At 49.7% G+C, this 70400-nt stretch overlaps 3 protein-coding genes, 2 long non-coding RNA genes and 3 pseudogenes across 11 annotated transcripts; 5 read left to right on the top strand and 3 right to left on the bottom strand.

Annotated features, from left to right (window-relative positions):
• Positions 1-16482: 16482 nt before the first annotated feature.
• On the top strand, positions 16483-17092 carry LOC120646364 (annotated as a pseudogene).
• A 3159-nt stretch (positions 17093-20251) lies between these two features.
• On the top strand, positions 20252-22141 carry LOC120644902. 4 transcript variants are annotated; one of them, XR_005663980.1, is made up of 5 exons: positions 20252-20646; positions 20799-21460; positions 21562-21632; positions 21729-21879; positions 21977-22141. It is a non-coding gene; the product is annotated as an uncharacterized LOC120644902 (long non-coding RNA). The 4 variants fall into 4 exon arrangements; XR_005663982.1 differs by having other exon boundaries at positions 20261-20646; positions 21352-21460; XR_005663981.1 differs by lacking the exon at positions 20252-20646 and having other exon boundaries at positions 20661-21160; positions 21352-21460.
• A 71-nt stretch (positions 22142-22212) lies between these two features.
• On the bottom strand, positions 22213-26536 carry LOC120644900 (disease resistance protein Pik-2-like). The gene is made up of 3 exons (XM_039921642.1): positions 24831-26536; positions 22595-24711; positions 22213-22512 (listed from the first exon to the last, which is right to left on the bottom strand). The coding sequence occupies exons 1-2, from the start codon at positions 25667-25669 to the stop codon at positions 22656-22658; spliced, it is 2895 nt and encodes a 964-aa protein (XP_039777576.1). The 5' UTR covers positions 25670-26536; the 3' UTR covers positions 22213-22512; positions 22595-22655.
• An 86-nt stretch (positions 26537-26622) lies between these two features.
• On the top strand, positions 26623-31334 carry LOC120644901 (disease resistance protein Pik-2-like). Of its 4 annotated transcripts, none has more exons than XM_039921645.1 (4): positions 26623-26639; positions 27211-27381; positions 27569-28528; positions 29139-31334. In XM_039921645.1, the coding sequence occupies exons 3-4, from the start codon at positions 27639-27641 to the stop codon at positions 31105-31107; spliced, it is 2859 nt and encodes a 952-aa protein (XP_039777579.1). In that variant the 5' UTR covers positions 26623-26639; positions 27211-27381; positions 27569-27638; the 3' UTR covers positions 31108-31334. The 4 variants fall into 4 exon arrangements, with proteins under 4 accessions (XP_039777579.1, XP_039777578.1, XP_039777580.1 ...); XM_039921644.1 differs by lacking the exon at positions 26623-26639 and adding an exon at positions 26964-27113 and having other exon boundaries at positions 29139-31330; XM_039921646.1 differs by lacking the exon at positions 26623-26639 and having other exon boundaries at positions 27202-27381; positions 29139-29970; positions 30043-31330.
• LOC120644903 lies at positions 29176-32241 on the bottom strand. Its single transcript, XR_005663983.1, has 3 exons — positions 31684-32241; positions 30121-31036; positions 29176-29910 (listed from the first exon to the last, which is right to left on the bottom strand). It is a non-coding gene; the product is annotated as an uncharacterized LOC120644903 (long non-coding RNA).
• Positions 32242-46130: 13889 nt separating this feature from the next.
• Positions 46131-47158, bottom strand: LOC120645827 (disease resistance protein Pikm1-TS-like). Its single transcript, XM_039922560.1, has 2 exons — positions 47121-47158; positions 46131-46980 (listed from the first exon to the last, which is right to left on the bottom strand). The coding sequence occupies exons 1-2, from the start codon at positions 47156-47158 to the stop codon at positions 46155-46157; spliced, it is 864 nt and encodes a 287-aa protein (XP_039778494.1). The 3' UTR covers positions 46131-46154.
• A 7819-nt stretch (positions 47159-54977) lies between these two features.
• LOC120645828 lies at positions 54978-68448 on the top strand (annotated as a pseudogene).
• A 417-nt stretch (positions 68449-68865) lies between these two features.
• Positions 68866-70400, top strand: part of LOC120644904 — a 9665-nt pseudogene continuing 8130 nt past the window's right edge.

The following is a 70400-nucleotide window of genomic DNA, read 5'->3' on the forward strand; positions in this document are numbered from 1 at the left end:
CAAAAATTATAAAACCAGTTTCATAATTCTTCTAAAATCATGATCTATGCATTAGAGTAGGTTTTGTTTTGAGTTGAATATTATTTGAGTAGTTTTGTGCATTTTTGCACTTTGGACCCTATAGTAATCCATAATTACGAATAGGTCCTGTTGCTGAAGACAAGACCGACGACCAGGACTACCAGGAGGCCCAGGAGTTCTACGAGGAGCACTCTGGTTCATGCCCATCTATGGTTTAAATACCTATTAGGCATTGCTTGCTAGAATTGCTATTGCATTTCTTGTGTGTATGTGAGATGAGCCTGCATGGCCTACTTATACCGTATTCCATGCATCCCTATACCTTGATTGATTCTTGGATACTTTGGCTACTATGAGTGTGGTTGGGTATGGATATGCCATGATGTGATAGTCTTGTGTGCTTGGGACCTACTTTGTGAGGAGCCAGAGATAGGGCTTTTAGCGGGGGCAAGCTACTGGCCGGGAATGTGTATTGGGCACATTCTGGGGAGCACATGTGGCGGGTGCGGGAAGAGAAGAGAAAGAGGGGCAATACCTATTATGGGTGCCCAAGGAGAGGCAATACCTGTTATGGGTGCCTTTAGCGGACCACTGCGGAGGACTGCGTGAGGAGTGCTTGCCCCGGCTCTTATGGACATATGCGGTAACTATGATTTGTGGGACTTTGTGAGCGTGCACACCACTTATCCACTATGAGGGTGGACCCAGTCCGAGCTAGCTATGTGCGTCACCAGACCTGTTATGGGTAAGGTTGTGCGGAGGAGACCCGATGCGGGAGGACCATGGGCCTTACACAAACTCCAGAGCGCAAAGGGAGAGCCACACAACTCCAGGGCAACCTCTTGCGAGGGGATGCATCCCAACCTGGAGGGACAGGATGGTGCCATAGCGGTTAGTCTCGCTCTTCGGAGTGCTTCGGTAGGCCGGTGCCTCGGAGATAGTCAGGTCACTCCTGGCTGGATTCGTGGCGAGTGGTTACAGGTGTACAACCCCTGCAGGGTGAAAACTATACGTATAGCCGCGTACTCGGTCATGTACATTCCTACTCTTCTGTTACTTCATCTAGAGTAGTAAACCCAGCTTTCTACCTCCCTCTAGTCCACTTCCCCCTGTGGAGTCAGCTGAGGTGCAGGGAGAGGGAGTTCCTGCACCAACCTGGAGTCCACTTCACATATATACTTCAGATCAGTATAGAAAATATCCTTGCAATCATTGTACCACTCTCTCAAGGTAAGAACCAGTCACCGGTTGACATCCTGTGCTTTGCGGCAGCAAGAACCTTGTAATAGCTTGGTAAGACACTTCCTTTTACTGTGTTGAGAGGCACCACTATCCACTTTCATAGCAGTTCATAGGGATCATCCTTGGTTGTTCTTTCTCATATTACTAATTTTTTGCAGGACAACATGAGTAATGTAGCCCATCAAGTGCTCAGTTCTCAAATGGAGAAAGAAGAGCAAAACCAGTTCAACAACTTGTTCTAAACATACTTTACTGTGAAGAAGCGGCGTTGTCGTGTCATCATCTACAACGAGAGTTACAACAACCTGGCAAGCTTAGAATTGGTCGAGAAACTTGGCTTGACGACAAGACCACACCCTCGTCCATACTACATCCAATGGGTAAATTCTTATGATAGGATAAAGGTAACTGAAATTGCACATATTGAATTCTCCATTGGTTTTTATAAGGGTAGTTTAGATTTTGATATAGTACCTCTGCAAGTATGTCAATTGTTGCAAGGCAAGCCTTGGATATCTGAAAATAATGTTGTGCACAACACAATTACTAATAAATATTCTTTCAAATACCATGGTAGAAAAATTACTTTTATACCTATGAATGCTACTGAAATTTTAGAAGCTAATCTTGAAAGGGGTGAGAGAAGAAAGAGCGAACTGTTTAGGAGAGAATGGGCTGTTTCGAATATTTCAACACTTTCATCTAAATCTGGTTTTGTACAAAATGAAGATATTGCTTTGTCTTTTGTTGGAACTAATATTTTGCACCATGTATCAAAAGAAGAGGACAAGGTGATTGAGAAAGAACATGCAATTGTCTCAGGTAAGAGCTTTCTTGATGTGCCGAATTTGTCCACCAATGATACTAATAAAGTACTAGAACCATCTATTGATATTTCTTCGCTAGATGATGAATGTTTTATTGATTTTTGTGACAAAGAAAGTGCTATGATTATTCTCATGCCACAACTTGTGAAGAAAACTGATTCATTTTTTTGGTTCAAAATACTTGCGCTGAAAATAAGAAATTGCTTCCCATTGCCTCTGAAAAAGATGAACTGAAATTGTTGTCTTCTTTAAATACTTTGGGTTATTTTGAGTTTGATACTCTTTGTACTCTTAGTAGTTTAGAAGAGAAATTTAAATGTGCTGAATTGTCTTGGTTGTCTAGATGTACATATTACTTTATTGGCAAATATAATTGCAAAGGAGACTACATGGTACACCGAGTTTATATTTGTTCAAATCTGAATTCTCCTTTGGCTATGCATCAATATGATCAATTTGAGGGCTGCAATATCTATAATAATGTCATGTGGAGAAACCCAAGCTTTGTCATAAAGAAGCAGGTTAAATTTCAAGAAGGGGAGCAATGTTGGCTAGTACCTACAACCTCTCCTCCAACTATTCTCAAACCGAGGACGGTTTGTTGTCAAAAAGGGGAGGATGCTGAGGACATGACACCTTCGTATATGACCATTGATTACTTGGTGAGCTTGTTTCGACATTTGCATAGTAACTTTTGGTACAACTCACTTGGTTCCATATGTACATGTCTCTATTTGATTGAAGGTACAATTGTGTTTCAAAGTGCAAGCTCATCAAAGTCCAACATTTGGTTTGGCAGCCCAACAATACTTCTTCACCCTTGGGACCCCAGCCCAAGTAGGAGCATGCCTCAAGGACGTGGACAACACCTTCGGGATGGCCCAAGACGTCCTCCACCTTGGCCACCACCTTAGGAGACTAGCAAGGGCGCCCCTGGTTGCATATGGAGTCAGATTTGGACATTCTTTATATGGTTGGAAAGATAATTTCAAGACGCTTCCAATGGCACTAGTTTCAGGCCCAAATTCATCCGAAGTCGATGGGAATTGTCCAAACAAGTTGACATCTAGAATCTGATCCGGCACTGCGATGCCGTCTTTCGGTTTTGGGGGCCTTATATCGTGTTGAAGCACATTAGGGGTGCGTCCAGGGGGTCTTGCATGACCCTAGAGTCTTCATAAACAGCAGCTACTGCACCATTAGGGTTTGAGTTTTGCTTAAGTTATACTGTCAAGAACAGTTCGCCGCTAGATTGGTTTGTGAGACCCCCAACTTGTGAGATTAATCATTCATCTGCAGAGTCACTTCAATTGAGCTGCGTTCTTTCAAGTTCTTGCTTGTGTTCTTCATTGTGCTTGCAGGGATTAGCCTTCATGGCGAGGTCAACCGGTTTGTGACATGGTTGATAACCAGAGGAGTTGTGGTGCTAAGATTGCAGGGTCGGATCTTGTTGATCTAAAGCCGGATCGGTGTGTCGCTCTCCGAACACAACGATAGTTATCCAGAACCTGATGGAAGATTGGGAACCCACGTCCCCATCAGGGGCGGGTCACGGCGTGGCCTGTCCCTAAAAATCCATGTCCAAAAAATCAAAAAAAGTAAAAAAAATCGAAAACTGCAAAATAAAAAAGAAAAAAAATTATCCTAGCCAAACAGCCACCACCACTAGCCCTGTAGTGTCAAGCTATGATTTTTTTGATGAAATATACACACTTGCATCACCTGGGATTCGAACCGTTACCTTCAACCTCGCACGTTCCTTACTTACCACTACACCATACAATCACTTTTGACTCTATGGGGTATGCTATAATTTTATATTAACTCAAAATTTGATTTGTAGGGGCGGGTGACGCCATCACCCTCCCCTAAAATATTTTATTTGAAAATTCATTTAATTGTTTACATATAGCAAAACAAATTAAAAAATGTGAAACTTCTACACTATGGTTATTGTAAACTATAGAAAAAAAAATATGCCAAGTATAATTTAGTGTGTATAAATGTTACGATTCTTGAAACATTAAAGTATGACTTGAGTTATATGAGATACTTTATAGTTATAGCTATTAGAGAACTTATAATAATTTTTTAGACCATTAGATGATCTTAAATGAAAAAGTTATCAACTACAAAGTATTAGATCTCGTCATTCTCTATAATTTTGATATAAAGTTTGACTTCATCCGAGATCATATGAAAAAGTTATGATTTTTTTGCATGGAACCATTTTTAGGGGCGGGTGCATTTGTAGGGGCGGGCCATGCCATCACCCGCCCCTAAAAATGCATTTGTAGGAACGGGAGAGGCCATGACCCGCCCCTACAAATGCCACCATTTTTAGGGGCGGTTCATGGCATCAACCACCCCTAGAGATACTCTTTTCAGGGGCGGGCCATGAACCGCCAATAAAAATGACGCTTATTTTTAGGGGCGGGTCCCGCCCCTAAAAATGCTTTTCTAGGGACGGGTTGGATGCTACAGTAACCCCACTCTATTGGTGGCAATGGGTGAAATTTTGGTCCGCTTCTTGAAAAAAATCGAGGCGTTCCTACAAATCGTTTTTGTAGTAGTGGCAGGCATGTGCACGTTGACCGGACTGGTTGCAGTTGAAGCAGTGGTACTGGGTGCGGGCACGCGGCAGCCGGCCGCGCGGTGGCTGGGGGTGAGACAGATGAAGCAGAGCCCGTGTGTTCTCCCCCGAAAGGCACGCAGCGCTGGGGAGTTTTGTTCTCTCAAACGATTTGGTTGGTGTCGGTGTAAATGCGGGGCGCCGTTGCGGAGAGAGTCTGCATTTCCTCCACCAGGACGGCCCCTCGACCTTTGACCATCCTTCCTTGTTGGGATTAGTCCCACATTAGTTGTGGGGGGAGAGTTGAACTAACATAAAAGTGGGGAGAGGCACTCACCTCTTGGGCTAGCTTTTGGGGTGTAGCAAGACTTCCTCCGAGTGTGCGCCCCGTTGGGCCAACTCTCCTAGTTTTTGGGCCAACATTTGGTATCAAGAGCGAGTGCATGTTCTACGGCATCTCGGTCAGCCCACCTCGAGCACTGCCATTGAAGAAGCATGTGATCCCGCGCAAGGGATCGTTGCAGACGAAGATGGCGGGCGACGGCGACAAGACTCCTCCAAGCTCTCCCAAGAAGCCTTCCGATGGCAAGGGCGGTGGTGAGAAGGGTGACTGCAGCTCATCACATGCGGTCATGGTGGAGCGCATCACTGTCTTCACGGGGGAAGTTTCGAAGCTGTCGAAGGTAAACTACCACGAGTAGGGGCTCGAGATGCAGGTCCACTTAGAGGGGATGGAGCTGTGGGATGCTGTGGAGATGGACGACGCCGAGCGCGGCAAGGATCGACGGGCGTTGGCCGTCATCCTCCATGGGGTACCGTCCGAGATGAAGTATGGGCTTGCCGCGAAGAAGAACGTGAAGGACGCGTCGGATGCGGTGAAGAAGATGCATGCCGGCGACGACCGCATGAAAACTGCAAGCATCCAGCGCCTCACGAAGCAGTTCGAGAACTTGGTGTTCCGCGACGGTGAGAGCATCGACGACTTCACCATGCGCATCAACTCATCGCCAGCATGCACGAGCTTGGCGATGACTTGCCGGACAGTCGCATCGTGAAGAAGGTGCTGCGCGTCGTCCCCAGGAGGCTGAAGAAATGCGCGGTGGCGATCGAGATGCTTGGCGACCTCGACAACATGTCGATCGAGGAGCTCGTCGGGCGGCTCCAAATTGTGGAAGAAGCCGACGCCGAAAAACCAGGAGAGTCGGCCCAACGGGGCGCAGCCACATTGGTTGTGGGGGGAGAGTTGAACCAACTTAAAAGTGGGGAGAGTCACTCACCTCTTGGGCTAGCTTTTGGGGTGTAGCAAGACTTCCTCCGGGTGTGCCCCGATTGCACACTACTGCAAAAAAGATTTTTAGGGGTGGGTAAAAATGTATTTTTAGGGGCGGATGCGGTACCCACCCCTAGTTCTCGCAGCTAAAAATACCATTTCAGGGGCGAGTAATGGACCTGCCCCTCAAAATGATTTTCGGGGGGGTCACGGCATGACCTGTCCCTAAAAATCGATTTCTAGGGGCGAGTCATGACATGGCCCGCCCCTACAAATCCATATCCTGAAAATCAAAAAAGGTAAAAAAAAAATTAAAACCCGCAAAATAAAAAAGGAAAAAATTATCCTAGCCAAACTGCCACCACCACTAGCCCTGTAGTGTCAAGCTATGATTTTTTTGATGAAATATACATACTTGCATCACCTGGGATTCGAACCATTACCTTCAACCTCGCACGTTCCTTACTTACCACTACGCCATACAATCACTTGTGACTCTATGGGGTATGCTATAATTTTATATTAACTCAAAAATTGATTTGTAGGGGCGGGTGACGCCATCACCCGCCCCTAAAAATATTTTTCTATTTTATCTAAAAATTTATTTAATTGTTTACATATAGCAAAATAAATTAAAAATATGAAACTTCTACACTATGGTTATTGTAAACTATAGAAACAAAAAAATATGCCAAGTATAATTTAATGTATATAAATGTTACGATTCTTGAAACCTTAAAGTATGTCTTGAGTTATATGAGATACTTTATAGTTATAGCTATTAGAGAACTTATAATAAATTTTGAACCATTAGATGATCTTAAATAAAAAAGTTATCAACTACAAAGTTTTAGATCTCGTCATTCTCTACAATTTTGATATAAAGTTTGACTTCATCCGAGATCATATGAAAAAGTTACGAATATTTTTTGCATGAAATCATTTGTAGGGGCGGGCCATGCCATCACCCGCGCCTAATAATACATTTGCAGGAACGGGTGAGGCCATGACCCGCCCCTACAAATGCCACCATTTTTAGGGGCGGTTCACGGCATCAACCACCCCTAGAAATGCTCTTTTCAGGGGCGGGCCATGAGCCGCCCCTAAAAATGATGCTTATTTTTAGGGGCGGGTCTGATGCTACAGTAACCCCACTCTATTTGTAGCAATGGGTGAAATTTTGGTCCGGCTCTGAAAAAAAATCGAGGCGTTCCTACAAATTGTTTTTGTAGTAGTGGCAGGCATGTGCACGTCGACCGGACCGGTTGCAGTTGAAGCAGCGGTACTGGGCGCGGGCGCGCGCCAGCCGGCCGCGCGGTGGCTAGGGGTGAGATAGACGAAGCAGAGCCCATGTGTTCTCTCCCGGAAGGCACGCAGCGCTGGGGAGTTTTGTTCTCTCAAACGACTTGGTTGGTGTCGGTGTAAATGCGGGGCGCTGTTGCGGAGAGAGTCTGCATTTCCTCCACCAGTACGGCCCCTCGACCTTCGACCATCCTTCCTTGTTGGGATTAGTCCCGCATTGGTTGTGGGGGGAGAGTTGAACCAACTTAAAAGTGAGGAGAGTCACTCACCTCTTTGGCTAGCTTTTGGGGTGTAGCTAGACTTCCACCGGGTGTGCGCCCCGTTGGGCCGACTCTCCTGGTTTTTTAGCGGACATTTGATATCAAGATCGAGTGCATGTTCTATGGCGGCTCGATCAGCCCACCTCGAGCACCGCCATTGAAGAAGCGCATGATCCCGCGCAAGGGATCGTTGGAGACGAAGATGGCGGGCGACAGCAACAAGACTCCTCCAAGCTCTCCCAAGAAGCCTTCCGGCAGCAAAGGTGGTGAGAAGTGTGGCTGCAGCTCATCGCGTGCGGTTGTGGTGGAGCGCGTCACCGCCTTCACGGGGGAAGTTCCGAAGCTATCGAAGGTAAACTGCCACGAGTGGGCGCTCGAGATGCAGGTCCACTTGGAGAGGATGGAGCTGTGGGATGCTGTGGAGATGGGCGGCGCCGAGCATGGCAAGGATCGACGGGCGTTAGCAGTCATCCTCCGTGGGGTACCGTACGAGATGAAGTGCTTGCTCACCGCGAAGAAGAACATGAAGGACGTGTGGGACACGGTGAAGAAGATGCACGCCGGCGACGACCGCATGAAAACCGCATGCATCCAGCGCCTCACGAAGCAGTTCGAGAACTTGGTGTTCCGTGACAGTGAGAGCGTCGATGACTTCACCATGTGCATCAATGGGCTCATCGCCAGCCTGCGCGAGCTTGGCGAGGATATGCCGGACAGTCGCATCGTGAAGAAGGTGTTGTACGTCGTCCCCAGGAGGCTGAAGCAGTGCGCGGTGGCGATCGAGATGCTTGGCAACCTCGACAACATGTCGATCGAGGAGCTCGTCGGGCGGCTCCAAAATGCGGAATACGCCGACGCCGAAAAACCAGGAGAGTCCGCCAAACGGGGTGGACACCCGGAGGAAGTCTTGCTACACCCCAAAAGCTAGCCAAGAGGTGAATGACTCTCCCCACTTTTAAGTTGGTTCAACTCTCCCCCCACAACCAATGTGGGACCAATCCCAACAATCTCCCCCGTCACACATTGGTAAAACAAGAGAGCTTCTACTTCTAGCAAAACCTATCACTAGTTGGGTTTGCAACCTAGGATGACAAGAGACAATTCAAGCACTAAGAAAATAAAATTGCTCAAAGTAAATTACAAGGATTGAAATGAGCAAAGAAATAATCGAGCTTGACACAAGAATTTTTCCCGTGATGTCGATGACTTGCTAGTCACCCCTAATCCACATTGAGGTGGATTCAAAGAATAAACCGCTCCTCTATCAAGACTCCCCTTGATCTTGAGCTGGCTTGAATCAATGAACCTCTCCAAACCTCGATTCCACTAGAGTTGCTCTTCACCACTCCGGCGAGGTGAGCACAAAGACCTCTCACAACTAATTTTAGGGCTCCTCCACAATCTCCTTGAAGGGCTCCACGAAATCAACTCCTCCAAGCTGTCTAGGGAGCGGCAACTCCCAAGAGTAATAAGTCGATGACGCTTGTTTGAAGATTCCCAAGTGCCACAAAACTCAAACTGTTGATGTAATGCACTAGGATGCTCTCGCACTCACAAGAATGCAATCCCTAAGCAAAGAGTGTGTGAGAGAGGGGGAAACCAGCTCAAGTATGTCAAGAAAGCTTTTCAAGAGGCCAAGAGAGCTCCCCCACGGCCGGTTATGAGATATATATATATAGTGTACCCCTCGGGACCTTGCCGTTATGTTCAAAACGTGTGCAAACATGGGTTTCGTGAACTGTCCACCTTAGACAGACCGGACAGTCCGCCGGTCAAAGCCAACGGCTAGAAACACAATCATTATGTGTCAGAGTCGACCGTTACAGCATTTCGCGGACCGTCCGCCATTCAAAACTTCAGTCACTCAGAGATCCAAATGTTTCTGGACAAACCGAGAAAAGACGGGTGGACCGTCCGCACCCCTTGGGCGGACCGTCCGCCCTTTACATTTGCGCATCACCCAGAAACTCTAAAGTTCCTGTCCAGCATGAGAGTTAGGGGGCGGACCGTCCGCCCAACAGGGCCGGACCGTCCGCCCTTCATTTTTCCGCGCGACACAGAAGCTTCTAAGTTTCTGTCCAGACCAAAGTGAAGGTGGCGGACCGTCCGCCCGTCAAAAATACAGCGCAACACAGAAACTCATTGTTTCTGTCCAAGTTCTTTCAAGGAGGGGCAGACTGTCCGCCCCTTGGGGCCGGACCGTCCGCCCCTAGCAGTCAATTCATGCTTTTTCAAAAACAATCACCATTTTCTCAAGACGTTGTTAGCCCTCATGTATGCAACTTATGTTTGAGCAAAATGGCACTATAGAATAGTCAAGCAACGGCACAACGACCCCTCTTGATAGTATGGCTATGTATCCTATTAACCCGGTCATACGTCATCCTCTAATCGCCTCATGACCAGCAAAATTGAAAAAGCCCTACCATATACCTTTGCCTTGAGCGAAACCATCCATATCATCTCTAATTTCTTTCATGGCATCAACTCATGCACACATTCTCATGGACCAACCTTACATACAAATTCTCTCAAGAAATTGTTAGTCCATAAATGTTGTCATTAATTACCAAAATACGAATTAGGGGCCTAGATGTTTTCAACCTCGCGCCGCCGACCGCCATGCCGCATCCTACACCTGCACATCAGGAGCCAAGAGATACATCAAATACACATAACATTGTCAGTCACTCATCATGCAAGGGTGACCACCATTGGTTCTTAGTCGAGGGTCAGTAGTGGTTCAGGATGAAGACCTGTGGATCTGATGTGATTTTCTTTTGGTCCAGGGTCTTTGCAGTAAAATCGGAAGGCAAAGTAGTTTTAAAATATTTTTAGATTATGGAAAAAAATCTGGTTTTGAAGTAGTTTTAAAATAGGAAGGCACGGTAGTTTTAAAATATAATCCAACCCATTTCGTAAAAAAAAATCTGGTGCCCTGGCAGTCAGGGTTAATACTGTGTTTTCGTTATGACATTGTCATTCACTGGTTCAAGAGGATGGCCAGACAAACCAAATGCTGTGCATTACTTTTCTCTAAATCCTGCTTTGCATTACTTGATACAAGCCTCTCGCAAGCAAAATCCAGAAAAGATGTGTGAGAGGGAGAAGAAAATGTTTCGCCTAACTTTCACTTCACCGGCCCACTACGAGCAGCAGCCCCCGCGTGTCTCCTGGGCCGCTGAATGTTTGCTTGAGGAGACTTACGCCTAGTTTCGAAGCACCGAATCCTCCCGGGCTCTCGGTCTTTTCCTGGGGCTGGAAGCCCACGCGGAAATTGGCCCGGGGTCAAATTGTCTTTCCATTTGGAAGCCCGCGCTAGCGGGTTAGAAAGCCTGAGCCTCCTGTTTTCCCCGGGGCGAACCCATCCCACCTCGAGACGTCGGGCGCCGCGTCCCCGACCGCGTCGCGAGGGACGCGACGGGAGGGAAAGGGGAGCAGCGCCGCCTCTGCCCTCCACCCACCAGCCTCCGCCTCGGCCCTCCGGCCTCCACCTCCGGCTCCACGACCTGCTGCCCCTCCTCCTCCGCATCCAGTCGCCGACACCTCCGCATAATGCCTGTGTGCTTTTCTGTCTGGTTCAAAGCCCAATCAGATTTGTGTCCTGGTCATGTGGGGTTTAGCCTCGTGGTTTTAGACTGAACGCACCCTCTCTTGATTGCTTTATCCTATCCATTGAGATTGCTCTATTTGTTGTCCACTGAGCATTAGCGTACACTTCATTTGGGTAGTTATTAGATTCATTAGCTAACAGTTAAGTAATTCAACTTATCATTGTCCTCCTCCTACAACTTGGATGTGTAACTTTTACTCATTGGATGTGCTAATTACTCATTTTGATATCTGCTAATTACTTGAATACTTAGATAGCAGTTCTTGAGCAAGGGAATTGTCCTGCGAGCTAACTGATTGTGCCCCTTCATAGTACTGTAACGTTTATTCTTGTTTAATAAACTTGGTTTTAATTTAAGCATTCAAATTAAAAGAATGCTTATATACTACAAAGCTCCTGTCATGAGACTCCTAGCAGTATTGTTTAAATGCTTATATAGTATACAAATCTGAAGTCTTCTCATGTGCTCCTGTCATGAGACTCCTAGCAGTATTTAAGCATTCAAATTAATTTAAGCTTCATTTGGCACTGTCCTTCAAATAACTTTGCCAAAAAAAATAGGACTGGTATAAGATATGGTCTAGTATTTATGCAGCAATAACTATGAAATCAAATAGTATTTATCTAGCTAGCATGTTTGAACAGATGAAAGTTGTTTCTATTTTTATATGCTACAGTTTCCATACGACAGCTAGCTAGCACTATTTTACTAATAAAATAATATTATATCTATAGTAGAAAATGGATGGATGGTGATGATGACTTAAACAAGAACAATTTTCGAAGGCCAAGTCAAGATGGCGCAAACAATACAGAGATGGACTTCTCCAAAGAGCCAGGGCCTAATGGTAAGCAACAAGCTGCTGATATACCCCTAGATTTTGAAGCAATGGCCAATGAAATTGTGGATATGGCAACTGGGAGTCTGTTTGAAGAGATTGCTACCAAGATGTTGTTGGAACAGGATGTTTCCTCGCATGATGGGGTTGTAGAGCCGACCCTTTCTCTGCCTGTTGGGGCCGACGTGGTGTCCCCCCCCTCCATCACCGATTGACACTCAGGCTGGGTCAGTGGTGGCTGCGACTGGGGATGCTACTCAAGTACTGCTCCAGAGTCAGTCAGCACTGCCAATGGGCACTCAGGTCGGGTCGGTGGTGGCCGCGGCTGGGGCTACTACTCCTGAGCTGACTCATAAACTGTTAGTAGAAGATGGAAGTGTGGAGCCAGTCAAGAAAGCTGCAGAGTGTCCAGTGGCGGTGGTTCAGTCGCCATTAGAGTTGGAAGACATCACACCGTCACGGCGATCCAGCAAGAGAAGGGCGAATTCCATGGATGAACATTCAGTGGACAGGGCCCAAAGGCTCACTGCCATCCGCAACTTGGAGGCTCCAAAAGGTATCAACTCCTCTTCCTTTCTGTCTTTGCCTGATGCACAACTTGTTACAAATATTTCCAATCTTGGTGTATCTTTGGGTCGCTCTGATCGTTCTGTACATAAAGCTATTAAGCAATTCAAATCTTTGGAACATGGTAGGTTAGCCAGGTTATCTCCAATTAAAACAAATGTTAAAAGAGATCTTCCTGAAGGAGCTTGAGGAAATTGACATGCAAGCTGATGATGGTTTTGATCAGCTATTGCTAAAACAAATTAATAGTGAGGCGCCGGATGATTGCTTGACTGGAAACAATAGTCACTTAGATGATATTTGTTTTCCAGAATCAAGAAAAAAATCAGCAGTGCCCAATAAACCAAAAATAATAGTCCCAAAATTAAAGAAAGGGGCTCAAGTCACAAAAATAAAATCTAAAGGTGGATAATGAAAGGAATCTTTTGGAACAGCAGAGGTCTTCGGGACTTGGCTAAATTTAGATTCTTGTCAGATTTAACAAAGGAACAAAACCTGGATTTTATCACTCTACTTGAAACGCGCCGGGAAAATTTTACGGACGCGGAGCTAAACAATATTTGTGGGGGAAAACAATTCTTGTGGAGTTGGATTGAGCCCAAGGGGCAGTCTGGTGGTATCCTTTTGGGAATAAATTCAAGTATTTTCGACATTGGCTACATTTCCCAAGGATATTACCATATTAAATTTCGGATGAGAAACAAAGCCGACGGGTTCCAATGGAACTTAATTGCGGTATATGGCGCAGCACAACCAGAGCACAAGCAAAGTTTCTTGTCTGAGCTGGTACAATGCTGCCAAAGTGAATCTCTTCCGGTTGCCATAGGAGGGGACTTCAATATAGTAAGAGGACCCCAAGATAAAAATAATGACCGTTATGACGACAGGTGGCCGTTCCTGTTCAACGCTTAATAGCCTAGATCTTAAAGAGATTGAGCTTTCGGGCCGCAATTTCACGTGGGCTAACTCTCTCCCAGAACTTACTTTTGAAAGGCTGGATAGAGTACTTGTGTCCACAGAATGGGAATTAAATTTTCCACAGGCCACCGTCCAAGCTCTTACGAGAGATATTTCTTCTGACCACACACCGTTGCTACTTACGTTTGGCTCATCATCGGGTTCAACGCCGCCCATGTTCAAATTTGAATTGGGATGGTTGACGAGGGATGACTTTCGTAATGTTGTGATTCAAACATGGCAGCAGGAATGCAGGGGAAATACCTCGCTCGAGCGGTGGCAAAATAAAATAAGGCGTTTACACCAATTCCTTCGGGGTTGGGCAAAAAATAAAAGCGGTCATTATAAGAAAGAGAAAAAAGAGCTAATCTCCATGCTGGATCAGCTAGACAAAAAATCTGAAAATGAAAGGCTCGAAGGCTGGGAAATATATCACTGAATACTATCGTGGTTTGTTTGGCCCTTCTGATGCTAGCCTTCTAAGCTTGGACGAGAGTAGAAAGGATGACATTCCTCAAGTATCGGTCGCTGAAAAACAGGGCCTAATTGCATCCTTCTCTTTTGAGGAAGTTCGCGAGGCTGTCTTTTAGATGGAACACAACAAACCGCCTGGTCCGGATGGGTTCCCAGCTGAATTCTATCAAGCCTTTTGGGAAACCATCAAAGATGATTTGCTAGCAATGTTTCTGGATTTCCATATTGAAAAACTACCACAACACAGCTTGAATTTTGGCATCATCACATTACTTCCAAAAAAGACAGAGGCAACACAAATTCAGCAATATAGGCCAATTTGTCTCCTTAATGTCAGTTTCAAAATTTTCACTAAGGTGGCTTGTAACAGATTGTCTCGAATAGCAAATAATATAATCAGGCCTACACAATCTGCTTTCATGCCCAACCGATACATTTTGGAGGGGGTGGTGATTCTACATGAAACACTCCACAAACTCCAAAAAAATAAGGCCAATGGAGTCATTCTAAAAATTGACTTCGAGAAGGCCTATGATAAAGTGAACTGGAAATTCCTACAACAAACTCTACGAATGAAAGGTTTTCCCGACAAATGGTGTAAGTGGATTGAGACCTTTGTATCTAGAGGTAGTGTAGGAATCAAAGTCAATGATGACATTGGGAAATTCTTCCAAACAAAGAAGTGTTTAAGACAAGGAGATTCGTTTTTGCCTTTGCTATTCAATCTTGTTGCAGATATGTTGGCAATTATGATAGCACGGGCGAAACAAGCTGGACAAGTGTCTGGTCTTATTCCTCATCTCATTGACGATGGCATTTCAATTCTGCAATATGCAGATGACACAATTATCTTTTTGGAACACAGTTTTGAGGAGGCTAAAAATATGAAGCTCGTTCTAACCACTTTCGAGCAACTGTCGGGGCTCAAGATCAACTATCACAAAAGTGAACTCTTCTGTTTCGGGGAGGCTATGGCTGCCCAACAAGAATATGTTAATATCTTTGGTTGCCAGATGGGTGAAATTTCCTTCACTGACCTTGGTATACCATTACACCATAAGCGACTTAGGAACTCTGATTGAAAAGTCATTGAAGATAGATTTGAAAGGAGACTGAGTTCATGGAAAAGCAAACTTCTCTCATATGGAGGAAGGCTCACTCTCATTAACTCGGTGCTCAGCAACCTATCAATTTATATGCTTTCTTTCTTTGAAATCCCAAAAGAAGTGGTCAAGAAGCTAGACTTTTATCGATCATGATTCTTTTGGCAAGGGGACGAACATAAGAAAAAATATAGATTAACAAAATAGAATGTTGTCTATAGACCCAAAGATCAAGGCGGTCTGGGCATCATAAATCTAGAAACACAAAACAAATGCCTCCTTAGCAAATGGCTTTTCAAGCTGGCTAATTAGAATGGTGTTTGGCAGCAATTGCTCAAAAATAAATACCTGGGGTCCAAAACTCTCTCTCAAGTTGAGAAACAGCCAGGAGACTCACACTTCTGGTCAGGCCTAATGAAGATAAAACAACACTTTCTGCAATGGACACAATTCAAGGTCCTCAATGGGAAACAGGTACATTTCTAGGAGGATATATGGCTGGGCAACACGCCCCTTAAGGATCAATATCCCAATCTATACCACCTGGCACATCGGAAGCATGATACAGTGCACAAGGTATTAGGAGGGGATTTGGCAAACATTTCTTTTAGAAGGAATCTGATAAATAATAATAGAAGGGCTTGGCTGGATTAACTGACTAGAACAGTCAACATACAGTTACAAGATGACCCCGATGTTTGTATTTGGACCCTCCAAAGTAATGGACAGTTCTCGGTGAAGTCCATGTACGCCACCCTAATGGATGAAATGGTTCCGCCAATCATCCAACCTCTGTGGAAACTAAAGATCCCGCTCAAAATAAAAGTTTTCATTTGGCTTCTCCACCGTGGTGTGATCTTAACTAAAGATAACATAGCTAGGAGAAACTGGAAGGGTAGTATGCTATGTTGTTATTGTTCAGATAAGGAGAATATATCACACCTTTTCTTTAATTGTTCCTCAACTAGTTTACTTTGGAGGATAATTTAGACTACTTTTGGGTTGAGTCGGCCTAACAATATGAATCATTTGTTTGGGTCTTGGCTGCGCGGGCTAACAAAATAACATAAAAGCTTGGTTTACATAGGGATTGCAGCTTTGTGTTGGGCGATTGGCGTTCCAGAAATGATACTGTCTTTCAAAAAACTAAAAATCAAACATCCTTGCAGATCCTTTTCAGGGCCACTTATCTTACAAGAGCCTGGGCGATTCTTCACAAGGAGGAGGACAGGGAGGCCATTGCCGCTGCTTGTCGCATGTTAGAGACAGTGGCGATGGACCTTTATGCAACAAATGGGTGGATGTTTAGCAATAGGCTTGGCTTGTAATCATTTCCCTACCTTGTTGCGATAAACGTTTGTAATAATTAGCCAGATACATCTTCATGATGCAGAGGCCGGGATTTGACAATTCCTTTATCTAAAAATAGTAGAAAATGGATTCTTGGGAGGATCAAGTTAGAAGATTCATGTTAGATGAGTAAGAAGAGGATGACGAGCTATTTCTAGTTATGGTCCCTGCGCTTCAATTGTGCATGAATGACGAGAAGATGCCAGAGCACACCTCATCTCTATCTTGCGCACAAAGGGTCAAAGAAATTTTAGAAGGTCATGAGAGGTGGTGCAAAGTGGAATTTAGGATGGAGTCTCATATTTTTAGAGCAGTAGCACATTTTCTCAGAGTGGAGAATTTATTACATGATACTCGTGGTGTTAAGATTGAGGAGCAGTTAGGAATGTTTATGTTCATGCTCTCTCATAATGCTAGCACTGAGAGGCTAAAAAAGAAATTTCAACATAGTGGAGAGACAATACATCGGAAAATTGGAAAATTACGGAGGTCTTTGATATAATTCCAGCTCTCACTCATAGATTTGTGAAGCTGCCAAATGTAAACCAGACACATGTCAAGATTGCTTCTGATCCTCGATATATGCCTTTCTTCCAGGTTAGTAATAGGTATTAAATATTTGCTATAATCACAACTTCACAACAAATGGTTCCAACACTCATTCCTTGGTTTTCTTTTTTTAATGCAGAACTGCAATGGTGCTATAGATGGTACTCATGTCCCAATCACCATTTCAGAAGAAAGAGCATCTCCTTACAGAAATAGGAAGGGAACATTGTCACAGAATGTGATGTGCGCATGTGACTTTGATCTGAAATTTACTTTCATCTCATGTGGGTGGGAGGGATCAGCATTTGATGCGGGAGTCCTTCGATCTGCTCGTAGTAAGGGCTTTGACGTGCCAGTGGGGAAGTTCTACCTTATAGATGGTGGATACGCAAGCACGCCCTCATTCATTGCTCCTTATCGAGGTGTTAGATACCACCTTAGCGAGTTTAGGAGGCATAGATCATATGCAAACTATAAAGAACTGTTTAACCAACAAATTCAATGAAAGGTTTCCTAATTCACAATTCACAAAGCAACAAGTACAAGAAAAGGAGAAAGAACTAAAGGGGAACTATAAGATAATTCGAGAAGCTAGAAAAAGTGGTGTCGGCTGGAATGACACTTTGGGTATGATCAACGCCGAACCACAAATTTGGGCGAAATTGATAAAAGTAAGTACTAATCAATAAGTTTTGTTGATTTAGTTTGGAATCTTGAGTTGTATATTCTGATTCCTAACTACTAATCATATATGTTTTGTTGTGTTCAAATAGGATAATGCTAAAGTTGGCAAGTTTTGCAAGAAGGCTTTTCCTTTATTTAACAGCTTTGAATCATTGTATGAATGTAATACTTTTATCTAGCTAACAGTTAAGTAATTCGCTTGTGTCTATTCACTTGTACAATAGGAAGTATTGCCATAGGAGATTTAAATTTTACATCCACCCAGTCTGCTCCTCAATGAACAGAGCAGCGAGTTGAGCCTACACCTCAGATAACGGAGCAGCGAGTTGAACCTGCACCTCAGAGAAGTATGTCAGAGCAAAGCACCCATAACACAGTACCTAGTAGAAATCCATTCAATTCTGGTCATCCATTCAATTCTGGTCTTGATGGCATTGAGAGCACTGAAGTTCAATCTGCTGCAACAAATCAAACTTCAGAGGATGTGGAAGGTTTCAGTGGCAAGAAACGTAAGTAAAGTCAAATGGCTGCAAGACTTGGAGACTACATTGATTTCAAGAAAGACCAGATTGAAAAAACTATGAAGGAGCTCAATGAGAAGAAGAAACATGAAGAGGACTATTCTGTTCAGAATTGTATTGACATTGTGGATGCCATAGAAGAACTAACTGATGAGCAAAAGGCAGATTGTAATGAGTTATTCCAATCTGAAATGAACAGGCAAATCTTTGTGGGCACAAAAAACCCAAAGGTTAGGCTTATTTGGTTGAAGAAAAAAATTTCTCAGGTATATCTAACGTGCTGATCACTAGCTCTGCTTATTTGGAAAATGTACTCTTGTTTTTGACTGAAACTGTAGAATTATTATTTTTGTTTGTTCAGGGTAGTAGACCTAGCTTTGGCAATGGTGATGGCAGTGCTTTTGGTGCTGGGGCATCTTCCTTGGAGTGATAATTCAGTTAGCCAGCACATTGATTTGATGGTATGGTGCTATAGAATTAGCCCTTGCTCTATTTGATTTAGTCTCTCTGGCTGAGTTCTGATAATTATCCTTTACGAGTTATGATAATGATTGGTCACCCCTTGTTGAGCAATTATCCTATATCCAATTTTCATTATTTAAAGTCTTATGTGCTAGTGTAGATGCAAAGAGAAATCACTGTTGTTTCGGTCCATCTATTGCCTGGATAGTGTATCAACAACCTGCTGGAAGTTTGATTGTGTAACTGCATTCTGAATTAAATACATTTATGTCTCAGTATTAAGTAAACTCTGTACAGGTATTTTGCTACACCAGAGTTCAGTTTGGTTCAGTTTTAATGCTTAACTAATAAGTATACTACATTTGCTAATAGTTCTCTCTAGAATGGCTATAATCAGGTTTGCTAATAGCTCTCTCTAGAATGATATGAAATGTGTAACAAGCATGAGACTTCACACTGTTTTGCTGCATATTCTTGTAACTCACCATTTGTTTTGTGTTACTTCTAGAGGACATGGCGGAAGCAACACATGATCAGAGAAAACTGAAGTGACCAGTGAAGTGGCCTTTGTCATTAGCATCTGATAAATGTTCAAGATCATAGCTAGATTTGTTCCTCCTATCAATTTTTTATATACATGCACCTACTGTTTGTTCAAGATCATAGCATCTGTCAGTTTATATTGCTGAGGGAGACCACTTGTTTTCGCTTTCAGTTTATATTTCAGAGTACGATGTCAGTTTGAGTGTTTAGAGTGGTGACTTATGTCAAATTGTATGAATTTGATCTTGTGGCACAGTTCATAATTCAAAGTTCTGTAATCCGATGTCAGATTGCATGACGCCATGAAAAAAAAAAAATCATGTATGCCAGTGGCACAGGGCTGCCCCGCCCCAAACAGCGACCGGGGAGAGCGGGGTAGCGCTGCCCCGCCGGTGGGGGGATTTCCAATTCCAAAATAATTCCCGTGGGGTTATTTTTCCCTGGGCTAATTAGTCACGAGCTGCCAAACTAAGCCTTAGTGGGCCGATTCAGCCTGCACTTCGGTCTATTTTCACAGCATCGTTTTCATGTTCTGTCTGCATCACCATATTACAGTCCAAAATATGCTCTGCTGCCTTGCAGCTTTTTTTTTTTTTTTTTGAAAAAACCTGCCTTGCAGCTTTTTTTTTTGAAAAAACCTGCCTTGCAGTTTCAGTAACGCTATGTGGTGTACTGGTGTGTATAGCACGCCCAAATGTATACACAATCACATCTGAAACAGTCCAAGTTACTGACACAAGAACATTACCGTGCCAAGTCCCTTGCAATCAGTCCAAAACAGAGTTGAATACATAGTGCAGTATCTGAATAAAAGGTGTCCTCTGTGGAACTTGCAAACTTCCATCGGGATGAATCTGGAAGAGCTACCGAGTTCCTTCCACACAGGATTAACAACATATTTCTATTTCTATATAACAATGCCCCGAAGGTCGGCGGCCGGCCAAGCCGTCCACATCATCGTAAATAATTTTCACTGCCCGTTCAATGATTTACGGCGCGTATTACCTGCTGCATGCTGGCTTGCTGCGATAAAAAAAATATCCCTCCCCCCAACAATTCGATCTCTCAGGAAGGATCCCTAGCGCCAGTACCTTTCCTATCGATGATGGAAGAAAAAAGAATCACGCTTCGCTCCGCAATCGCTCGCGCGCTTCCGCCTCCCCTCCCACGGCGCATCGGAGGAACCGCGACGTGCGGGACTCCGTGGTGGCGCCGTAATCGCTGCTGTGCGTGAGGGCCAGCGCTCTGCTGCCGCTGTCTGCGCGCGCGGGCGGCGGGCCTGCGTCCAGCTACCGCCGCCGGCAACGGTGACTCCTGTCCAACGGGGCGTCAAGCAGGGACGGGTCGTCAGCGAGCGCCGAGCGGCCGCGGCCGATGGTGGTGCCGCTATCGCCGCCAGTACGCGAGGGCCGGCGCTCCGCCACCGCCGGCGCCGGCGTGCGAGGCACCGCTCTGCTACCCTGCCCTCCCACCGTACCGGGCCTCATCAGGTGCTTTCTCCCACATCTATTGCTCGCCGCCCCCGCCTACTCACGTCCTTCCTGTAATCCTGCGACCTCTCTCCCAGTGATTGTTCTGATTTGTTTCTCGGGCATGCCGGCGGTCAATGGTTGTCGCTGTGCGCATGGCGCAACGCTCATAGGTTCTCCCGGCCATGAGTGCATGTACAAGACGAGTTATACAGTGAGTGCGGAGGTGATGCCCACCAGCGCTCTCCTTGATCCCACAGTTGCGTTGCTCTTTGCTGGGTTGGTGCCACCGTGCCAGGCTGTCGAGCAGCGCTCCTCAACATTCAAATGCACGCACCATGGCTGCAGCTCGCAAGGTGTTCGGTAGAGTGCTCACAAGGAGGCTTAGGAGATCAATGTGTTAGGATGGTGGATGGGGGCTGTTTGGTCTGACCGTTGTTGTCTAACCACGTCAAGAGTACGCTTGCTCCTCCTCCAGATCAGATTGTTTTCCCCCTCCACCTTCATTGACTGATTTAGTCTCACAATGGCCTGAGTACGTCCCATATGTATGTTTGTAACATTACTATATTAGCTATGAACACGTGTCCAGTTTCTTACCTTTTTAATATATGTTTGTTCAGTAGTTCATAGAGGCAGACAATTCAATTTCTAATGATTATATAATTTTCTATTTAATATATATATACCTGCAATTCATGCTCGCTACTTCCACTGATACAATAGGATCCCCAAATCTGTGATACTAATAAGACAAACAATGTCTGAGCAAAATGGAGGAGATCAACTTGCTCTTTCACGGCCTGAAAATTGGTCCATGAAGTTTCCGGCAATGGTTGGTAAAGCAATTTTGAAAAGTAAATGTAGCTTTTTCATGGTTTAGTGAATAAATTTACCTGGACATTTGGCCTCATTATATCCATGTGCAAGCTGCAGAAATTTCAGTTCGGAATTCAACTTAACACCATATGCTAAATTGATACTTTGCAGAGTCATAAAAAATCAAGGTATTCCAAGCCTTCTCTTTATACATGTGAATGCTTCTTAGTATATTCTTATTGGAGAACTGTGTTTATTAACTATTATGCAAAAATGCTTTATAGGTTATGGGCACAAGTTTCACAGTGGCGACAAGATCGGTCGAATCAAGCTATATATATGTGTGTGGCATACTTTCAAGGATATATATTTGCTGTCCATCTGCTTTTAGTAGATTTGTACATGCTTCTGTTAGCTCCATTGGCTAAATACAAGGTGATGTTACATTCTATGCCATGTTGTTTAGCTTCTAATTAAATAGAAAGGCAAAAAGAGCATATTTTGAGAAAATTTTATTTTTGCTTCTTCACAGCAAGCACCTGGCGGTGGTGACATTCGTTGATTGCCAGGTGCCAACCAATATAATCAATTACCATTTTTCTGTAATTCTTTCCCTAAGCATGATGGTATATTAATCTCCATGAAAATACGTACTGTGTCATAAACTTACATTTCCTGTAAACTAAATTAAATTTCATATCCTGTACTATCTTTGCTTAACTATACTATACTCTTTAAATACCTTCGCTTCAACTGAATTTAGACACATGCAAATAAATATATATTTCCAAACGGAATCAAAGGAAAATTTTACGCGCGCGGAGGCGCGCGCACTGCACTCGTTGGTTACAATCAACAACATAAACAAACACACAGACGGCAATTGGATACGGAAAACATAAACACGGCGTGACCAAACATATTTAGATCATCGGACACGGCAACATGGATGCAAGTGGCCAACAGCATCAGCGCCTGCAACTCTTTGTTCTCATCTCCACCTGAGCTGAAGCAATGTACTCCTTTCATTTCGGCAATCGATGCTCTTTGAAGCGCGGATCACCATTCCTGAGACAGCAGGTATAGTAAGTTTTGTCATCCAAGCGGTGTATCTGCGTGCGGAATTTGGTGGAAAAGGGAGACAACTTACCTTGTCTTGCGAGCTACGCATCGTTAATGTTATCACCTTCAACTTCAATTTCAGTTTCACCTCAAGTCTCTACTGAATTTCTCACTACCTCATCTCCAACTTGCTGAACCTGAACATTGCCGCTCTGAATTTTGATTGCGCTCTCAGTCTCCTCATCAACCTCTTGGACGACATCAACTTTACTGTTGTTGATGACGAGGTTGATTGGATTGCGATGCTTGGCGACCTGTCTTTTCACAGCATCAACTGTCCTTACGACGCTAGAGCTATTTGCACACCATTCCTGGTTGTAAAGGAGGGCTACCTCCGTGAGGCTTTGGAGGTTGCCGATACCATATGGAACACTCTCTTGCATTGCTGAACCTGAGCAGAACTCTAGTTGAAGATGTGTGAGCTTTGGCATAGCTCGTGTTTGGAAAGTGAGCCACGGCACCGGGCAATTGACTGAGAACCTCAAAAGCTCACTGAACCACTCAGTTTCAATCTCTATAGTTTCTCTAGGAACAAAGTCCAAGCCTAGTATCAGGAGCTGCAATTTGGGTAAGGCTCTGAGTATGTCCAGATCAGCTGTCCCTATTTTGCATATGGTAATTTGGAGGAAAGAAAGAGACACGAGGCTGTTGATCCATGTGGGAACACAGTCAAATCTTCCCACTGTAACCTTGAGCTTCTCAAGCTCCTGAGGTGGATCAGACAGGAAGCCTAGGAACTCCATGGAGCAGCCGAGCCCACAGTGAATGGTCAGAGACTTGAGCTTCCTCCACTTTTGGATGGATGATAACAATTCTTTACAGTGAGGTCCATCACTACACTGGTGAAAAGACAATGTTAATGTAATCACTCTTAAACTTTTTAGAGCACCGAGATCTTTAACGAAGCTGACATGTTTTCCCCTTAAATCAACAGTGGCTAGATTCTCTAGCTTGTGCAACTGCCAGAAATCATTTGGCATCCTTGTTGTTTCAATCGAACTAATCATTTCTTCACCACCAACGAAAAGAGCCATCAAAGTATGTTGTAGCCTCAGAATGCTGCGAGGCAGCTGTTTCACCTTTGTGGATCTCACATCCAGTGTCTGTAGGCACCTTAACTCCCCAAGTGTCTCCGGGAGCTCATTGACATTAGTGCCTCTGAGGCTCAAGTACCTCAGAAGCAGAAGTTTGTCCAGGCCATCAAGGTATACCATCCCGCCAAAGCCTTCGAAATCCAGAACACGCACCACACTCGAATCAGTCAACTGAGGCGCGGTGCTGGCCTGGCCAATGACGATGATGGAGCGAGCATGCAATAAGTTCATAGAGCCATTCCGTGCCAGGTCTTGATCTTGCATGCTGCTTTGCAGAGATAGCCGACGGATAGTGCTGTCGTTGGATGGGACGTCTTGGTGATCTGCGTCCACTATAGTGATAAAGTTCTCTTCCATGGATTTATAGACAAGGAAATCATGTATCACGGGGTGAAGCCTGCAGCACCTTACACCATCCTTGTTCAGAAGCAATGGCTGAACCATGTTCACGCTAATGAGCTTATCCAGGTAGATTCTTGCTGTTTCCTCCATACTTGCACCATGCCCCGTTAAGATGAATTCTTCTGCAATCCATCGCCTCACCAGCCGGTCTATGTCAACCTTTTTGTTCCTAGGAAATGTGCTTAGATACAGCAGACATGTCCTGAGATGTAGTGGTAGATCGTTGTAGCTAAGAGTAACTGTCTGCATCATCTGTTCTGCATCTGGATGTGATAACCATCTCCATCCAATAGGTATGTCCCATTTATCGTTTGAATACTGGTCTGCTAACATGGATGCTAGAGTAACTAAAGCAAGAGGCAGGTCACCGCATCTTTTTATAATTTTGGGAAAAACGTCCTCCAAATGTTGAGGATAACCATCATGCTCACAACCGAAGGCTCCATTCAGTACTAACTTTTTAGAGTCCACATCACTAAGAAGCCCGATGTTGTAAATGCAATCGCTTGAACTGTAAGAACATTCCTCTGCCAATGCAGCTTTCCTCGTTGTGGTGATTATCCTACTACCAAGAGAGTTGTCTGGAAAAATACACTTTATGCTTTGCCAATGTTCCTCTGCCCATAAATCATCAACCACAATAAGGTATCTGGTTTGCAAAATGGGGGAAAATGCACAGATGAATTAACTTACAACCAAATCTTTGTGATTCTGATGTATGGACGATGGAATTGCAAAACTTCTGCAAGCTAAGTAAATTAGGCATACCTTTTCTTCTCCAGTATGTGTCTGATGGGCAGCACGATGAGGTCGTCATCGTCAATGTCCTCATGTAACTGTTGGTGCGCGCTGTCGAGCATTGAGAGCATGTGCATGAGAGTCTTCTTGAGGTCTGGCTTCTGCCCCACAGTGACGAATGCGTGACACTGGAAGCAATTCTCCTCTCTAAGCCGCATGTACACCGCATTGGCGAGCGTCGTCTTCCCGGATCCGGCCATGCCGACGATGGAGACGGTCTTGAGCTCAGCCTTGCCCCCAGATTCGGTGACCATCTTGGTCACCTCTTCCATCGGTCTGGCCAGGCCGACAAGCCTGTCAATATCTTGGTAGAGCACGGAAAGGCGGGGATCAACTCTGGGACGGTGAGTGGCGGTGAAGTGCGCGTTGACGAGCCTGTAGCGCTCTCGCCGCTCTGCTATCTCCATGATACGCTTCTTCAGTTCCTGAAGCTCGCTGGAGATGACGCGGCGGGTGGGGAGTGTTGTCATCTTGCGCGCAATGCTGCGAAACCACCCTTGGGAACGGGACCTGAAGGAGGGGTTGCCCCAGATGCCGGCGGCAGCATCGACACGGATGGTGAACAGGTCGACACAGTCCTCGACGGCGTAGGCGAGCTCGCGGACGAGGTCGATCCAGTGCCAGAACAGGGCATCCTGCTCGTCGTGGGACTCGCAATGGTGGATCGCGGCGCGCATGCTTCCTAGCTCGGCCTCGAGGAAGCGGACGTCGTGGCGGACGCCGGAGAGCAGCGCGTACTCCTGCTCCAGAAACGCGTGGAGCTTCCTCATTACCACATTCACCACCACGGACACGGACAACGCGCCCATCTTGCTCGCCGGCGCCGGCCTGCTCCGGATTTCGATCTGTGGATGTCGCCGCGCCCCACAACCAGGGGATGGGTCTGGGTCAGCGGGTGTGGATCTGTTGACTTCGTGCACTCTAGCTTGAATTCATGGGAAGCTAGAATTAATATTGCATTTCTCTTGGAATGGAAGGAGTAACTATATTTGTATTTGTAACCGTAGATATCCTATCCGTTTATATCTCTAGAATATCAATACTATTTGCGCAGGTCACCTCACTAGTTCCTATTTAGATTTGGATCCATTCAAAGGGTTAAGATACGTCCATATACAAGTCCAGATATCCAGCAACCAACACCGTATTCGAACGGCAAATTTATAAGATGTCGATATCCATTTATTTCTTATCCCACATATTTATCACTATCTTTATCCGATTAGAAGAAAAATAGCTGCTACCTCCATCCCCCCAAGAATGTAATTCTAAGGGTGTGCTTGGTTCCCAGTCATATCAAGCCACGCCACGACGCCGACTCTAAGCTAACGCCACGCTTGGCGTGGCGGGATGTGGTTGGGAACCAAGCAGCCTCTAAGTTTGGATTGAGTCAAATTAAGTTTATAGAAAATATTATTAATGTTTGTGACACCAAATTTTATTTAACAATAAATCTAACTATAACTATTTGGTATCATAAATAATATTAATTTTTTATATATATTTGGCCAAAGTTGAGATAGATTGAATTCATGGGAAGCTAGAATTAATATTGCATTTCTCTTGGAACGGAAGGAGTAACTATATATATTTGTATTTGTAACCGTAGATATCCTATCCGTTTATATCTCTAGTGAAAATGGCCCAGGGATTGAAGGATTGACATCCTCTGCAGTCGACTACAGTGGCCGACGTGTGGGTCCGACAGACGCCCAGGCCCACATGCAGTGACAGTGTCACTCTGCAGTCGACTCGCAGGAACTGATTCCGGGATTGAAGGTACCCACTTGTGCCACTGCCATTCTCCCACCACCTACCAGCTCCACCCATGTGGCCATGTTCTTTTACATATTATCTTCAGACTTTTTTTTATACCAGCAGACCAATTGGATTACGCTCTGATGACTAGCATAGTCACTATCAGGCCAGAGAGGCTTGGCTGGATAATGTAATGCGATGCAACGACTTGCAATCAACCGATCACTAGTTCTACGGCAAAAGTCTGAAGCAACCAAACTTGCAATCATTGATGGCCTCTACTGTGGTATAGACATAATAATCTAGAAATAAAGCAACCAATCAACCGTGGGGTGATTACCAATAATAGGCTAAAATACCTCTAAAAAAAGATATTATGCAAATCCCAAGACGACCTACCTAGAAAACTTTCAAAATTCCTGAGACTATAGTATACATCTACGCAGTTTAAACTGCAAATCTGGATTTAATTCCCACTTCAACTTTTGTGTGCATGTAAGGATTCCTTCCTGCCTTCCTGCAGAAGTTTTTTTTTTTTGTTTAAAGTCAAAGCACCCCTTCCAGTTCTTCTATTTGGCTGCCCATCTCTCAGATCTAAACGCTGCTGAACCCACTAGCTCAGCATCGAACTCACGCCCCTAACTCGATACCGACCACCGGAGTGCTGCGCGAGCTCGCTGCCGACCACCGCCACCGCTTGGCACCCTGAACCATGCCATAGGAAGGACTCTATGTCCTTCCTTCTTTGCAAGTTGCAACAAAGGTATGCTCACCATGACTTGGATCATTGTTTTTCGTTCCGACTTATATTAATTTCCAGTGTGCAAAGGAACAACGCATATTCTTGGCGCTTTTCATTCTTCCTCTCTAGCAAGAATTGTTGCTCTGCAATTTCTGCTGTGAAGACAATTATCATAGCATCTTTCCTATTGCATACCCTGCAATTTCAGCTGTGACGACTTCCAAGAAAAAGAGAAGACAGCGAGCGGCTGAAGCAAGATCAGCCAACGCGGAGCGAGCATGGAGCTCGCCGTGGGCGCCTCCGAGAGCGCCATGAGATCACTTCTTGGCAAGCTCGGCAGCCTCCTCGCCCAGGAGTACACGCTCATCAGCGGCGTCCGCGGCGAGATCCAGTACATGAACAACGAGCTCTCCAGCATGTACGCCTTCCTCCGCAGGCTCAGCCGGGCAGCTGCAGCTGGAGCTGCTCACGATGAGCAGACCAAGGACTGGATCGAGCAGGTCCGCGATGTCGCCTACGACATCGAGGACTGTGTGGACGACTTCGCGCACCGCCTCAGCCGCCAGCCCCGTGGGGAGGGCCTCCTCGTCAACGTCAGCCGCGCGTGGTACGCCATGACCACGCTCTGGGCGCGCCGGGACATCGCCTCCAAGAACCGAGCACAGGAAGTTGGGGAGCGCCGCACGAGGTACGGCGTCCAGGACCCTAAAGAAAACTCCGAGTCCGTCTCTGGCATCAAGCCAAGTGGACGGGCACACCCGTATGCCACAGATCACCTGCAACCTCCTGTGCCGCAGCTCGTGGGTACAACGGAGCCAGTGGGACAGGAGGATGCCATTGTGAAGCATGGGCAGTGGCTGACAACAGAGTCGGAGGGTGGTGTGAGGGTTCTCGCCATTGTTGGATTTGGTGGGCTTGGCAAGACGACCATGGCGCTGGCACTGCAGCGCAGATTTGGGGAGAAGTTTGATTCCCGGGCGTGGGTGCAGGCGTCGCAGAAGCTGAATCTGCCATCACTGCTGAGAGGCATCCGGAAGCAGGTCATGCCGCAGCAGGATACCGAGGGTAAAGGCGGCCGTGGCACCTCAGATGGACATGCTGATGGGATCGAAGGATTGAATGAGAAACAGCTGAAGGAGAAGCTCAAAGAACAGCTGAACCAGAAGAAGTGAGTACTACTACTATTATATTATTCACAGCACTGACAATGAAGACTATGAAGCCTAAATCAACTGCTTTACATTTCCATAATCATTTTTATTGATAGTTATCAACCAACCATGCATTACCCCGATTTTGCATGGTTACAGGTTACCTTAACTTCCCATGTATATAAACATTATATAAAACCTGTTGCTGTAATTAAGGAAAAATCTCAGATTGTGCTTGTTAGCCAAAACCTCGACTAAATTTACATAGGTGTAGATCAAATATGATCACCTAAAATTATATTATGGCAAATTCATTAGAAAAAATGTTAGCCGATAATGCGTAAAATAAGCAATGTTGAAAATTAGGCGGTTTGGTTCGATGAATAAGGTTTGGATTATAGAAGTTTTGTACATTACAAAAAGGAAACAGTTTTAAATAATGTAGGACCAAATACTCGAAATAAAGAAGTTGGAATGTCTTACTACCTAAGTTTAGAGTTAGATGTCGTTCTGTAGATCATAAAAGGGACCAAGGTAGTGATGAATTAATTTAGTTGAAGAAGTGATATTCACTGAGCACGTTATTAGAACCCCACTGACATTGTCTAAACTTTTTTCTGCTTGCAGTTACTTTCTCTTTATAGATGATGTATGGTCTGTATCGTCATGGCAAAATATCTGGCAATCTTTACCCATAAGTCAAAAGGGAAGCATAGTGGTGACTACAAGGTTCAAGTCTGTAGCAAATGCCTGCTGCCGTCAACAAGAACATATCTACATGCTCAAACCACTACCTCATGTGGAATCTACAAAATTGTTCTTTGAAAGAATTCATGATCCAAAGCAAGAAAACTTCAAAGAAACCAAGGATGAAATTATAATGAAATGTGGAGGTCTACCTTTGGCATTAGTTGTGGTGGCAGGGCTCTTAGCCAGAAGAGATCTGACAGAAGAGAGCCATTGGAGAACAGTGAAAGAGTCTCTAAATTCAGAGCTGGATAAGAATCTTAGTCCTGAGGGCGTGACACAAATTCTTAATCTCTGCTACAATGATTTACCAGCTGATCAGAAGAATTGTTTGTTGTACTTGAGCATATTCCCGAAAGGTTGCAGCATCAACAGGAAGCGATTAATTAGGCGATGGATATCTGAAGGTTTCATTGCTGAGAAGGATGGGAAAACAGTTGAGGAAGTTGCTGAAGACAGTTTCAATGAGCTCATCAGTAGAAATATAGTCCGGCCAGTGGAACACAACACCAATGGCAAGGTGAAGACTTGCCAAGTTCATGATATGATCCTTGAATATATTGTGTCCAAGTCAAGTGAAGAGAATTTTATCACTGTGGTTGGAGGTCACTGGCTCACACCAACACCAAGCAACAAAGTCCGCCGGCTTTCCCTGCATAACATCAACCCTGAAGATGTAAAAGAGAAAATAGAGAACATGAACTTGTCACATGTCCGATCACTAACTGTGTTTGAGAATTTGCACCATCTGCCTTCATATTCATTCAAGTCTGTTATACTGCAGGTGTTGGATCTAGAAGGTTGCAAAAGCATAAATACCAAACAGCTGGACAAAATTTTTAAGATGTTTCAACTAAAGTACCTGAGTCTACGCTGTACATACATCAAGAAACTCCCACCAGGAATTGGAAAACTCCAATATTTGGAGACACTGGATATTAGGGATACAAATGTGACAGAATTGCCTTCATCTGTTGGGCGGCTCCAAAAAATGGTCCATCTACTTGGCGGCAATAAATCAACACATCTTGCCTTGAGATTCACAGAAGAAATTGCAAAGATGACTGCGTTACAAACACTCTTAGGGATTGAGATTAGTAGGGGCTCAACTACAGACCTCGGAAGCATGCACAATCTCACCAAGTTGAAGAAGTTAAGCATCTACAGTCTTGGAGATCTTCATACCAATAACAACAAATATGACGAGTTACTACCTACCATTGAGCACCTAACTGGATACTCCCTCAAGTCTCTTGCAATTGATGATGGCTTCACAGGTTTTCTTAATTCAATAGATGATTTGTCCAGTCCACCAAAATACATACTCTCTCTTGATCTTTCTGGCAAATTGCTTCGTGTGCCAAGATGGATGAAGGAGCTGGAGATTCTTGAGAAGTTAACTTTATCGTTGACTTCACTGCGGACAGATGGTTTGAAGGTTCTTTCCCAGCTCTCAAAGTTGTTTTCTCTCACATTCTCAATCAATGCAAAAGGACAGGATAGTAGTGTTCTGGAGATTCTACAGAATAATGCCATGGATTCAGGAGGCAAGATCTTTGTTCCGGCTGATGGATTTGCCAGTCTTAAACTGCTACGATTTTCAGCACCAGTGATGCCTTTGCTGAGCTTCCTAGAAGGGGCAATGCCAGAGCTTCAAAGACTGGAGCTTCAATTCAGGCTATCTGAAGGTGCGTATGGTTTGGAATACCTTAAAAGCCTCCAACAAGTCCATCTTAGAGTCAGCCAGCAGGCTTCTGGAGCTACCAAGGTGAAAGTGTCTGACATCAGAAGTTCAGTAAGGATGCATCAGAAGAAACCCACAATGGTAGTTGATGAGTACTATGAGTGATAAATGCCGAAACAGCTCCCGTAACCTTAATCCGTGCAATCAGCTATGTTGTGTGATTATAGTTTGAATAATTGCCCATTCATTTGGTTTCAATGTAAAGTGTTGTTGATGTGTGCCCTCATTGGCGAACTTATGTCAAACAGTGTACAATGAGCGAAACTCAACACGAGTTTCATCCTAGAAACATTTATCTGAAAACCAATAAATTATTTCTGATTATTTCGGTTTTTGGTGTGAACTTGCGGGAAGCCTACAACACTGGGTACGCTCTTTTCTCTGATTTCTCGGAGCCTCTGATTCTAGATTGAACTATCCTCCCAGCACAAGTTACCACTTGAAGGAAATCCATTTGAATTAAAGAAAATATAGCTGGCAAGTTATATGGCTCCAGTAACCATAGTGCAGAGAATGGGAGCATCTGCTGAATTATGAACAGACACACATCGATGCGGCGGAAAAGAAGCAGCCTCACAAGTGGGACCGTGGGAACCGAAATCGATAGCTGCTGCAGGAAGCAACTAGTTGTTCAGAGTTATTCCGGACCCCATGGGGAACTCGGAGCGAGCAGGAACTCACCTGGAGCCGCCTCACGAGGCGAAGTCGAAGCGGGAGAGAGGAGGAGCCGGAGATGTAGGTCGGCGAGCAGTTACAGCGGCGGCGGTGTGGCGGACAGCGGAACTTAGCCCAGCCGTCTCCCTCACCCTACTCCGTCCCCTTGGAAGAGACGCAACCGGAGCAGCCCGCGACTGGCCGGAAGGGGCGCGGCGGAGGCCGGCGGGGTACGCACGGGAGGAGGCCGGCGGGGACGCAGAGTAAGATTGGTGGCTGGCGTTGCCGTGCCTCGCGGCTGCTCCGGAGCCCACGAGGAAGCCGGCATCCCCGGCGCCGGTTGGCTTCACGCGCGCGTCCCTGCGCCCGCCGCCGCCACGCGCCGGGCCACCTCCGCTTCAACCCGCCGCCAAACACCGCAACCCAGACGAGGGACCTAAATGCAAAAACATGGATCGCGAAGATTACACGTACACCCCCGAATCGGACCGCGTACATACTCGGATCGCCATTAACGAGGGGGTTATATGCAAATAAAGGGGCTATTTTGCGAAATTCTAGAACCAGTGGAGGGGCCAATTTGTAAAACACGTTAACCGTGAGCCACGACGATTGCGGCGTCGGCGCCGGCGCCGGCGCCGGCGAGATGGCGATGGCTTCCGTCCCGTCCCGCTGCCCGCAGTCTCGCTGTTACCTGAAGATGCCAGTGGCAAATCATTAGTGGACATCCTTGTTAAACTTACTGCAATCTTCAGGGTGTTTCTTTTTCTGAATCCATCGATCTCTAGCTGAATGTTACCCATACCGACAGATTTTGCCAATCTAGATGCACAAGCCCACTCATCAGGTACGGTTCAGGATTCAGAAATGGTCCAGTAGCCAGCTGCCAGCCAGCTTCTGGAACGCAATCGTGTCCTGAATTCGGAGGAGACCGCTGCAAGCCTGAAGCCGAATCACGCTTGCAATGCTGGACGAAAGTGGTCGAAGGATCGTAGAATGCAGTGCCAGACGGGGTTGTTTGCAGGTTCAGAGCTGCCCAGACTTGAGACCGTCATAAGCCAACCGAACAAAAAATGGCAATCGTTCTCGTCAAGTGCAGCAGCAAGCAGACCTACTCGAATATTGGGATAAGAGGATCAGCCAGCCTGCTAGAAGAAGCTTCCGAAGAAGGAATATTCTTGCGATTCAAACTGCAATTTGCTTCATCATCCTGTGGCTGTAGCAGTTCAGTGTCCGCTCGCGAAGGTTTAGATTTCCAGCAAACATCGAGTCAGTTGGCATTTTCCTGGTGAAGACTTCAGTAACATGATAACGAGCCCTGTTCGGTTCGCACTAAATTTTAGTCGTCAAAATCTTGCTATTTAAAAATATTAAATAAAATCTAATTTATAAAACTTTTTACACATATGGGTGCTAATTCGTGAGACGAATCTAATGAGGGTGATTAATCCATATTTTGCTGCAGTGATGCTACAATAACCATCTGCTAATCGTAGATTAATTACCCTCATTAGATTTGTCTCGCGAATTAGCACACATCCATATAATTAGTTTTGTAATTAAATTTATTTAATACTCCTGGACAGTAAGATTCTTTTTAACGTGACGCGGACTGATCCAAACACCATCGAATACATCGCTTTTGACTATGATAGCCGATATCTTTGCTAGGGAGATCGAAAGCGTATTTTCAGAGTGTCCGCCTCCGTCTTTAGAAAGCGGATTTACATCCTCTCTGCTCCTGCTCTCCAAGTCCAAATGCTCTATCACCACCACTATAGTCACCATCGGAATATTTAATTATTTGCTATTTTTATGGATAGCATCTGCTCGTTTGTATTTGTCATTCTTACGAATGGCACCTACTCGTTTACTATTTTTATTTTTTGGCCTCTACAATTTTGTCACCCTTCTGCGCTTGAAGCTAACTATTTAGCACTTTTGCCGTGGCGCCATGTCACACCCGGTTTAAGGAAGAAACCGAATGCATCTCATATGTGCGTCAGGATCAAGTTTCACACATATGATAGACGTCTTAAGTGAATACCCGAAACAATGTCATAACCAAAAGAGAGTATTAAAGAATACTTATTACATGACCGACAGTCTTAATCTTAAGCAAACAAATAAACGATAAACTAGCAGCGGAACTTCATCTTCACTTCATAGGCAGTTGACTGGAAGACATACGCCTAGAACTCTCCAAAGTCTTCGGGAAACTCCGGACAATTAACTTGCTCTGAACAGCGGTATGCAAGGGTGAGTACACTGATGGTTGGTACTCAACAAGTGGAAGGGAAATAACTATGATACATGCAAAGCTAAAACAAGGAATAGCCGACACGGTTTAACTGCGATAAGCATTTTTAATTAATCAAGTTTTATTAAGCAAGCATTAATTAAGTATAAGTTTATACCACTAACCCATAAAAGATATACGAAAGTAAACAAAACAATAATCGTAAGTAAGATCGTTGATTTAGAATCTTCTTCAAGTTTAATTATCATGTGAGGGTCCAAGCCTCTCCTAACCATGAGTACGGCTGATATATCAGTTTTCACTCTGCAGAGGTTGTACACTTTACCCACAATTCGTGTTTCCCTATATCGCCCGGGTTTGCAAGGCCCTTAAACACTTCCTTTGGTGAGTGGCGAGAGGTTCACTACAAGGCCTTTACAAAAAATTCCTATATGTATGTGTTGATCCCAGTTATCTGCGGCACCTCAGAAGATGCAGCTTCCTTCGCCCGCTCCTCAAACACAAACCCGTAAACCACCAAGCTAGCAGCCCCAAACACAATATATAGTTCATCTAATTAATTAGCCAAGACCAGAGCCATGTAGTATTGTGGTTGCACTATTTTTCTGAGTGGTTCTCCATGTTCCGATTAAAACATATGATCTTGTTTAACAAAATTAAACATCGCGAACATGAAGTAAACGAGTATAAAGGTTTGATCTCATCTTAAACCATCTTTAACCCAAAAGTATAAGCAACTAGCAAAACTACCCAACAACTAAATAAAACACAAGTTTAATCAAGGAAGGATAAACAAAACTAGGCATATCCTTAATTTAGGTTCCCTTCATATTCTAGACACATGCATGCATAAAAGTAAATGTGTATTTAACTTGTTATTAGGACAAAAAATATGATCAAGGATCCACTTGCCTTTGTCAAAGCACTGCTGCTGCTGCTCGACTTACTCGAACCCTTGCTCTTGTTGCTCCTCGAACGGCACACCGTCAAACGCACACACGAGCACATACAAGCAAACAATTGCAAAAGATAAGAAATAATACACCAAACAATTTAAACAGAGCAAAACAATGCTCTGAAACTATTGTACACGTTGCAAGGATCGCGTGGGCGCAAGAATCAACGAAAACGGAGCTAAAACGAAAAAGTTAGAGCTAAAACGGGTTCTAGGGCTAAACTGCGAAAAACTTAGGAAAACAGGGGCTCTGGTGAAGAAAACAGGGACTAAAACGTAAATAAACATAAACTACAGGGTTTAGCACGTAAAAACACCTAAACAGGACTGCTGGTTCTATTTTAGAAAAGTCCAGGGGCCTAAACATGAAATCTAGGGCTGATCTGCAAATACTTTTGAATATGGGTGGACTGCGGGTTGATTTTGGAAAAACTAAGGGGCCCTTTTGCAAAAACGCCATGGCTGACCGGTACGCAGGGTTTGACTCAGGGTTGAACTAATCTGGGCCGTTGGATCTAAAACAAACGGCTTCTGGGTTAGATCTGGTCCGGTTAATTGGATCAGGATCGGACGGCTAGGGTTAGATCTCGACTTAGATGGGGTCCGGGCTGTCGGATCTGGATCTTGCGGCTTGGGTTGAGATCGGATCTGGGCTATCCGATCTGGATCGGACGGTTCAGGGCGAAAGGGGTGACGGCGGCGGCACGGGACGTCGACGGCGAGCGGCTGCGGCGGCGGCATTACCGAACTTCGGCAACATTGCGTTCTAGGGCTCGATTTGGCACGGGACTTGGACGGGGACCACGTGCGGGCGACGGCGAACGCGATGGCGGACCTGGGCGGCAGAGTTGGGGCCGGGGCAGAGCTTGCGGCGGCGAGCGGCGGTGGAGGATGGTCGGCGTAACGCGATCACACGTTTTCGGCCACGATTCGGCTCGGGTTTTTGTCGAGGAGCAAGAGTGCGACACGAGTAAACTAACTAGGGGTTCGGCGCAGGTGCTAGCACGACAACGAGCGCGCACGGCGGTGCAGGGCGGAGCGGCGGCGACGGTGAAGCAGAACTGTGCGCATGCGAGCGAGGGGAAGGGAAACAAACGGCCGTCCACGACCCTCACCACGTCTTGAAGCTCTGGGACGATGCGCGGGCGGCGGAGAGACGGCGGATCGACGGCGCAGCGAGCTTCGAGGCGGCGGCGATAGCGACCAGAAACGGGGCTAGGGTTTTGCGAGGGTGAGAGGCGGCAGCTGCGGGTCGAGGCTCAAGGAGGGCACGGGCGGCGCTATTTATAGGGTCCCGGGGCGGCCTTGGCGTGCGTGCGAGCTTGGGACACCGCGGCGGCGCGTGCGGCACCCGGATTCGGGCTTAGACCCGAGTCCGGCTCGAGGTCAGGGACGAGCCCGACAGGTGGGCCCCACCTCTCGGCACCAGCAAGGGAATGGGGCGGAGCGGGCCGACACGAGGAAGTGGGCCGGCAATTGGGCTGCGGGAGGAGAAAGAGAAAGGAAAAAGAGCTAGGCCGGGCTGAGGTTCTGGGCCGAAAGAAGGTTTTCCTTTTCCTTTTTCCCAAACACACTCAAACAAATTCAAATTCAAATTTAAACTCAACGAATTCAAATTCAAATTGAACAACAAACAATAAAAACAATGCAAATGCAGCATGAGATGCACAACCCTATTTTTCTTATATTTATATTTATGGCTAAGTAATTTATTTAAATTCATGAATAATGCTCTAAATTCAAAATAAAATTCAAATAAAACCCTTATCGTCCTGCAAACAACTAGCAAATTTTTATTTGGGTTTTAAATTTGAAATTTAGGGTGTTACACGCCACAAGTCATCACGCCAGGGTGGATTGGCCGCAGGAAATATCGATGCTACCCCTGCCTTATCTCTCAGGTCCAAACGCCGAGCTCCTTCTCTGTGTCTCTGCCTGTGGGACCCACAGTCATCTCCTACCTCCAGTCACCGGATCCGATCCCCTGCTCCCTAGCGTCTGTAGCAAATTCAGGTCCGCGCTGAGCGCTACCCGGAGGCAAGCAGAGCTGCAGCTTCAACTCCAGCCCTCTCGCTTCCTGCTCCTCCCGCGCCGCCGCCTCGTCGGCTGCCGCTGTCCCAACCCGCGGCTGGTGTGCGTGGGGATCACCGCATCAGGGCGCACGCCCGCGGCGCGCTGGTCATGTCGGACAGGCGGACGGCGCCGGGGACGACCTCAGGGTGCTCGCAGAGAGGGAGGTGACCGAGTCCCGGGGGTGCGCGGCGGATCGAGCGAGGACTCGGTCATCCTTATCACTTGTCAGGGAGGCGATGAGCTACTGCAGCGTCTGGGACTGGCTGGCGGTCATGTTAATCTACGACTTTCGTGTTCTGGACTAAATTGTGACCCAAGGTTTTGTTGGAAAGCTTGCTGGTCGGCCGCGGGCAGGAGGGGCGGCATCGCGCGGCCGCGTGCTGTTCTGCCACGAGCGGGAGGGACGGCACCTCGCCGGCGGCGTGTGCATGCGCGTGTAGCGGGAGCGGGCGCACTGTTGAGTTTAATCTCGTGCATTGTAATCATGTAGATGCATGTTAGGATCGTGTTTCATTTCCTTTAGCTGCATGTTTTGACTCGGTGTACAAGGTCAGAACCGTGCTGCGTTCACGGTGCGGCTCAGCAGACTTCTCGCCACGCCACGCATGAAACGTTCCTGCGCTCTAGGCGGGCACGACGCAACGTGAGCGGGCGTGGCGGGGTTCTCGGATCTCTAGGCGGGCACGACGCAGCGTGAGCGGGCGTGGCGGGGTTCTCGGATCTTGGATCGTGGGCACCGATGAATAAAAGGGAGAAAACAACCAGAAAAGGTCGCAACGTTTGACGACGCCATTTGCGGTGTGATCTAGTTCGTTCTCGCGTGCGTGTGAGGTAGAGTTTCCCGTGCGACGTCGCGTTCGCGATCATCGCGGATCCTTGAGCGTTGTCGATCGCCGTCGGCGTAGCCATTCCGGCAGCCGGCGCCAACAACTGGCATCAGAGCCCGGTGCATGTTCTACAGCGGCTCGGTGAGCCCACCTCGCGAGCCCTCGCGGAAGAAGCGCGTGACCTCACGCGGAAGACCGGCGGCGGCGACCTCGGAAGAGATGACCGGCGCAGACTCATCGTCGAGCTCCATGGCGGGCGGCTCGTCAAGCAACATGGCGGGCGGCGTTCGTGAGAGTTCTCTCATGTGGCCGATGTAACACGATCGAATTACTCCGAATGGGTAATGTTGATACAGTGCAATTCCGAAGCAATGGAGATTTGGGAAGTCATTGAGCCAGGCGGCGCCGGCGTCAAGCGCTCCCAAGATCGCCAAGCCATGGGGGCGCTCCTGCGTTCTGTGCCCAGGGAGATGTGGGCGACGCTGGGGTCCAAGAAGACGGTGAAGGAGGCGTGGGGGCCGTGAAGAGCATGAGGCAAGGCGCAGATCGGGTCAAGGAGGCCCACGCACAGCGCCTGCTGCAGGAGTTCGAGAACTTTGCCTGCATGGATGGCGAGCTGGTGGATGATTTCGCGATGCGGATCAACACGCTCGCAGCGGAGCTTCGGGTTCTCGGGGAAGCCATGCCCGAGAACAAGGTCGTGAGGAAGCAGCTGAGATCACTCCCAAAGCGCTCCAGCCAGATCGGGGTCTCGATCGAGACACTACTGGATGTGAACTCCATGACGATCGAGGATCTGGTGGGGCGTCTGAAGGCTGCCGAGGATCGGTTCGACGTCGACTCCGTCACGGAGCGAGCCGGTCGGCTTCTGCTGTCTGAAGAAGAATGGCTGTCCAAGTATCGCCATCGCCTGAGCCCCGAGGGGTCGTCGTCTGGCGTTGGCGAGAAGAAGAACGGAGGATCGGGCAAGCAAAAGGGAGGTGCTCGCGGCGACAAGAAGGAGCCCATCGTCAAGTTCATGTCTGAGGGCACTCCGAGGCGGAAAGGGCGCTGCAGAAACTGCGGCATCTATGGCCACTGGAAGGAAGACTGCAAGAAGCCGACGCGGAGGGAGCGCAAGGAGGAAGCGCATCATGCGCAGGTGGATGCTGACCAGCCATCACTGCTTCTATCGATGGTGAGCGCCATGCGCGCTCAGCCGTGCGACGTCATGCCACCAGCTCCGAGCATGAGACGCCAGGTCGTACACCTCAACGAGAAGGAGGTCATCCCGGATGATCGTGAAGAAGAAGACGACGTCTGGGTCCTAGATACTGGGGCCAGTAACCACATGACCGGGCGGCGTGACGCACTCGTGTCACTGGACGTGTCTGTCGGCGGCACAGTGCGGTTCGGCGATGGATCGCACGTCGCAATCGAGGGCATCGGCTCCGTGGTGCTCCAATCAAAGAATGATGGCCACAAGGTACTGACTGATGTCTACTACATTCCTAAATTAAAGAGCAATATTGTTAGTCTAGGCCAACTAGAGGAAGGAGGGTGCAAAGTTGTGTTGGAGGATGGCTTCTGCAGCGTGTTCGACGTCGATCGTTCACTGCTGGCTCGTGCACCTCATGTTGGGAACCGTCTGTATCTACTGAAGGTTCAGCTTGCAGCTCCTGTCGGTCTGGTGGCCAAAGGAGATGACAAGGCTTGGTTGTGGCATGGCCGCTATGGCCATCTCAACTTCCGGGCGCTTCGAGAGCTCGGTAAGAAGGGAATGGTGGAAGGCTTGCCACTGTTAGACCGTGTTGAGGAGTTCTGTGATGGCTGTGCACTGGGCAAGCAGCACCGACAACCGTTTCCTCAAGTGGCGAATTATCATGCTCATGAACCCCTGGATTTGGTGCATGCAGATCTTTGTGGTCTGATCCGACCAAAGACTCCAGGTGGTAAGAATTATTTCCTGCTCATTGTGGATGATTGCAGTCGTTATATGTGGATTGAACTGCTGGCAACAAAAGATGAGGCATTCAGATGTTTCAAGCGAGTGAAAGCACTAGCAGAAACTGAGAGGGGTGGCAAGCTTCGTGCTTTTCGCAGTGATCGTGGAGGTGAGTTCAACTCACTAGAATTCAGAGAGTATTGTGATGAGCATGGAATCAAGCACTTTACCACCACACCATACACACCACAGTAGAATGGGGTGGTGGAACGCCGTAATCGAACAGTAGTGGAGATGGCAAGGTGTTTGCTGAAGAGCAAAGGTGTTCCTGGAGAATTTTGGGGCGAGGCAGTCACCACGGCAGTTTATCTGCTGAACCGAGCCCCAACAAAGAGTCTTCAAGGGAGGACGCCCTATGAGGCATGGTACAACAAGAAACCGAGGGTGCACCATCTCAGAACTTTTGGATGTGTTGTTCATGTGAAGCAAGCAGGGCCAGGCATCTCCAAGTTGTCAGACAGGTCAACACCAATGGTGTTTATCGGCTATGAGAAAGGAACAAAGGGCTATCGGGTGTATGATCCATTAGCAAAGAAACTTCACATATCTAGAGATGTCATATTTGAGGAGGCCAGGGCTTGGGACTGGAAAGAGAAAGCTCGGCATGATCCTGTGGCATCAGTGTTTGATGTGGAGTTCTACACTTTTGCCGGACCAGGAACAGTAATTGGAAATGAAGCAGCACAGCCTGCAAATCAAGATCAGGGTTCACCTGCCCAAGGTCAGTGGTCAGTCAACACTGGCTCAGATACTGGATCAAATCTAGCAACACCTCCAGGGAGTCCTCCAGCACAGGCAGTAGAATATGCAACACCACCAACTGGAGATGCAGTGAATTCAGAAGGGGTGCCAATAAAATTCAGAACACTGTCAAACATCTATGACACCACTGATGAAGTTCAGAACTTTGAGTATAGTGGGTTGTGTTTTCTAGCTGCAGAGGAGCCCATGAGTGTGGATGAAGCACTGAGTGAGAAGTGTTGGAGAGAAGCCATGGATGCTGAAATGAATTCAATTCAGAGCAATAAGACTTGGGAGCTGTCTGCATTACCTGCTGGACACAGGGCAATTGGGCTTAAGTGGGTTTTCAAAGTGAAGAAAGATCCAGATGGCAACATCATTAAGCACAAAGCCCAGTTGGTTGCAAAAGGGTATGCTCAGCTTGTGGGGGTGGACTTTGATGAGGTCTTTGCCCCAGTGGCAAGAATGGAAACCGTGAGGTTGTTATTGGCTCTAGCTGCACAGAAAGGGTGGCAAGCGCACCACATGGATGTTAAGTCGGCTTTTCTGAATGGTGACTTGAGTGAGGAGGTTTATGTTCAACAGCCTCCTGGATTTGTTGTCGAGAATGGCAGTGGAAAGGTGCTCAAACTGAAGAAAGCTCTCTATGGGCTGCGTCAGGCTCCCAGGGCATGGAATGCAAGGTTGGACAAGGAGTTGCTGAAACTTGGCTTTGTAAAAAACCCACAGGAGCATGCTGTGTACAGAAGATCTGATAAAACAAGCTTGCTTTTGGTGGGTGTTTATGTTGACGATCTTATAATCACTGGGTCAAGTAGAGCAATCATTGATGCATTCAAGAAGGAGATGATGGGCAGTTTCAATATGAGTGACCTAGGACTGTTGAGTTACTACTTGGGTATTCAGGTTGAGCAGAAAGATGGAATGACTACATTATGTCAGAGCTCTTACACTCTGAAGATTTTGGAGCAGGCAGGAATGAGAGGTTGTAACCCCTGCAGTGTTCCAATGGAGAACAGACTGAGGTTGAGCAAGAAAGATGAGTCATCCCCAGTTGATAAAACAAAGTTCAGAAGCATCATAGGAAGCCTGAGATACCTGGTGAATACAAGGCCAGATATTGCCTTTGCTGTTGGGATAGTGAGCAGATTCATGGAAGATCCGAGAGCAACACACTAGGAAGCAGTCAAGCAAATTCTCAGATATCTGGCAGGGACAGTGAACTATGGCTGTGTTTACAAGGGGCCAAGTGTTGGTGATCCTGAGTTGGTTGGATTCAGTGATAGTGACTTGGCTGGTGATGTTGATGACAGAAAAAGCACAAGTGGTTCAGTGTTTCTGTTGGGATCAAATCTGGTGACTTGGGTGTCACAGAAGCAAAGAGTAGTGGCACTCTCATCTTGTGAGGTTGAATATATTGCCAGTGCAAATGCAGCTTGTCAAGGGATATGGCTCAGTCGGCTTCTTGGTGAATTGCTGGGAGTCCAAGCACCAAAGGTGAGGCTGATGGTTGACAACAAATCGGCAATTGCTTTAAGCAAGAATCCAGTTCATCATGACAGAAGTAAACATATCGACACTAAGTATCATTTCATTCGAGACTGTGTTAATAGAGGGGAGGTCGACATTGATCATGTGGGGCACTGCTGAACAGCTAGCAGACATCCTGACCAAGGCGCTTGGGCGTGTCAGGTTTGTGGAGCTTCGCCAGCAGCTGGGAGTCGTCGAAGTGCAGCGAGATTAGGGGGTGAAATGTTGAGTTTAATCTCGTGCATTGTAATCATGTAGATGCATGTTAGGATCGTGTTTCATTTCCTTTAGCTGCATGTTTTGACTCGGTGTACAAGGCCAGAACTGTGCTGCGTTCACGGTGCGGCTCAGCGGACTTCTCGCCACGCCACGCATGAAACGTTCCTGCGCTCTAGGCCGGCACGACGCAGCGTGAGCAGGCGTGGCGGGGTTCTCGAATCTTGGATCGTGGGCACCGATGAATAAAAGGGAGAAAACAACCAGAAAAAGGTCGCAACGTTTGGCGACGCCATTTGCGGTGTGATCTAGTTCGTTCTCGCGTGCGTGTGAGGTAGAGTTTCCCCGTGCGACGTCGCGTTCGCGGTCACCGCGGGTCCTTGAGCGTTGTCGATCGCCGTCGGCGTAGCCATTCCGGCAACCGGCGCCAACACGCACGCTGCCCAAGGTCATCCACACCAATCCGGGGGGGGGGGGCTTCATGGCGCTCGTCCTCCGACGCACCGCTCCCTCCCGCTGGTGATGGAGTTCGAGCCGTGGGAGTTCCTTGGCTGGGCTCCGCCGCATGGTGCGCTGGCCGCCATAGAGCAGTCTGTGCGCCCTTTTCCTCCGCACGCGCACGCGCCGATGGCGGCTGCGGCAGGTGGCGGGGAGCGGCGGCGCAGGACTGGCCGCGCGCCCCTCGTGGCAGGCCGGAAGCGGCGGGGCCGGGCCGGCCGCGCCGGGGAGCGGCGGGTCTGGGCAGGCAGTAGCGAGGTCGTGCCTCGGCGCCGGCCGCGGCGGGGAGCAGTGGCGCCTGTCCAGGCAGCAAGTGAGCAAGGAGGTGGAAGTCGATGTGTGGGTCCTACGTATGGATAGAACAAGAGAAAGCATTGTATAAGTGACCTTTTGTTTAGTTACAAAATTTAAAATTCTAAATCTATTATATTGAATAGAAATCTTATATGTATGCAGTATTAAATCTAGACGAAATAAAAAATTAATTTTATAGTTTGCTCGAAACGAATCTAATAAATTTAATTGGACTATAATTAAATACTAAATTGCTACCGTAATTGCTACAGTAATTATGTGTTAAAGATGGATTAATTAGTCTTAATAAATTCGTCTCGAAGTTTACAGACAAATTTTATAATTAGTTTTATAATTAACCTATATTTAATATTTTAAATGTGAAAAAAAATTATTTTAAAAAATTTTACGGAGGTAATTAAATAAGGCTGAAATATAATAGAGGTAGGAAGGTCTTTTTCGTGCCGCCTTTGCGGCTGATTCAGCGAAATGGCAAAAAGTTAGTTTTGGTTGTAGAGCGGTGGCAAAAAAAATATAGAAGGTATAAAATAAGAATAAGAGTGACAAATATCCCGCCGCCTCCTCCTGTGCATGCTCCGGCCTTTCTCCACCGGCGCCACGCCGGCTGCCTCACCTCCCCTTCCCGGTCCCTCCCCCGATGCCTGCCTGCCTGTCCCGGCAACCCCGACCCGGCCGCGCTCGCCGCGGACGATGCCATCGCGGCGCTCCCGGCCCTCGCGGGCTACGCGGCGGCGCTCGCGCTCTTCCGCCGCCTCGCCGCCCGCCCGGACCTCCGCCGCGTCATGCGGCTCTACGCCACGGCCGCCACCGCCTTCGTCGCGCGGGGGAACCTCCCAATGGCGCACGAGGCGATGCGCGCCATGGTGGCCGCGTTCGCGGAGGCCGGGCGGCTCCGGGAGGCCGCGGACATGGTGCTCGAGATGCGGAGCCACGGGCTCCCGCTCCGCGTCGAGACGGCCAACTGGGTTCCCCGGGCTCTTCGCGTGCGCGCTCGAGGTGTTCGACGGAATGACGCGGGAAGGCGGGGTGCGCCCCGACAAGTGCAGCTTCCGAGTGCTCGTCCTCGGGTGCTGCTGGGAGGGGCGCTTCGAGGAGGTCGACGCCCTGGTGATGACCATGCGGCAGTGTGGGTTCTGCCTGGACAACGCGACATGCCACGGTGTTCGTGCACGCGTTCTGTCAGCAGGGATGGTTCAAGGCTTCAAGCATATCTCTGAGCTGTTTGGGTGGATGTCGGGGATGAGCATACCACCGAACATGGTGAATTACACCGCATGGATTGACAGTCTGTGCAAAAGGGGCTACGTTAAGCAGGCGTTCCATATGCTGGAGAAGATGGTTGGGAAGGGGCTGAAGCCGAATGTGCACACGCACACGTCGCTGATCAATGGGCTCTGCAAGATTGGGTGGTCGGAGCGGGCGTTCCGGCTGTTCTTGAAGCTTGTTAGGAGTAGCTCGTACAAGCCGAATGTGCATACGTACACTGTGATGATCGGAGGGTACTGCAAAGAGGGAAAGCTTGCTCGAGCTGAGATGCTGTTTTTTTTTTTGAAAGGAGATGAGATGCTGTTGGGGAGGATGGTTGAGCAGGGATTGGCACCAAACACAAACACATACACTACGCTGATTGATGGTCACTGCAAAGGAGGTAGCTTTGATCGCGCATTTGAGCTGATGAATAAGATGAAGCTGGAAGGTTTCCTGCTCAATATTTACACTTACAATGCCATTACTGGTGGTTTTTGCAGAAAAGGACAGATTCAACAAGCTTACAAGGTGCTCCGAATGGCAACTAGTCAGGGGCTGCATCTTGATAAGGTGACATATACTGTACTTATAACTGAGCACTGCAAACAGGGCCACATTAAATATGCTCGTCACAGAACGGACACGGTCCATAAGCTAAGTATCACCGATACGCGATACGCCGATACGGGTACGGGTACGGCGATACGGCGATACGGCGATTTTCAAAAAATAAGGATACGCCGATACGGCAAGTATATATATTTTTAAAAATGTAAATTGCCAAATAATTCGTAAGAACGAAATAGATAATAAATATTACATTTCTAAAGAGCCAACATACGTAGTAAATGTTCAAGTTCAACCAAATATAGTTAAATGATTAGTTCAACCTGGATGGGCCTACATTGATGGGCTCCCGATGCTCTTTCAAATGAGGTGTTATTGGCCCAAAAGTATCGGACGGAGTATCGGGAAGTATCGGACGGAGTATCGGGAATTAAATCTTTTATTTTTAAATCATAATTTTTCGATACTTCCCGATACGCGTATCGGGCCGTATCGCCGTATCGGGCCGTATCGGATACGGGTACGGCATCCATTTTGAAGTATCGGTGATTCATAGTCCATAAGGCCCGAGTCTGTTACAACTTAAAAATCAAAGTGAAAAAGAAACACATGCAGGGAATTTGGCCCACATGGCACCCATTTCGCATGACAGGACGAGTTTCCATGTATTAGCCCTCCATCTACATTTCTGCAGGCAGCAGCACGCTCCTTGCAAAATAATGCAAAGCATCATCACTCGTATTCTTGATGCAAAAAATCTTGTAGTCTGATTTAATCGATCCATTTATCCGTTTCGATCGTTTTGACGAGGGCTATCTACTGGCAATATTCTATCTGCACTTTGAATCCATCCTCATTTTAGTTCAAGCTAATCTTTGCATATTCATGTCTCAGCTTGCCCATGCCAAATGAGCGCCAACATGGATGTTCATGCTAGGAAGCTAAGCAACTCAGATGCATGACTAAATGACTAGGTCGATTATTTCCTTTCCTGGACAAGGTTGATTACATTATTGAACTCTTTAAACCTTCAGCACAAAGCTAGCTTGCCATGTAGCCTCCTCACGCGTGAATTAAAATACATGAAGCACAAGATGTCCTTGGCTTTTTTAATAATTGTCTAATTTTTTTAAGTAAATATTATACATTCCATCATTTACGGTGCCGTTGATGACGAGGTCGATCGGTTTGCTATGGTCGCCAACCTCTTCCTTCACTGCTGCGACCGTCATCTTGACACTGCTACTATTGTGGCACCATCTTTGGTTGTAACAGAGGGCTAGCTCAGTTATACTTTGGAGGTTGCATATTAGAGGGAACACTATCTCGCCTTGCTTCTGGGCCTGAGCAAAGTTTCAGTTGAAGGCATTCGAGCTTTGGCATAGCTCCTTGCATGAAAGTCAGCCACGGAACTGGGCATTCCACGGAGAATTCCAAAAGCTCATTGAACCCCTCACTTTCAAAAACTCTCTCTTCTCGTGGAATGAACTCCAAGCCTAGTACAAGGCTTTTCAATTTGGGCAAGTCCCTGAGGATTTTCAGTTCATCTGCTGCTAATTTGCAGATTGTGATTTGTAGGAAAGACAGGTGTTCTAGCCTTTTGATCCGCTGGGGAACACTAACAAATCTTCCACTTGTTATCTTAAGTTTCTGAAGTTTCTTTGGTGGATCAGATGTTGAACCCAGGAACTCCATGGAACTACCGAGCCCGCAATGTATAGTCAAAGACTCGAGCCGCCTCCATTTCTTCACGGATGGCAGCCACGCGTCCTGGTAGGCCTCGTCAGCGCACTGCTGAAAAGAGCATGTTATTGTAAGCACCCTCATGCAGGCTAGGTCACCAAGAGCTGCCGTGAAGCTCAGAGGATATTTGATTAAACTGAAGGTTGTATCACCACCAACAAGAAGGTGTTGAAGCTTTTGTAGCCTCACAATTTTGACTGACAACTTTCTTATCTTTGTGCTTCTTAGGTCCAGTTTGATCAAATGGCCTAGCTCAAATACTTGTGGCGGGAGCTCACTTATCTGCGTGTGACTCACGTCCAATGTCCTCAGACTGCAAAGTTCCTTGATTTGCATTGGAAGCTTTCTGATCTGAGTCTTCCTGATGCTAAGTGATAGCGAAGATATCACGCGTAATATGTGGCTTGTATTTCACGAAGAGGAATACAGTACATATATATAGGCAGCCACGTGAGTATCCAGGTTTATAGCAACAAGAATCCTGAAGATAATCACGTGGAGACTTGCCTTGCGTGAGAGTCCTTGGAGATCACGGCTGCAACCATAGAGGTGCGCCAGATCAATCCTAGGGAGGCCCACAGGGAAGCTAAACAGGAAATAAACCTATTTTCTAACACCCCCCCGCAGTTGGAGCATCGGAAGACACGACGTTCAAACTGGAACGAAATTCAGCAAACACCGAAGTTGGAAGACCTTTGGTGAAGATGTCGGCAAACTGTGACGTCGTTGGAACATGAAGAACACGAACATCACCAGTAGATACCCGCTCGCGCACGAAGTGGAGGTCAATCTCAACATGCTTCGTTCGTTGATGCTGAACTGGATTGGAAGACAAATAAACAGCACTCACATTGTCACAATACACCAGAGTGCTCTTCTGCAACGAATGATGTAGCTCATGAAGCAGTTGGCGCAACTAGCAGGCTTCAGCAACACCATTAGCAACCGCCCTATATTCAGCCTCTGCACTTGACCTCGACACTGTGTTCTGGCATTTAGAGGACCATGAAACCAGATTGTCCCCAAGGAAGACAGCGTATCCGGAGGTCGACTTTCGAGTATCAGGACATCCGGCCCAGTCAGCATCAGTATAAACAGTCAACTCAGAAGCAGCACCATGCCGAAGAAGAAGACCATGGTCAAGCGTACCACGCAGGTAGCGTAGAATGCGCTTAACCGCAGAGAGGTGAGGCTCCCTCGGATCATGCATGTGCAAACAAACTTGCTGAACAACATAGGTGATGTCTGGCCGAGTGAAAGTAAGATACTGTAACACACCAGTGAGACTTCTATAATTAGTAGCATCACTAACAGGAGGACCATCCGCAGCAGAAACTTTGGCCTGAGTGTCAACAGGAGTGCTACATGACTTGCAGTCTGTCATTCCAGCTCGCTCAAGAATATCCAGGGTGTACTGCCGTTGAGACATGAACAAGCCATCCGAATGCTGGGCAACAGAAATTCCCAGGAAGTGATGCAGGGGACCCAAATCCTTCATAGAGAATTCTTGCTGCAGAGCCACAATAGTGTGACGGAGAAGCGCACTGCTGGAGGCTGTAAGCACAATGTCATCAACGTAGAGGAGCAGGTACACAGTGTTCTGACCTTGCCTGTATATGAATAAGGACGTGTCTGATTTTGCTTCAACGAAACCCAACTTGAGCAGATGAGATGCAAAACGGCTGTACCAGGCCCTAGGCGCCTGTTTTAATCCATAAAGAGACTTGTTTAAGCGGCAAACAAAGTCTGGGTGAGCTGAATCAACAAACCCGGAGGGCTGAGAGCAATAAACCGTTTCTGACAAAGTCCCATGGAGAAAAGCATTCTTGACGTCGAGCTGATGAACAGGCCAATTCCGAGATAGTGCCAGAGAAAGGACTGTCCGTATAGTAGCTGGCTTCACGACTGGACTGAAGGTTTCATCATAGTCAACTCCGGGACGTTGAGTGAAACCTCGAAGTACCCAACGAGCCTTGTAACGATCAAGACTGCCATCTGCAAGGTACTTATGCCGAAAGATCCATTTGCCGGTAACTACATTGGCGCTAGGAGGACGAGGAATCAAATCCCATGTGTTGTTGGAGAGTAACGCAGAATACTCTTCTTCCATGGCGGCGTGCCAATGAGGATCAGCCAAAGCACTGCGGAATGTTTTCGGGATCGGCGATAGCTGGACGCTGTGAAGACCAATGTACGGCTGGCGGAAGCCGTCTTTACTGCGTGTGACCATCGAGTGCCGGTTGACTACCGGCTGGATGGGCTCTGCACGTGGAGGTAGAGGGCGGGGTGGTCCGACAGGGCCGGGTGCATGAACCGGCACTCGGACGAACGTGGGGCGGCGACCGGAGGCGGTGATCGGGCCGTGAACGGGCCGCCGACGATAAACCAGCGGCGCGGAACACACAGGAGCCGCCGGGGCCGCGCGTGGCGCGGGCGGGGGTGGCATCGTGGCCGCGGGCGAGGTCGACGCCGTGGCCGGCGTGGCCGCGCGTGGTGCGGTCGAGGGCGATGCTGTGGCCGAGGACAAGGGCGACGCCGTGGCCGCGCATGGCGCGGTCAAGGGTGGCGCCGTGGCCGCAGGCGAGGGCGACATCGGGGCCGCTGGCGAGGGCGACGCCGTGGCCGCGCGTGGCGCGGTCGAGGGCGGCACCGTGGCCGCAGGCGAGGGCGACGTCGGGGCCGCTGGTGAAGTCCTGCAAGGCGCCTGAAGCAGACCACCAGAGCCGCAAGGGGACTCAGAAGACGGTAGCGTCGGCTCTGATGGGTCCGCAGAGATCCAACCAGGGCCGCACGAGGACCCAGTAGGGAGGGACGATGAACCTGCAACACGAGGGACAGGGAGTCCGACTGGACTGACCTGAACCGGGAACTCATCCAAAAATTCAAAGTCAGTAGATCGAAGCGGGGAGGACTGTGCCGCGTAGGGGAAGGACTCCTCATCAAACACCACATGACGCGAGATATAGATCTTGTTAGTGGCAAGATCAAGACACCGGTAACCCTTATGATTGGCAGAATATCCCAGAAAAACGCATCTAGTTGAGCGAGGGGAGAGTTTGTGGAGCGCTGTTGCCGAAAGATTCGGGTAACAGGCGCACCCAAAAACACGTAGATGATGGTAATCAGGAGGGGTGCCAAACAGAGCAAGGTGTGGGGTGCCAGAAGCAAGAGCTTTGGTGGGGAGTCGATTGACAAGGTATGTGGCGGCATGAAGGGCCTCGACCCAATAGCGAGGAGGAAGACTAGCCTGAAGCAGGAGGCAGCGGATGACGTTGTTTGTGGTGCGGATCATTCGCTCTGCGCGGCCGTTTTGGGAGGAGGTGTAGGGGCATGACATCCTGAGAAGGACGCCATGGGTGAGGAAGAAGGCGCGAGTAGACGAGTTGTCGAATTCGCGTCCATTGTCGCACTGAACGCTCTTGACAGGGCAGCCAAACTGGGTGGAGACATAAGAGAAAAAATTAGCCAATGTAGAGAACATCTCAGATTTTAGACGAAGTGGAAACGTCCAAAGAAAGTGAGAGTAGTCATCAAGAATTACAAGATAGTATTTGTAACCGGATATGCTAGTCACAGGCGATGTCCAAAGGTCACAATGGATTAAATCAAAATTCTTGATAGCTCGAGACGATGAACTAGGGAAAGGCAAATGAATATGACGACCCAGTTGACATGCATGACAGAGAGTATGAATGCTAGTTTTGTTACATCGAATGCTGGAACAGCTAGCAAGCCTAGAGAGGGCCTCATGACCGGGGTGGCCGAGGCGACGATGCCATAGATCGGCTGGGGCGAGAACAGCAGTGGCGACAAAGGTGGATGACGGCGACTCCGGGAAGTGTAGGTGGTAGAGAGGGCATGCACTATTGCACCTGGCGATCACGTTCCTGGAACGAAGATCCTTCACAGAGAGGCCAAAGGGGTCAAACTCAACTGAGCAGCGATTATCAATGGTAAACTGTCGAACAGAGATGAGGTTCTTAATAATGTGAGGAGCAACAAGAACATTATTAAGATGCAAAGCGCCAGGTAAGACAGTATGACCAATTGAAGTTACTGGAAGAGTAGAGCCATTGCCAACAATGACAGATGAAGGATATGACGAACAGGGAGGATGGAATAAGGATATGTTACCGGCATCGGGCGTCATGTGGTTTGAGGCACCTGAATCCATGACCCACTCAGAGGTGGATGGCGGCTGCTGGAGGGTCATGGTGTTGAAGGAGTTGGCGAGTGCCTGCTGGTCCCACGAGGCGCCCCAAGGACTCCAGGAGGCGGCGCTTGGCGTCTGCGGTGCCTGCTGCTGCTGCATTTGCGCTGGAAGTGGCGGCAGCAGTTGCAGGTGCTGCTGATGCGGCAGGGGCAGCTGCGGCTGCTGTAGGGCCTGTCCCTGCGGCATGTAGGGCAGCTGGTAGGGCAGGGGAGCTCCGTAGGGGGCAGTAGCAGCCATCAAGGCATGCTGCTGCGGAGAGAAACCAGAGGCGCCAGCCTGCGCCTGAGGAGGCTGCTTGCCGGCCTTCTGTTGCTGCTGAGGGCCGGGCCACATGGTGATGGTGCCGGTCCATGGGTTGTAGAACGAAGGCCAAGGCGTACCACCCTTGTTCCCATTCTTGCGACGGTTCTTGGACTTGCCAGTGCTGCCGGAGGAGCCGCCAGGGGTGGTAGAGCCACCAGGAGTAGCAGGAGGGGGTGCCGAGGTAGCACTGCCCTTGGGGGTGGTGGTGACGAGCGCCGTGGAGGTAGTCGAGGAGGGTCGGACCTTGTGCACGGTCAGTTCCTCAAGCAACAGATCATTTCGGACTTCATCAAAGGTGGGGAAAGGCCGGGAACGCTTGAGGAGGGCGACCATGTGGCTGTACTGTTCGTTCAGGCCGCGCAGAACGTTCAGCACCAGCGTGCGATCATGTACGACCTCGCCTAGGTCGCCAAGATCATCTGCCATGTTCTTCATGCGCTTGCAGTAGTCCGCGATGGAGAGTTCGCCCTGCTCAAAGAGGCGAAACTCGGCGTCGAGCTGGAGCGCGCGAGTCTCGCGGTTCCCTCAGAGCAGATCTTCAATGCGAAGCCAGGTGAGCCGGGCCGTGTCGGCGCGCACGTGGATCGACTCCATCAGGTCGGCGTTGAGAGTGCCGAACAGCCAGGAGCGGACCACAGCATCCATGCGGCGCCAGGCCGGGGCGGTCGAAGTGGCGTCGCGGAGAACGTGGTCGTCGAGGGCGTAGCGTTCCAAGGCGAGGAGCACAAGGTCGCGCCACCGGTTGTAGTGGGTGGAGAGGGGCTCGAGGACGACCGGCACCAGGGCGCGGATGTTTTGGACGGAGGCAGCCTGGGCGTGGAGGTTGGCGACGGTGGCAGCCTCGAAGAGGGCGTCAGGATCGCCATCGATGCGGGGGCCGCCAGCGTCGGGATCCTCCTTGGCGTCGGGAGGCGGCTGAAGGCGTTGGCGTGCGGCGGCGGCCACACGATCTGCTTCAGCCGCAGCTTGGCGCTCGCGCTCGAGAGCGTCGAGCGCAGCCTGCACGCGCGTGCGCGCTTCAGCGGCCGCCTGGGAGGCAGCTGTAGCGGCAGATTCCAGGGCCAGGCGATCGGCGGCTTCCTTCTCGGTAATGGCAGCGGCTGCCTTCTCACGTTCCTTGGCGAGCTCCGCATCAACAGATGCGGCGGCAGAGGGATGCGGTGAGGAGGAAGGGTCGGCGGCCGGTGGAGGAAGTGCCATAGCGACGGCCTGGTGGCAGCGGCTAGGGTTGGAGCGGAAGCGAGAGGTCACAGATCGTAACCGTCTCTTGATACCATGATAGCGAAGATATCACGTGTAATATGTGGCTTGTATTTCACGAAGAGGAATACAGTACATATATATAGGCAGCCACGTGAGTATCCAGGTTTATAGCAACAAGAATCCTGAAGATAATCACGTGGAGATTTGCCTTGCGTGAGAGTCCTTGGAGATCACGGCTGCAACCATAGAGGTGCGCCAGATCAATCCTAGGGAGGCCCACAGGGAAGCTAAACAGGAAATAAACCTATTTTCTAACACTAAGGTACCTCAGTAGATACATTTTGCTGTTGCATATCTGCAACAGGTCCTCATGCTTTAAGTTCTTCCAGCCCTCCAAATCCAGCATCACCAGATTGTTAATCTTGTTCAGAGGTACCTGGTCCACTAGGCCTGATACAGCTAGTGACCGAACATTTTTACCCCATTGATCAATTGTTTGCATCACCCCTTGGATATTTGGCACGGGAGAGTGGAGAGCTACCCACCGTGGCATACAAATCTCACTGAAGGGCCTTATGGTTGTTGGTTCTGGGCTGGTGAGCATGTCTCCGGTGAAAACAAAAGCTGCCCTTGATGTTATGGAAGAAATGAACTGTAGCACAAGATTATTGACCTGCCGTCGGCAGGGCTCAGCTTCATCAAGATTGTGCTCCCCGGTTGGTGGTACCAGGGTGAAGATATTCCTATCGACCAGCTCGGAGAAATGGCACTCTGCTTCTCCCTCACTATGGGTGAGCCCTTTGGCCATCCATTTCATGACAAGACAATCCTTCTCGAACATGTATCCACGTGGAAACATGTTCATGTACTGTAACAATGTCATCAACTCAACAGGAAGGTCCCTGAAAATACAGGTTAGTGCGCGCCTGACATGGTCAGGTAGCTGTGGGCGTTCTTCCACACTATGAAATTCTGCAGTCCGCCCACTGAACTCGGCCAAATGCTTGGTGAAATACTGCTCTTCCATTTTTTGCCGTTCCTTTATGTTGTCAGCAAAAGCAGTTATTAACAACGGTATACCTTCACAATTCCTCAAGATCAGGTCCATGCCCTCTGATAGGAGAAAATCATTCACTGGGCCGAATGCTGTTGTGATGAGCAGCTTTTTTGAGTGTGACTCATTTAAAGGCTTCATCTTGTATACAACCCCATTAGGATTAGAGCAACAACTTCGGGCTACACTTCTGAGGCGGGTTGTAATTATTATTCTACTGCCCAGGTTATTATCCGGAAACACATGCTTGAGTATTTCCCCAAACAGAAGCATCCCGTAAATCATCAATCAAAATGAAGCACCTATCCAGGACATTAGGAAAAGGTTATGTGAATTAACAGATCGGTGTATTATCGTATTAAGTATGGAATAATCAATTACAGCTCATCAATCAAATCTTACTCCCTAATGCAATTTTCTTATTCGGCACGCGTGCGCTGCCAGCAACTAGCAGTTTTATCGAGATGCACTGTACCAGTGTAGTTTTTAGTTACAAAACTCCAAGTTTGTGCGCCCACTTCCAGAACTGCACACATGCTTTGTGTAGTTTATCACAAAACTACACCTGTAGCGCACACTGCTGTGGGGTTTTCCTATAAAAGATGCAAATTTTGCGTACTTTTGTGATAAATATGGAATATATGTAGTCCACTAAGTTGCACCTAGGGTCCTTAGAACTTTGACGGTTTGCGGAGAAAACATATACTGTAGTATATTGTTGGTGTAAATAGAGAAAAGGTAAAGAACCATCTTGCATATTGTGGTAAAGTAACGAAGAGTGCGTGGGAGCACCGTGAGAGGTCGCCCCGGCCAGAAAAACTCCCAAATCAACATGGTAGAGCTAGGATCAGGGTGGTTGCCGGAGCTCGCGCGGCGTGAGGGCGCTGCGGCGCGCTTGCGCCGGCGGCGAAGGCGAGACTGCGCGCGGGGCCCGTGGAAGGTGGGCGGGCAGCGCAGGAGGCGCGTAGGCAGCCAGCAGGCGAGGCAACGCGTGGGGCCTGCGGGAGGCGTAGGCTCGCACGTGCGCGGTGGGCTCGCAGCGCAGGTGCGCGAGCGGCGCTGGTGCGTGGGCCCAAGCAACGCAATTTGCTTTTCCTTTTCCTTCCAGCTTTATTGTTTTATTAATAAAGTAATCCGCCCAACTTTATTCATTTCCAACATCAGAAGATGCCATGCATGGCCCTGCCAACTGATGTTTTGATGTTGGCAGGGCCATGCATGACATCTTCTAGATATCAACCGCTATATCTACTAGAATGTGATGATGTAGTATCAACGGTTGCTTTAACTTTTCTAGATATATAATATTTACTTTGTGTTAAGATATAATATATATCTAGGTGCATAATAAATGTTTGTGTCAAGATATAATGTATATTAGGTGTATAACAAATATTATGTATTTAGAAAAGCTAAAACAATATATAATTTGGAACGGGCTTATTGCTACAATCACAAACATTTGATTTTTTTTTCCTTTTCACAAACAATGTTTTTTAAAATGTTGCAACGACGACGATGGAGGCAAACTTAGGCAACGGCTACGTCGTCGGCGAGCGATTTATGGAGCTTGCCGGGAGAGCTCTGGCAACAATATAATAGAGTTCACTGAATCGCGCGCTCTTGGTTATACTGATCCGAAGGCAAAAGGTCAGCCTACGGCCAGCTGAAAGCATGGAACTCGCCGTCGGCGCCTCCGAGAGCGCCATGAGCTCGCTGCTGGGCAAGCTCGGCAGCCTCCTTGCCCAGGAGTACACGCTCATCAGCGGCGTCCGCAGCGAGATCCAGTACATGAACGACGAGCTCGCCAGCATGCACGCCTTCCTCCGCAAGATCGGGCGTGCCGCCGCGGCCGGAGCCACCCACGACGAGCAGACCAAGGACTGGATCGAGCAGGTCCGGGACGTCGCCTACGACATCGAGGACTGAGTGGACGACTTCGCCCACCGTCTCGGCCGCTAGCCCGGCGGCGAGGGCCTCCTCGTCGACCTCCGCCGCGCGTGGTACGCCATGACCACGCTCTGAGCGCGCCGCGACATCGCCGCCAAGATCGTCGACCTCAAGAGCCGCGCGCAGGATGTCGGCGAGCGACGCACGAGGTACGGCGTGCAGGACCCCAGCAGGCAGAACAACTCCGGGCGCAGGCAGGGCGGCCGAACGCCGCCGCCCCGGTAGTACACGGCCGAACATGATGAAGCCGGTGGGGCAGGAGGAGGCCGTCGGCAACCACGGGGAATGGCTCGCGGAGGCGCGAGCTGACCAGAGGGTTCGCGCCATCGTCAGGGGCTCGGCAGGACGACAATGGCGTTAGAGCTGCAGCTGAGGTCTGGGGAGAAGTTCGAGTCCCGGGCGACGGTGCAGGCGTCGCAGAAACTGAACCTTGAGTCTCTGCTGAGAGATATTCTCAAGCAGGTCATGCCGCAGCAAGAGGCCGAGCGCAAAAGTGACGCCCGCGGCGGCGCCGCCGCCGCAGAGAGCCGTACTGATGGGATGCAGAGGTCGACCGTGAAGCAGCTTAAGGAGAAGCTCAAAACACAACTCGAGCAAAAGAGGTGAGCGATCATGTATAGTTTTCAGGATCCTGACATGTTCAACTGTAAGTGATTAGGCGTGCAGTCAAAGCCAAATAAACAGTTTAAATTGAAGTAGAATCAACCATTCATTCGAGTCAGATTATCTCTAACTGATACGTGCCATAGTAGATGTCAACCTATTAGTAAACTTTTTATGATTTGGCGGATTATCTTAAGCACTACATTCACCACATGGAAATAATAATTACTACTTCTCATGAAAACTGCTTACATATAACCCTATTCTTAATAATATATGCTCAAAAATATTTTGAAATAAATAATGGCATAAAGATTTGTATTGGAGATTACATCAACATCCAATTGAAGCAAACAAGACAAGGAGAGTAGACGCAGTGATAAAATAATAATGTGTCCGACCTTTTTTTTTTTGACAAGATAATGTGTCCGACCTTGTACTCTGAAAACTATACTGTTATCAACAACAAGTACAGTAATAATGTTATTAGTAAGTGACCCACTAATTTTATTTGCGCATGTTGTCCTAACAGGTACTTTCTCTTAGTGGATGATGTATGGTCCGTATCTTCATGGACAAATATATGGGAATCTTTGCCTAAAAATCAAAATGGTAGTAGCATAGTGGTGACTACAAGGTTCAAGTCTGTGGCCAACACCTGCAGCCATCAACAAGGCCGTATCCATATGCTTAAACCACTCTCTTATGAGGAGTCCAAAAAACTGTTCTTTGAAATCATTCAAGATCAAGATCCGGGGGAGACCAAAAACACAACTGACAAATCAAAAATCAACAAAGCTGAGTCCCGAGACCATAGTCACCAAAGTTCCCGGAACGACGGATCGAGGAACGAGGAACGGGGAATGAGGAAAGGTACTTGGGATGGATTTCTACACTGCGGGAACGAAAATATTCCCAATTCCCATCCCGGAACAACGTTCTCGGAAGGTGGAACGCACCCTCGTTCCACGTTCCCGGTGACTATACCCGAGACACCTTGGGGGATGATTCTGAAAGCAATAGAATTAGGAATAGAATAATTCCATTAGGGTAACCCTAGGAGGGTATATAGAGTTGATACATGGGCCTTATTGGGTCTAATACAAACACACTCCAACACCCCCGCAGTCTAAACATCCGGCGCAACGGAGTTTAGAACTAGATAACAAAGAAAACATAACTCCAACACCCCCCGCAGTCCCAACTCTAGCCACTGCAGATGTTGAGACTGGACCGAAACTCGCCGAACACCGAGGTAGGGAGGCCCTTGGTGAAGATATCGGCGAACTGCGACGTCGTTGGTACGTGAAGAACCCGAACGTCTCCCAACGGCAACCCGCTCCCGGACGAAGTGGAGATCAATCTCAACATGTTTCGTCCACTGGTGCTGGACGGGGTTGGTGGAGAGGTACACAGCGCTGACATTGTCGCAGTAGATGAGGGTGCTTCGACGAAGAGGCTGGTGGAGCTCGAGGAGGAGTTGGCGCAGCCAGGTCGCCTCAGCTACGCCGTTGGCCACGGTGTAGACTACAAGGTCTGTCGAAGCAGATCGCCGGAGCAGAAGACCGAAGTCCACTTCAGCGCGGCGAGGTGTGGCTCCCGGGGATCATGCATATGGAGACAGATCTGCTGCACTGCGTAAGAGATATCCGACCGGGTGAAGGTGAGGTACTGAAGCGCACCGGCCAGACTCCGGAAAGCAGTGGGATCAGTGACTGGAGGACCCGCAGCAGCAGAGACCTTGGCCTGAGTGTCAACGGGAGTGGAGCACGGCTTGCAGTCAGTCATCCCAGTGCGCTCCAAGATATCCAGAATATAGAGCCGCTGCTGGAGGAAGATACTGTAAGGCCGCTGCTCAACTGTGATACCCAGGAAGTGGTGAAGCTGACCGAGATCCTTCATGGCAAACTCCCGCTGAAGTGCTGAGATCGTCTGCTGAAGGAGTATGGAGCTGGAGGCTGTAAAGACGATGTCATCCACATATAGGAGCAGATATGCCACATCACTGTCCTGGCGGTAGATGAACAACGAAGTGTCCGATCGAGCCTCAGTAAATCCCAGAGAGAGCAGGAAGGAAGCAAACCAGCTGTACTACGCCCGAGGTGCCTGCTTAAGCCCATACAAGGACTTGTTCAGGCGGCAGACCATCTCCGGCTGAGCTGGGTCCACAAATCCGGTGGGCTGATTGCAGTAGAATGTCTCTGTCAGAGTACCGTGAAGGAACGCGTTCTTGACATCCAACTGATGGATCGGCCAAGAACGGGACAGTGCTAGAGTCAGAACTGTATGAACAGTCGCGGGCTTCACCACTGGGCTGAAGGTCTCATCATAGTCAACTCCTGGCCGCTGAGTGAAACCCCGAAGAACCCACCGGGCCTTGTACCGCTCAAGCGAGCCGTCAGCTCGCCTCATGTGAGTGAAGACCCACTTGCCGGTGACGACGTTACCGCACTTGGGACGCGGCACCAGGTCCCAAGTGCGGTTGGCAAGGAGAGCCGCGTACTCCTCCTCTATAGTACGGCGCCAATGTGGATCGGCGAGCGCGTTACGGACGGAGGATGGCACGGGGGAGACAGCCGTAGAGGTGGACGGCTCGGGGACGGCGGCCGAGAGCACCAGGCGGTCGACGAGACGGAGCGTCCCGGAGGCCTGGCGAGTCACCATCGGGTAGACGTGGCGAGGGTCCTGGTGGAGAAGTGGAGGATGATCCACTGATGGCTCGTCGAGAGAGCGGGTCGGGGCATCCTCACGGGCACGTCGCTGGTAGACGCGTATCGGCTCGCCGAAGCGAGGCGGTGCCGGCGGGGAAGTTGGCACGGCCTCGGGAGCATCCAGGGCACGTCGCTGGTAGACGCGCACGGGGTTGGCGAAGCGGGTCGGGGGAAGATCCGACGAAGTAGGAGAGTCCGGGGCCTCGCACGGCGAGGCAGAAGAAGCAGGGGCAGCGGGAGATGCCGAGTCGTCACGAGGCTCAACGGGCGGAGCCGGGGCCGCGCGTGGCGCGGCTGGAGGCGCCGGGATCACCCGGGGAAACCCTGGAGGAGCCGGGGGTGACCATGAGGGCTCCAGTGCCTCGGGGGCACGAGCGGGGGGTCACCGGCGTCGGGGCCGGCACGGGAGACAGGGGACCTGCAGGAGGAAGAAAAACAGGTGGCTCGATAGGAGGGGCCACCGGGTCAGTATCAAAGAGTCCCGTCAAGTCGGAGTCCGGTGAGGGTGTGGTGGTGGAGAAAGGGAAGGTGGACTCATCGAAAATAACATGACGGGAGATAATGACACGACGAGAAGAAAGGTCATAGCACCGATACCCCTTATGATCAGGAGAGTACCAAAGAAAGACGCAACGAGTCGAACGAGGTGCGAGCTTGTGAGGTGTGGTGGCAGAGAGGTTGGGGTAGCAAGCGCACCCAAAGACTCGAAGGTGATCATAGGAGGGAGGGGTGCCAAAGAGAGCGAAGTGAGGTGTGGGAGCGCTAATCGCCTTGGAGGGAAGACGATTGAGCAGGTAGGTGGCGGTGTGCAGAGCCTCAGCCCAGAAGCGAGGAGGGACTGAGGCCTAGAACAGCAGGGAGCGCATGATGTCGTTGGTGGTATGAATCATGCGCTCCGCCTTGCTGTTCTGAGCGGAAGTGTAGGGGCATGACATACGGAGCTGAATGCCATGGGTGAGAAAGAAAGAGTGAGAAGAGGAGTTGTCGAACTCGCGCCCGTTGTCACACTGAATGGCCTGAATGGTACAACCAAACTGATTGGACACCTAGGCGAAGAAGTAGGAAAGCGTTTTGAAAGTTTCGGATTTCAAGCGCAAAGGAAAAGTCCAGGAGTAATGGGAAACGTCATCAACAATCACCAGGTAGTATTTATACCCAGGAAAAGTCCAGGAGTAATGGGAAAAGTCATCAACAATCACCAGGTAGTATTTATACCCTGAAACACTGAGAATAGGAGAGGTCCATAGGTCACAGTGAATCAGAGCAAAAGGATGTACAACCTGGGAAGTGGAAGAAGGGAAAGGAAGGCGTACATGACGTCCCAACTGACAAGCATGACAGAGGGACTCATGGGAGCCTCGAGTACAAGAGATGGCATAACTACAAGTCAACTTGGACAACGCATCCGCGCCGGGGTGGCCGAGGCGGCGATGCCAAGTGACAGACGAAGCTGTAGTCACCAGAGCTTGCGGAAGCAGTGGAGAAGGTGGGGTGGAGGCAGCGGGAAGACGAAGAGTGTAGAGAGGCCCGACGCTGTCGCATAGGGCGAGAAACTGTCGGGAGGTAAGGTCCTTCACAGACAAGCCAGAAGGATCAAACTCAATGGAACAAGAGTTGTCAATAGTGAATTGACGAACAAAAAGAAGATTATGAACGATGTTTGGAGCGACAAGGACATTGTGCAAGCGAAAGGAACCAGGATGGACCGAATCACCTACTGAAGTGACCGGGAGAGTGGAACAATGACCCACAATGATGGAAGAGGGATAAGAAGGAGGGGGTGGGTAGGTAGAGGTTAGAATGCGAGCGTCCGGAGTGGTGTGGAAAGAGGCTCCGGAGTCGGCGATCCAATCGGCGGAGGAGGCGGGTGGTGTCGGGGTCGTCGCGCTGAAAGACCTAGCAGGTGACGCCGGATCCCATCCCCTAGCCCACGGGGCCCACGGTGACGAGACTGGGGAGGGTGGGCCGGCAAGAGCGAGGAGGGCTGGCTGAGGCGGAGCTGGGCGTGTCGGAGGAGCAACCGGGGGCGGGCCAGTCCACATAATGGTCTGGACGGGCCACGGGTTGTAGAGAGACGGCCACGGAGCACCTCGACCTCCGCAGTCGCCCTCGTCACTCCAGCCACCCCCCGTACCACCAGCGCGACCACCCCGGCGACGGCGACGACGATCCCTCCCGGACCCAGAGGAAATGGAGGTAGGAGGTGGTGTGGTGGCGGCAAGCGCGGTGGCGCTGGGCAGCCAGGAAGGCGGCGGCGCAGAGGATGACATGGCGGCGGCCGTGACGATGGCTCCCGCGCCCAAAGAATAGGGGGTGGCGCCCGCAGCAGCGGTGAAGGAGGGGCCGCTCCCTGTGGCCGGCGCGGCGGTGGAGAATGGCCCAGGCGGCCTGCGCGGCTCGGCGGCCTGCGCGGCCAACGCGGCCAGCACGGCGACGGAGGATGGGCCGGGCGTGGCCTGCGCGGTGGCGGAGAATGGCCCAGGCGGCCTGCGTGGCAACAGAGGATGGGCCGCGCCCTGCGGCCTGCGCCCCCGCAGCGGCGCCCGGCCCTGCAGGGCCCCAAGCAGAGGAGATGGCCGTGGCGCGCGCAATCGCAGGGGTGCAAGCGGCTGCGGTGGTGGCCTGCACGTCCTTGTCAATGGACGGCGGGCGAAGATGGACGAGACTGGACTGGGGCTCGGCCACGCGTAGCGCCGCGCTAGCGGCTGTAGAGGCGGCCGCCGCATCCAGCGCAGCGCTCAGCGCAACACCAGCGGGCGGAGCAGGGGCAACAGCGCCCAGTCCCGCCGCGCCGGCCAGCGAAAAGGAGGACAGGGATGCGGCGTCGGCGGTAGCGGTGGTGGCCGTGGTCACCAGGTGCGGCGGCGGCAGCTGCACCCAGGGCCCGCGCACTATGGGGGCCTGCTGCGTCGCGCCGGGCGGTGCACCCAGGGCCGTCCAGGTGGCGGCCTCCCTGGGCAGCAGCAACGGCGCCCAGGGAGCCGTAGGCGGCGGTGGCGGCGCTGGGCCGCCCGCCACGAGCAGGAAGGGCGGGCGTCGGCGGCGGCGGCACATGGCCCCCTGCAGGAGCACGCTCAGGCGGCGGCGGCGGCGGAGCCCAGTGGTGGGCTGCCATGGAGACAGAGGCCGGTGAAAGTGTTGCCGGCACCTGTAGAGCCGGATGCGGCATCTGCAGGGCATTCTCGGCGGCCTCAGCCCACGCGCCCCACCCCACAGCAGCAACGTCCAGAGTAGAGGACCCCGCGGCGGCTGCGCCCAGAGCAGAAGAACCTGCGGTGGTTGCGCCCAGAGCAGAGGAGGGGGGAGCCTGTGCGCCGGCGGTGGCGGCGGCCGCTGCCCGCTCGCCTAGTCCCGCGGCAGCCGGATCAAGGAGGGAAGGGGGCGCGGCGGCGGCCGCCGCCTGGGTGGCTGGGGTGACGGCGGGTCGCGCCCTAGGTCCGGCCAGAGCAGAGGAGGGAAGGGGAGGGAAAGAGGAGGAGGTGGGAGGGGGAGGGGGCGGCCGGCCATGGCGGCGGCGCCCAGGGGTGGCGGTGGGCAGTGCCCAGGAAAATATCAGCCTGATACCATGAAAGCAATAGAATTGGGAATAGAATAATTCCATTAGGGTAACCCTAGGAGGGTATATAGAGTTGATACATGGGCCTTATTGGGCCTAATACAAACACACTCCAACAGATTCCAAAAGAACCAAGGAGTCAAATGATACCCAAGAGGATTCTAGAAACACAAAGAAGCAGTCCAAAAACAGCAGGGAGGAGTTGTCAAGAAACATCAATGGAGAGGAGTCCAAAAGCACTGAGGATCCAGATGAATTTGTGAAACTCAAGGAGGATATTATAAGGAACTGTGGAGGTCTTCCATTGGCTATAGTTGTAGTAGCAGGGCTCCTAGCCCGAAGAGACCTAAACAATATGAGCCATTGGAAAACAGTAAAAGAATCTCTAACCTCAGAATTGGACAAGAACCTGAACACTGAGGGAGTGACACAAATTCTTAATCTATGCTACAACGACTTGCCAGCTGATCAGAAAAATTGTTTGTTGTACCTGAGCATATTCCCAAATTGTTTGTTGTACCTGAGCATATTCCCAAAGGGCTGCAGCATAAACAGGAGGCGTTTGACAAGGCGATGGATAGCTGAAGGTTTCATTGTTGAGAAGGATGGGAAACTGTTGAGGAAGCTGCTGAGGACACCTTTAATGAGCTCATCAGCAGGAATATAGTTCGGCCATTAGACCATAGCAGCAACGGAAATATGAAGGCTTGCCAAATTCATGATATGATCCTTGAATATATTTTGTCCAAGTCAAGTGAAGAGAATTTCATCACTGTAGTTGGAGGCCACTGGCTCTGTCGGTACCCCAGGACTGGGGTACCCCCTCTTGCTGTGTCTAGGCAAGAGCCTCGTGGTTATCCTTGACTACGTCCAAATAGCCGGACCCCTGCGGTCCGGAGCCCTGTTCACCCGACAACGGTCCCGGACCCGTCCCCCGGCTGGAAAAGGTCTGGGAGCACCACGTGTTCCGGAAAAAGCAGGCGCTCAGCCCGAACAGCCGGGGGCTCCGGACCTCCCGTAGAGGTCCGGACCCCCGCGGAGTCCCGGACCCCTAACTAAGGGAAGGGATTGACACCCCTCCCCGGGGAGGTCCGGGGCTGCCACGTGTCTGCAAGCACAGACATGTATATAAGGCCGCTTGGTCTCCATACAAGGGTTCACCTACCACTGCATTCATTGCGGTAGGTGGACGTCCGCATTAATATAGCAGAAGCCGAGGCAACTCTTTGACCAAGGGACACTACTGATCACGTATTACCAAGACGTGTAGTGGAGCCGCTGGCACCGCCCACGCCGCGCCTGTCAGTCTGCCATGACAGATGGACACGACGGCTCGGCTTCATGCATTATGACGCCTACATAATAGCCTCAACAGGCCACACCGCAATCTACGTTTCCCCAACGGGCACCTTGCTGACGGGACAAGAGAAGACCACCCTGAGTCAGAGGGGCAGCAGGGCATGGAAGCGTATCGGAGAAAAGATTCACAACTACTGTAGCCATTTAAGTACTCTGTGCAGCATGCTACACAGTTACGTTGGGCCCACTTGTCGGGGCCTCAACAACCAATGTATCCGCACCCCTTGATCTATAAAAGGGGGGCGCCCGCTAGAAGAAAACTCAGGCTGGAAAAAGGCCCGGCAGAGGATAGGTTCATATACAACCAAGAACAATACTTCTCCCAGTGGATGTAGGGTATTACGCTCCGGCGGCCCGAACCACTCTAGATCTTGTGTTCTTGCGTGCTTGCCTCAGTGCTAGATTAGCCTCACCGCCTAGTACTTCCCCAAGTTCTCCCTCACTAGGAAATAGGCGGGTGCGTTCCGCCACCCGGCTATGGGTACCGTAAAAATCCCACGATATTTGGCGCCGTCCGTGGGGAGAGTCAGGCGTTGGCTGGATCTTCAGGCTTCTGGGCTGTGTTCATCCTCTGCAACGGTGAACGAGAAGATGAAGGAAGGCAGGGTGACACCCACGCCACATGCCATGGCGCCGGCGCGGCAACGCCCACAGATCGGCGGCGCACGGCAGCGGCGCCTACTGTGTGTCGCCACTGCGACACCTCAGAGCCGGCGCGGCGGCGCACAGCGGAGGCACCGCTGGGCGCTGCCGCCCCTCCATCGACTCAAGGTTTTCTCACAAGCAACGGCCACGCTTTCTCTGCGGTGGCATGACGTCGGCTCAAGGCTTTCTCTCAACATGGAGTCTGGAGCCAACGGCCATCCCGGAGGAAGTTGGCCGTATCGTCGTGTCGTCTCCAGCTCCACCCGGGGTGCTTGGTGCTGCTGTAGACAGGACCCTGCCACCAGGCGCGGGGGCCTCTGGCGCTAGCACCAAGGACAAGCCGGCGAACGACCGCCCTTCTCCACGCTCTGTGCTCGTCCATACGAGCACCCGTTCTCCTGCAGCGCCTGGGCGGAAAACCAGGTTCTGATGCAGCAAGCGGCAGGCAGGCTGGCTCCCGGTGGCAGACGGCGACGGCAGGGGGCCTCTCCCATTCAAAGCCAAAAGAATTTGTCTCATGCTACCTAAGCATATGACAGCTCTTAGGCAAGGAGTGGTCCCTCGAGCTCCCGAGGTGATGCTAGATGATGCAGTTCAGGCACACCCATGGCGCCTTCACCTCCGACGACTATGAAGAATCCGGGAGTAGCGGTACCACTTCCAATCAGAGAAGGACATGCTGTATGGAATGCAGCCGAAGGTTACTCCTAAGATAAGACTAAGAAAATTCCTCCTTTGTAATAACGTGGCGCCTACGTGTGAGTCCAGAGCGGTCGAGGTCCGACCTTGTAAACCCGACCTCTGGCCCTATCACACAAACAGGCAAAAAACGGTCCGGAGCGGTAGAGGTCCGACCTCGTAATCCCGACCTCTGATGTATACCATGACAACCACAATAATAAAAGGGATTTTCTTTCTCAGTTTTATCTGGGCTCCATCTTGATTACATTTATTCGCCTTGGTTTAACTATTCCTTCCTCTTAAGCGGAATCTTCCTTTTATTGCTAACAATCCAAGTTAAGTTGCTGGCTTGTGGCCAGGTGGGGACACCCCTTCTAGCTGGAAGACAGTTCGGACCCCTAAGGACCTGCTCCGGAGAAGTAGTACTCGTATCCTGGGGTAGAGAAGCTCTGCGTGGCTTAGCCTGGTAATGTACCCTAAATTTACGTACTTCACTACCCTGTTACAAGTACTCTAATATCCGAGACTGCTGTCTTTAGAGGTCCCGGGCTCCCTTCTAGTATAAGGCTTGGTTCCTCGCACCTTACTATGAGGTCCGGTGACATATTTCATCGATCGTTAGCAACGTCTCAAGTCCACTCCGGTGGCCCGCTCCGGCGGAGACCGCTCGCCACGGTCGTCTCAAGTCCACTCCGGTGGCCCGCTCCGGCGGAGACCGCTCGCCACGGTCGTCTCAAGTCCACTCCGGTGGCCCGCTCCGGCGGAGACCGCTAGCCACGGTCGCCAAGAGCTGGGTCCGGGAAGTGGTGCTTGCTCCCTGAGCGATCCGAGGTCTATGTAGCCGCTTAGCTTGGTTCCGCACCCTAAGCCTACACCTACGTCGCCCTGTGGAGAGCACTCTAGTACCTGAACCTGGCAACCGGTGTACCGGCCTCAGGGGTCCGGAGCGCCCGCTCTCTGCATGAGCACACCAACGCAATCAGGTTGCGTGAAAACACATCACGGTAGTAGGCCCCACCCACGGGTTCGTACCTCTCCCGAGGTGAGCCCGGGGGCCACTGTCGGTACCCCAGGACTGGGGTACCCCCTCTTGCTGTGTCTAGGCAAGAGCCTCGTGGTTATCCTTGACTACGTCCAAATAGCCGGACCCCTGCGGTCCGGAGCCCTGTTCACCCGACAACGGTCCCGGACCCGTCCCCCGGCTGGGAAAGGTCTGGGAGCACCACGTGTTCCGGAAAAAGCAGGCGCTCAGCCAGAACAGCCGGGGGCTCCGGACCTCCCATAGAGGTCCGGACCCCCGCGGAGTCCCGGACCCCCTGTATAGTAACCGGAGCCCTCACTAAGGGAAGGGATTGACACCCTGCCCCGGGGAGGTCCGGGGCTGCCACGTGTCTGCAAGCACAGACGTGTATATAAGGCCGCTTGGTCTCCATACAAGGGTTCACCTACCACTGCATTCATTGCGGTAGGTGGACGTCCGCATTAATATAGCAGAAGCCGAGGCAACTCTTTGACCAGGGGACACTACTGATCGCGTATTACCAAGACGTGTAGTGGAGCCGCTGGCGCCGCCCACGCCGCGCCTGTCAATCTGCCATGACAGATGGACACGACGGCTCGGCTTCACCCATTATGACGCTTACATAATAGCCTCAACAGGCCACGCCGCAAGCTACGTTTCCCCAACGGGCACCTTGCTGACGGGACAAGAGAAGACCACCCTGAGTCAGGTGGGCAGCAGGGCATGGAAGCATATCGGAGAAAAAATTCACAACTACTGTAGCCATTTAAGTACTCTGTGCAGCATGCTACACAGTCACGTTGGGCCCACTTGTCGGGGCCTCAACAACCAATGTATCCGCACCCCTTGATCTATAAAAGGGGGCGCCCGCTAGAAGAAAACTCAGGCTGGAAAAAGGCCCGGCAGAGGATAGGTTCATATACAACCAAGAACAATACTTCTCCCAGTGGATGTAGGGTATTACGCTCCGGCGGCCCGAACCACTTAGATCTTGTGTTCTTGCGTGCTTGCCTCAGTGCTAGATTAGCCTCACCGCCTAGTACTTCCCCGAGTTCTCCCTCACTAGGGAATAGGCGGGTGCGTTCCGCCACCCGACTGTGGGTACCCTAAAAATCCCACAATAGGCTCACATCAACACCAAGCAACAAAGTCCGCCGCCTTTCACTGCAAAGCAGCAATCCAGAGGATGCAAGAGATAAAATAGAGACCATGAACTTGTCACATGTCCGGTCATTAACAGTGTTTGAGAATTTACACCAGCTGCCTTCTTACTCATTGAAGTCTGTAATACTACAGGTGCTGGATCTGGAACGTTGCAAGAGCTTAAATACTGGTCAGCTGGATAAATTGTGTAAGATGTTTCATTTGAAATATCTGAGCCTACGTAGGGCATACATCAAGAAGCTCCCAGCAGAAATAGGAAAACTTCAATATTTGGAGACACTGGATATTAGGGAGACAGACGTGATGGAGTTGCCTTTATCTGTTGGTCGGCTCCTAAAAATGGTCCATCTGCTTGGTGGCAATAAATCCACCCGTCATGCCTTGAGATTCACTGAAATAATTGCAAAGATGACAGCATTACAGATACTGTCAGGGATTGAGATAAGTAAGAGGTCAACTCAAGACCTTGGAAGAATGCATAACCTCACCAAATTGAAGAAGTTAAGCATCCTCAATATTAAAGACCTTCATGCCAACAGCCAAAAGTATGATGATTTACTCTCTGCCATTGAGTACCTTTGTGGCTTCTCACTAAAGTCTCTTGCAATTGATGACGGTTTCACTGGCTTTCTTGATTCAATTGAGGATCTATCCACTCCCCCAAAATACATCCACTCACTTGAGCTTTCTGGCAAACTGACTCGTGTACCTGGATGGATCAAGGAGCTGGAAACTCTTGAGAAGTTAACTTTGTCATTGACTTCACTGGGGACGGATATGTTGCTAGTTCTTTCCCAGCTTCCTTTGTTGTTTTCTCAGACATTTTCAGTAATTGCAAAAGGACAGGATCACAATGTCGTGGAGATTCTTCATAAGAACACAATGGATTCAGGAGGCAAGATCTTTGTTCCGGCTGATGGATTTGGGAATCTTAAACTACTCAGGTTCTCGTCACCGGTGATGCCACTGCTGAGCTTCCTAGAAAGGGCAATGCCGGAGCTTCAAAGATTAGAGCTACAGTTCAGGCTACTGGAAGGTGCTTATGGCCTGGAGAACCTTAAAAGTCTTCAGCTAGTGCATCTTAGAGTCAGCCAGCAGGCTTCCGATGCTACCAAGGTGAAGGTGTCCGATATCAGAACTTCAGTAAGCAAGCATCCAAATAACCCGACAGTGGTAGTTGATGAGTACTATGAATGATCAAAGCTGAAAGATTGTTATATTTTTCATCCTATAAGCAACAGTATTTGCAAGAAGCTGTGTTGTGTGAACATGTTATTTTTTAGTTTGAATAATAGCCCCATCGGGCTGACTGGCTTGTGTGTAAAATCTAAACCAAGTTCTGATAAGTATCTGTGTCCCAGTTGCTGTATGATGTGTGGCCGTGGCGTGATGAGTGTGAATCTTTAACCTTAATTTTTCGTTTCTCTGGAGCTCTATCATTTAATTTACGTATGAGATGTATGCATCTATTCTATTCCGAACAAATCACGGTTGAGGTAAATACCGATGGATCAACGCTGCAGCGGGAAGGGATAAAATGCTTCAAATCCGTTCCACGCTACTGCGGCCTGGCGTATACCGATGGATAAACGCTGCAATTTCTTTCCTCCGATTCGTGGCAGAACTCAGTAGAAAACGTAGGACAGTTCCTCACGCCTATAACGCACTTAAACACGGTACTAAGCATCTAATCAGATACTTACGCGAGGAATGGCATTGCAAGATTGGAAGAGTTGCAAATTACCAAGGCGATGAGAAGCGCGAGAGGCGGGCACGGCGGCGGAAGGTGGAGGCGGCCACCGGCCAGGGAGCGTCACTAGCCACATCATCTTGCTCTCCCACGGTGGAGGAGATTCCATGTCGTAGCTGGTAGTGACCCGGCGATGGCGGCGGCGGCGACCGGCGAGCGCGAGGGGGAACTGCAACCAAGGGTACGTTCCGTATTCGCCGCCGCAAAACGTATTCTGTGTCGCGTCATAGAACCCGTCTTCACAGCACGAAAGCAGCAGCTTTCGCTACGCCTCCCAGCCTCCCACGCACTCCTTGCTTCCTCCGAAGAGGCGGCCCAGCGGCTGTGGCGGCGGGCTCGCCACTCCGAGATGCTCACTCGCCACCGCCACGGCCGCTGCCTCCTCCTCCCCGACCTTACGCGTCTCTGCACCTGCGCCTCCCCAACCCAACATCCCGCTCCCTCCTCCGCCTCCTCCGATGCCGCCCCCGACGCCTCGCCCGGCGGCCTCGACCCCGCCGCGCTCGCCCCCGACGACGCCATCGCGGCGCTCCCGGCCGTCGCGGACTCCGCGGGCTCCGCGGCGGCGCTCGCGCTCTTCCACCGCCTCGCCGCCCGCCCGGACCTCCGCCTCCTCATGCGGCTCTACGCCACGGCCGCCACCGCCTTCGTCGCGCGGGGGAACCTCCCGATGGCGCACGAGGCGATGCGCGCGATGGTGGCCGCCTTCGCGGGGGCCGGGCGCCTCCGGGAGGCCGCGGACATGGTGCTCGAGATGCGGAGCCACGGGCTCCCGCTCCGCGTCGAGACGGCCAACTGGGTGCTCCGCGTCGGGCTCCGCCACCCGGGGCTCTTCACGCGCGCGCGCGAGGTGTTCGACGGAATGGCGCGGGCCGGCGGGGTGCGCCCCGACGAGCGCAGCTTCCGGGCGCTCGTCCTCGGGTGCTGCCGGGAGGGGCGCTTCGAGGAGGTCGACGCCCTGCTGGTGACGATGCGGCAGAGTGGGTTCTGCCTGGACAACGCGACGTGCACGGTGGTCGTGCGCGCATTCTGCCAGCAGGATCGGTTCAAGGATGTCTCTGAGCTGTTCGGGTGGATGTCAGGGATGGGAACGCCGCTGAACATGGTCAACTATACGGCATGGATTGATGGTCTGTGCAAAAAAGGCTACGTCAAGCAGGCGTTCCATGTGCTGGAGGAGATGGTTGGGAAGGGGCTGAAGCCAAATGTGTACACACACACGTCGCTGATCGATGGGCTCTGTAAGATTGGGTGGACGGAGCGGGCGTTCCGGCTGTTCTTGAAGCTTGTTAGGAGTAGCTCCTACAAGCCAAATGTGCATACGTACACTGTGATGATCGGAGGGTACTGCAAAGAGGGCAAGCTTGCTCGCGCTGAGATGCTGTTGGGAAGGATGGTTGAGCAGGGACTGGCGCCGAACACAAACACATACACTACGCTGATCAATGGTCACTGCAAAGATGGCAGCTTTGATCGTGCCTTTGAGCTGATGAATAAGATGAAGCTGGAAGGTTTTCTGCCCAATATTTACACGTACAATGCCATCATTGGTGGTTTTTGCAGAAAAGGACAGA

This window comes from Panicum virgatum, chromosome 8K (genome assembly GCF_016808335.1).
Source record: "Panicum virgatum strain AP13 chromosome 8K, P.virgatum_v5, whole genome shotgun sequence".
Lineage (NCBI taxonomy): Eukaryota > Viridiplantae > Streptophyta > Magnoliopsida > Poales > Poaceae > Panicum > Panicum virgatum.

Coding starts and splice junctions, on each gene's coding strand:
- LOC120644900 (XM_039921642.1), bottom strand. CDS start 25,669: ATGGGCGCGTTGTCCGTGTCCGTGGTGGTGAATGTGGTAATGAGGAAG. Junction 24,712..24,830: donor CACATACTGGAGAAGAAAAG/GTATGCCTAATT, acceptor TTTGCAAACCAG/ATACCTTATTGTGGTTGATG.
- LOC120645827 (XM_039922560.1), bottom strand. CDS start 47,158: ATGGTTGCAGCCGTGATCTCCAAGGACTCTCACGCAAG. Junction 46,981..47,120: donor TCCAAGGACTCTCACGCAAG/GCAAGTCTCCAC, acceptor GCTATCACTTAG/CATCAGGAAGACTCAGATCA.
- LOC120644901 (XM_039921645.1), top strand. CDS start 27,639: ATGGAGCTCGCCGTGGGCGCCTCCGAGAGCGCCATGAGATCACTTCTT. Junction 28,529..29,138: donor GAACAGCTGAACCAGAAGAA/GTGAGTACTACT, acceptor TTCTGCTTGCAG/TTACTTTCTCTTTATAGATG.